This window comes from Crassostrea angulata, chromosome 7, assembly GCF_025612915.1.
Source record: "Crassostrea angulata isolate pt1a10 chromosome 7, ASM2561291v2, whole genome shotgun sequence".
In the NCBI taxonomy this organism is placed as follows: Eukaryota; Metazoa; Mollusca; class Bivalvia; order Ostreida; family Ostreidae; genus Magallana; species Magallana angulata.
This window is the reverse complement of record NC_069117.1, coordinates 18,574,205-18,646,293: the sequence shown is the minus strand read 5'-3', so window position 1 is coordinate 18,646,293 and position 72,089 is coordinate 18,574,205. Positions and strand designations below refer to the sequence as shown.

Here is a 72,089-nt window from a genome sequence, read left to right as displayed (position 1 = left end):
GTTTCTATGCGAAATACTTGTTATGCCCACGGACTTTAAAAATATATGAAAATTAATCTCCAAAAACTACAAATTTGTCAATAAAAATCTAAAAAAGAAAGTACATGTACTTAAATATAATAGTGATTTTAATTGTGGTTATTTTACCAAAAAAAAAATGGGGCAAAATTATATCCCTGCCAAAAAAAACCCCAGCTATATGGTACGTATAACCTATTTCAACATGTCTCTTAAGTGTGCTTTTGAGGACATTCTAGGAGGTAGTTATTTGTTCACAGTGGGAGGATGTCTGACAGGTACATGACGTAATTGTTCGAACACTTTACATTAATTTTACATAACCTTATTTCAGTTCTGACCTGCGATGAACCCAGTTTAATTCTAGAGATTATAAAATTGCCTGCAGTTCGATGTTCGACCTTAACTTAAAGAACAAATGATATTTATTAATACGTGTGTATTTTTAATTTAGTCGTATTTCTGTTGGGAAAAACATATGTCTGATTTCGGATTTCTTGTTAAAAATAAGAAAGGTTATTAAAAAACAACAGTTTGTTGTTCGACAGAAAAAAACAAAGTCTCTGTTGAATATCGACTGAAAGTCGTTTTGTTACATTTAAGATAGAGCTTGCAAACAGATCTAATAGTGAAAAGTAAATTTAACACAAAGCAATCCACATCTTCCCAAGTCAAGAGTTTCTGATCCGCTCCGGACTTGGGAAGATGAGAGATCCACTATCGTTTATTTGTTACATTAAAGTTATTTATGATTCAACGTACTCTACTGACTATAGCCAAGGGTTTCAGAACGCATATATGTTTTGAAATACCGTACTTTACAAACATGATGAAATTGTGAAGTTGACACAATAAAGAAAGACTTTAGTAATCCGGTGGGAAAAAATGTGAAGTTTGCACAACGAAGAAAGTCTTTAGTAGTTAAGATATACAATGTATTCTTTTCTTTTCAAAATCTGTTCATGGCTTAGTTTGATAATTTTAGCCGAAATACTATCAATACCAGTAGCTTCTTTCATGCCCAATTTGTTGATACATTTGCTTACAAAATTGTTGTCTAAAGGATGGAAAGAAAACAATTCCACATGACTCTTGTCTTTGTTGTTCTCACAGAGTTTAACAAAACAAGGATGTTTAGTTTTTACATCAACACAATCTGTTCCAATTTTTTTTTTACATCATTGACAAACCAGTTGTTGAAGGTATTACATACTTGAGTTTGATCAGAATCAAGACACCCGGCCCGTTTTCACACAGTATAATATTTTTTCCTGACATTTGTACCTTTGTTTATTAAAAATGGTTTTATATTCGACCAAAAATCTCTACTCTTTGGTCCACCTGCACACCGTTCAATGAAATATTGATTGACAGATTGACGCCTAATATTCACGGCATAGTTTCTTTGTTTCCTGAAAATTTCCCAATTTTTCTGCGATTTGTTGGAAATATATGAATTGTATAGTTGTCTTTTCTTAAAGATTGCCCATTTTAATTTGTTCATAATGATATTGTGCATTATTTTATTTAGTTTGTGTACTTCATTTCCATGGTTTTAATGAAATAAATGGAACTGGACAAAAAGGTTGTTTACAATACTTTTTTACAATACTTTGTCTGTTGATTCAATTGTCAAATTACCAAAGGTAAAAAAAACTTATTGATATTTATTATTTCACATTAAAGGACTGTTTTCTTTAAAATATTTCGTATGCTGATAATTAGAATTCCTGTTTATTTTTTTCTGTTGTACCAGACATAGAGATCGGGTAATAATTCGTTACAATAACAAAAAGAAGGGCTTTAAAAGTTTGCATCTGATACTGCTCTCACAAAGGATTATCTTTCCTCCCTGGAGAGTGAAGTAAACAGACACTTCCCTATCGCAGATTATTTAATGAAAATCTTTAAAGATGTGGGATGTACTGCAAACTATCCAGCAGAATAATGTCTTTTTTATCATACCGGGGGTATGTTGAGCAGCAACTCTCCTTCCAAACACAGCCATAGACTCCAACCTCCCTAAGAATTTGCAGAAAGATGCTAGGCTCTTTCATACAGACTTTTTTGTTACTGGTTTTTTGGAGTTGATTTTAACAAACTCTTCTGTGCAGTTATACTCTGACAAACCGGACGTGTCAAGGTATCCTTAAAAAATAATGCTTCTGAATACATTACATCGAATTTTTATTCGCGACGACTTTATTTCGCGATGTATTTCCTAAAAACTGGTTTGCGACAACTAATGTTCGCGACCAAGCCTTCTCCAAATCCGTCTTGTTATAACAACCTTGTGACATGGACTGGTTTGCGGCGAGAAATATTCGCGACGATACTATCGCGAAGCTCGCGAAAATTTCTCGCACGCGAAAAAAAGTTGGTTTACAGTATTTTCAAGTACTAAGTCTTGTCAGCGGTGATGATTTATGATTGGGTCCAAACACTGTTTCACTTCCGTTTTGCCAAAGACACTGCATAGGAGAGTTGATTGAAATTAACTCCCCAAAATGGTAACAATTAATACTGAAGTTTTCATTTTAAAAATGTTAAAAGTTTGACAAAAATATGTATGTCAGGTTTAATTTGATGTGCACATACATGTATTTCAACTGGGGGAGTGTCACTGTCCATATAGTCACTTTCAACCAGATCCAACATCCTAAAGGCTTTATAAAAACTCATGGATATTAAATTAAAAGACAGGATATTATAATTATTAACATCTTTCGTTTACCGGTGTTGTATAGCAGTTTTTCCCCCATAGTAGCTTTTCCCCCCGGAAAACCTACTATATAGTAGCCTTTCCCCCCGGGGGGAAAAGCTACTATGTAGTAGCTTTTCCCCCATAGTAGGGTTTCTCCCTCACGTTTTGGTTCAAATTTTATAAAAAATATTTATGGAAATCCAGTAAGGATCAAAATCAATGTTTCTACACTCCTAGGTTGCATACATGTATATCTGCATTCATCTGTACAGGTTAAGTTTCGTTTTGCCGATTTATTATTTTTATAGATAATGCTGAAAGTTGAACTTGTGTGTAATGGAATTACACATAGAACTTAATTTAGGTAATTTATTGAAAAAAAGTTTTACAAGTTTTACACTTATATGCATAATTCTGTGTTCTGAAATTGTATTCAGCTAGAATGTTTTAAGAATTTTTTGATAAATCTATCAGACTGTTTGTCTGTTTGTGAAAATTTCATCCAGGCTAAACCTCTCTTTAGAGAAATTTTGTTTCCGATGTTTCAGAGCCCGATTTTTAAAATCATATTATAATAATTATAGTGCATATTCTTTAGGGTCCAATGTCTCATAAACTAGAGATGACCATATCACCATATTTTTATAGTGGCAGTGGTTTACCACTTGAAGATGACTCTGAAAATTTCAGCCCTCAGGGTAGGGGCCCTTGATGTCCCAGGGCCCGATGTTTAAAACCCCATTATAATGATTGAATAGTGTTCTATAAGTGGGGACCCGAATCTCAAATTCTAGAGATGACCAATTAACCATATTTTCACAGTGATAGTGATATACCACTAGTAGATGACACCGAAAATTTAAGCATCCATGCAGGGTAGGAGCCTTTGTTGTTTTCGAGCCCGATGTTTGAAATCCAATTATAAAGTATATGTATTTTTAGGTCCCCATATCTCAAAAACTATAGATGACCATATGAACATATTTTTACGGTCATTTAAAAGTAAAAACATCATTTAAAAATACACAATCACTCATATATTTCTTTATCAAACTGATTGAAAATTACGTTTAATTCTGCTGCTTTTTTTTAATTTTCGAACAAATTTTTTTAAAAAGGTAGGCGGGTATAATTCATTATTCTTCAAAACATTTAATCAATTCATAAGATGACTAATGATATAATAAATAATTAGATAAATGAATCAATGAACTTTTATTCATAAAAGGAGAAACCGAAAATCAAAAATAAATAACCAACCTAAGCGCATATACGACTTTTTTACTTGTTAGTTGATTAGAAGAACAAGCTTATATTTTAAAAAAAAAGTCAGCTCATCACAATATATGTGTTGGTTGTTTGTTTTGTTTTTTTTGTTTTTTGTTTGTTTGTTTTTTAATTACCCTTGTTTAATTGTTCGAAGAAATGATATGGTACACAAGTAAATCTTTATTGCAAAAATATGGAACAAATAGTATAAATTTTTTAGGTAATTGAATCGTATATCTTGATTTATATGACATCGTTTTCAGAATTGTATATTTATAAATCACGTTGCAAACTTAAAAGTGGAAAAATTAGCAAATAGTGAGTGACAATATGAACATAAAGTTAGTCCATTTCACATTTTCCAAAGTAACATGCAAATATACCGACATTGTTCTGGTTGTGAAGACATTTCATTGTTTTTTAAAATGTTTACATCATAATATCTCGCGTTTCGTAGAAATGTGCTTAAAAATATGAATATGCGTAACTTAAAAACGAAATGGTAAACACTAACTTTACAAATGCTTTTAATACATAATTAAAATACCCCTTACCTATGATATAGAACCCCATCAATCAAAGTAAAACTTAAACATTTCAGTTTTTCATCATATTATTGCATCCTGTCTCCCGTTTGATATTAAGAAGAAATATATAATTGTTTTTAAGATCGTCAATTCTAACGGTATTAATTTAAAATTGATAGCCTTTGGACGAAGGGAGTAATACATTTCTACTTTTTATTCCCTTCCTCTTCAAAATTAAGTCAAGATTGGTCAGTTAGTTCCTTGGGAGAAGCTTATACATTGATGGTAATACATTGGAAAATTAAACTTCCAAACTGGCGTATTTTCACTAAAAAGTGTTCTCACGTGTTCATAACGTCGAAGTGAAAACTGTAGATAAGCATCGATTAGATGAAAAAGATTCGAGGTATTCCGAAATCCGTGTAAAAGGTGCTTCGCGTCGGTTGACAATGGTTTTCTCGGGGTGTCAATTTCAACTGTTACCCACCCAAACAGGCACTATTTTTATAATGACACATGAATGTTATGAAGGCGCATGCCTTAGTTCATATTTGGGGTTGAAAACCATGTATTTTATTCTATGTATTGATAAATGCGATAATTATCCATTTTTGTTAGAAATTAATATCATATCAGTTATTGCAAATTATTGTCACGAATTGTCCGCAATAAACATGGCCGGAACGTAAAAATGGGGGGAAATCCACTATATAGTAGGATTTCCGTGGGGGTAATCTAGCTATAAAAAGGGGGAAAGCCCACTATATAGTCAGCTTTCCGTGGGGGAAAACCGCTATATAGCCATTTTTCCGGGGGGAAGAACTGCTATATAGCCATTTTTCCGGGGGGAAAGATGGCTAGGGGGAAGAGGCACTATATAACACCGGCTCTCATTATATCAGACTGAATAATCTAATTGAAGGAAATGGGATTCAATTAGCAACAGCCCTGCTTTGGATGACACACCAGCGTGTTTCATTTATTTGACATTGATAGCACAATTGTAGTCGGGTAGCTATACATGTATGTTGCTGTTGAGAATATATGAACGTAAGTGTTTGAAAAAATAGGCATATTGTCAAACATTCATGAGATAGATATCCGTATGGAATATGACTTATTACGATACTGTTTATTCGATTCGAATACATTAAAAGATACTGAAAAAATGAAAGGTGTTACAAATGTAATTCACTGTGCTTTATTATTCACATGCATGAGATTTAACTTTTTTGTTTTTGGAAGCCTGCAATATTATGAAATTATTAACAATGTACATTCATTAGTGGCTTTATCTTGCCCAAAATAATGGGAGTGGAATAGGAAGAAAAAAAGGTGACAAGTAAGAATAAATTTGTTAAAAAAGGGAATTCGTAGAACTTGTTCAGGTTAACATTTCAAACTGTTCTGATAATTTACATTTTGCATTTTATTTCAGAAAAAATATCCCTTCTTGACATATTTCATAATATTTAATGTAAACATGAAAACCTTGATATCCATTAGATGTGGGTATAGAAGACCAAGAGACTACCATGCAAAAGCTAAATGTGCAATCTTTATAAAACATAAAACATTTAAATATAACTCTTACTATTGGTAAAAAAAAATTCTAACATTTGTAGTTATGTCTTCATTATAGATACACTATGTTTGAGATCTCTGATTGCCTTATTTCCTCACTTTATTTTATCTTTAGCTTAGTTTCAAAGCTACAATAACTGTTTCAGAAGTTTTCTTCAACCTTCAAAGTATACTTTAGAGTATTTAGCCTCTATGTTTTATTGGATTTGATCACCTCGACCGTATTTGATAACTTCATTACACTCAAAGAAGGATCAACAAATACAATAAAAAACTTTTTAATGAAATGCATATATAATTCACTGTTTCCACGAGTTGTATTTCATATAAAATTATATTTGTATAAGTAAAGCCTGAATCTAATAAAGAGTAAATATTTTTCTTGTGAGTTTTTTTTATTTCACTTGAGATCCAAGCATAAAATTCGGATCTTTTCATCCTTACCGTCGCTTAGCAGTTATTTTATGAAAACAACCGAGAGTAGTCCGAATGCAGTAACAAGTTGTGTAAGCTGGTAATCGCCGTAGAACGTGGTGAAAATGACTTTTCTTTCAATAATTGCGATACTGACGTAAAAAACATGCGTTCTTGTGAAACTGTTCGGGTGTTGATTGGCTTGATGATTATTTACACTTGCTGTTCATGACATCACCAAGTGCACCCCTCCCTTTGTATCGGTTTTCTCTCTACATTTTTCTCTCTCCTTTTTAAAGTTATTTTCTTGGGGTAGTTATATCACCGAAGCCATTTAGCCGTATGTCCAAGAATTATGGTTTATTACCTGTTTTGATTAAAATCAATCAACTGTCACAGTTTCTTCCCAAATGTATAATGCATGAGGATTTACATGCAAAATTTTTAATTTCGATTTTATTTGACAAAGTATATAATTTTTTTTTTGCAAATATTGTGCATCTTCCAATCAGCTGGATATTTATCAGCTTGATATTTAATAATATTCCAAGATATCTGTTAGTCAATGCTCACTAGTGATACCCTCACTCTGATATTATTTAACAGGAATTCGAAGTTGACGTCTGATTGGTACAAAAATTAATTTATATTTACACTATATGACATATCTAAACAAAAATTGTTGAATTTTCAAGCATCTGCGATGAATAGTTGCTGAGAAAGCTTTGACGAAAATATCTAAACAAAAATTGTTGAATTTTCAAGCATCTGCGATGAATAGTTGCCGAGAGAGCTTTGACGAAAATTTGTTATGGACAGACAAACACACAGACCCCCCTCCGAAGCCATATATTTGGGGTTAAAATTGGCGCATATTTTGAAGACAATTTTTCTCTCACGGGACATTTAGCAGAGAAACCAAGCAAATGGTTATGACGAGCAGGGATGCCTATGACATAAGTGTGAAATTCATTACCCCTGAATCAGAGGTTCATGTCCTAGGGCGGGCCCAATATTGCCATATAGACAAATGTATAACATATAAATATTATCTTTTGTACTTTCATATGCATAAATACCTTTGCGCTCAAACTACGTCAAACCACTATATAAATAATATGAAAATGTCCAGATTATCTGTTTTGAAACGCCCCCTCTACTGCTTCAGGCTCCAATACACTTCCCAAAATAGAAAGTCTACGGTGATTTTTTATTGTATCAGCCATGAAATAGCCCGGATAATAAGGTTGAAAAATTGTGCGAGGTATTCCAAGTGAGTTCCGAGTGATGAAAAGATATAAACATTTCTATTATAAATCTCTGTTATGAGTGAAAAATGATAATGTGTTTTGGATATTTTCCCTTTTATCGATTTCAAGAGTTCAATCATATATTCCTTTCACATGTACATGTAGCTTTCATCAAAAAGTGATGGAAGCAATGACTTGGCACAGACGATAAGCATTTCTTGTAATTAAATATCCACGTTGAAGCTATGAACCGTTTAGTTGTTGTTGATAAACAATATACTTAAGTCTGTCCCAAGTTATTGCTTCCATCACTTTTTGATGATTTTTATATAAAAATACACAAAAACACATACCTGTGAAAAAACACAGTTGAAATCGACAAAAGGGAATATATCCAAGATATCTTCATTGAACAATTATCATTTTCATTCATATAAGTTCACAGGAGCGAAAACAAATTTCTTACGGAGATTTATAATGGGGAAATGTTTACATCTTTTCTCCATTCGGAAGTACTCGGGATCATACCTCGCGCAATTTTTCAACGTTATCATCCGGGCTTATCAATGGCTGATGCAATGCAAAATCCCCGTAGACTTTCTATTTTGGGATGTGTATTGAAACCTGGAGCGGTAGAGGGTGCGTTTCAAAACAGGTAATCTGGACATTTTTCATATTAATGGATGAACGTAGTTTGAGCACAAAGGTATTTATGATCATTATAGAAATATCAAGCAAAAAGTGGTGGAAGCAAAAACTCGGGACAGAGTATAGTAATACATTTTTAAAATTCTATTACACAATCTAACATCAATTTCTTAATTTGTTTTTTTTTTAATTTTCTCATTTTTTAAAAATATTACTAGATTGAATAATTATGTTTTTTTTGCGAGACATTGCGACTGTTTCGAATAGAAGTGCTGTTAATTGAAACATCCTTACATAGGGTTTGTTTTGGAATTTCCTGTAAAAGGTAACTTAAAAACATCCTTTTAATAACAAATATAAAGAATTTTAAAAGACCAGCGACGTTAATGATTCATCTATTTGGTGGTATATAATGATATGTTTTGGTATGAGGGGGCTAGGGTTATAATGAATGAACCTAGTAAGCTAACCCATTTTGTCTTAAAGCATTTTACATTTTTATTTTATGCTGGATGGTAAAAACACATATTTTCCACAAGTGTTTCATTATATAAATAGTGCCTGTTTGGGAGGATAACAGTTGAAATTGACACCCCAAGGAAACCATTGTCAACCGACGCGAAGCGGAGGTTGACAATGGTTTTCGAGGGGTGTCAATTTCAACTGTTATCCTTCCAAACAGGCACTATTTATTTTATTATACTGAATGTCTTAATTTTAGAGAATTTTTTACTGCTTTTATATAGAAATGACGTGAATTCTACGGTGAAACGTACGCGCATAATTTACGCGCATGTAACAATTTGTTGTGTTACCCGTTGCTAGGTGTGTTGCTAACGATGAGGGTAATTGAACGGATTATCAACTGGTTCGACGTGCAGTATAATCTAGGACCGACAACTCTTCGCGTAATGTTCAAATTCTTGATATCATTATTACCAAAATGGGAGAAAGTACATTAATTAAAGAATTGGATACTTTCTTTGATGACTTAGACAAAGGTGCCAATCATTGTAGGTATGTAAACATAATCGTCATAGGTGCATGAGTCACAAAAGAAATTTTATATAATTGTCTATCATCTCTCTCCTTAATGTCCTTATAAAGCAAACAAAAGTACACAAATTATCATTTTTTGTCGACCAAAACGTTGCATGGGAGATTCTTCCATATATGGATCAACTACGAGTATTAAGTCAGTCTTTTCTCTAATGTAGGTAAAATCGACGTTTTGTCTACCATGGAATGATAATAAAAAGCAAATTAATCCTCTAGAATATAAAATTAGTAAAAATCGTACGTCAAGTAACTATTCAAAAATACATCATGATAACTGAACTAAAAACCGCTAAATAATGCCTTTAATTTCAATGAATGTGTATATATATCATAAGCGGTAAGATTGATTAAAACGGGGAAGATTTTGTTTGTATTTGAACAATTATATTTACACCTTATAAGTATTTTCTGTCTTTAGAATTTCTAGAGAAATAACGTTTATTAAAATTCATATGTTAAAGAGAAAGTTAACATTCTTACTAAATACTTTTGATATTTACTAGACATTGATTACATGAGTATTTCATGATCGATCAATAATTTAGCAACAAATATCAGACTAAAATTTTACCTTCCTTTTCTTCGGAAAAGAGCTGTTCATTCATCGCCAACAAAATCAGATGAGGTACGAGTCGACAGATATATTCATATATGAAAGAATTGGCTGTTCCTTTTATGCAATGCTTCGACAGGAACGATAACGTGATGAAATACGTACTTTGGTTTAACTCATATAAAGTAAGGTACAATCAGACCAGGAGATGTAGATATGATATACGAGTATCTTTATTCATATTATTTGTAAAAACGGGGTTGTTAAGATTGCAACCATTGCAGAAAATACAACTTTTCAAAACCCGCTAAAAACTCTGCATAGTAGCGAACACTGATGATTTTCTGCAATGCAAGCTACCTTTATAGCCTTATGAACCACCAAAGAGAGCGTTTTAATGGTAATATGAACACTATCGGAGTTCTTAAGAAAAGGAAAGTTGATCTTTTCAGCGCAAATTCTCTTTATACCTTTGCAGTTTTAAAATTTCAAGATTTGTTTATTCCATATATGTTTGACTATTATTGAAAGAGTAAGGCCCTAGAAGTTTTTATTGAAAAAAAAACACGAAGTTTGTTCAAAATTGATCAGTGTTTAAAATATATGGAGGTTCTTATACAAATAAACTTATTTTCTCTACCAGAAGTACAAGAGACGGTGAAGTCTAAAAAAGAGGCGTTTGAACGTCTTAATTCAGTGCATTTGAAGGGGATATAATTAACTATTGGCCATCTTTTAAATGATTGTGTTGGGCATTGTATTACCATATATACATGTAGTGAGAATACCCTTTTAGAAAAAACACCTTTGTTCTTAATTGATACGTAAATTCAGTAATTTCAAATAATGAAGAAGAAGAAATATCCAGCTTATTATCTTCTTTCTGATATAAAACGCCCTGAAGTTACAGGCTTTTATTTGAAGGTTTATTTAAATATTAAGTATTTTTGCTTCAATGCAGCGAATGAATTGTTCTTTGTGTCTGAAGGTCATGAGGTAAAAGTAGTAATATCTAACGTTTCCTAATTGCTTTAAAAAATCATTTATATTTCTCACCTCATAAACACTTTAATACAACCCACTCAAAAAGGTTGACGTTAAGAGGCACCTGCACACACCCGCACACACACACTTACCCCGCGGCGGTGTGAAGGATATCGTCGTACGTACATGTACAGTGTGACGCCGTATGCCCTTCGAGGATAACAGGATAATGCAATTTACACCTCTTTTCTGCAGACCGATTCCATAAAAAGACCCTCATTTCTTCACGGAAACGAATTATCCATACACTTGTGCTACAGATAACTTGTTGATATACGATCATTCATAAAAACCTTCCTTGCATGTAATAGTATATATTAATAGAATAGGATAATTTATATTGATATCAATACATGTAGAGACATTTCTCCCGAAAATGATACGTCGTTATTAGGTACAATAATGTCACCAAAATATCATTAACGTAGAAAACATGCAGAATTAACTTCTTAATAGTCAACATGATCTGCAGTTTGAATATCTACATTGTGATGTAGCTACAAATAAAACAGGCGAAGAACTAGTCTTTATCATTAGATTATCCAAGACATTGTCAGAATGCGCAGCATGGATTGAACAACCATATGAATACGGCTGGTCTTTGTAAGAAAAATGTGAACATTTTCAATTCAGTTGAAAACCGCTCTTTTGGAACTCTGATATAGGGATGATGTACACACCTGACGCTTTACTTCGCTATACATATCTGTTATTTCTATACAAAAATAACAAGACTAAGTGCATGTATATACGATATGAAGGCTTTCTTCCCAAGACTTCCAAGTTTGTTTTCATTGCATAGTCTTAAATAAAAACATTTCAAGAGAACCACAAATCTTAGCTATATATTCGATTTCGCTTCATTGGTACTAACTAAGTGTTACAATATTTTTTATAAAACAATCTAATTTAAGTAATATGCACGAACAATTTTACATAGGTCTGACTGTTTTGCAAATGCCCCTGTTTTTAATTTATGACAAAGATTATCTACAGGCATGCAGTTATCTCGGACATACTCATATATCACACTTGAGTTTTACTGTAAATTTGTATAAAATGAATTAAGATTTCTGACGCAGTTTAAATTAACAGTTTGTAATCTGTGAATCATCATTGTGTCACTGTAAACAAACATCCAGAAAATAAGCGTCGTAGGCTATTTTTGTGCGCCGTAAATATCAAGTTCCATTTCAGAAATGATAAACACCACTAATGGTCTGCATGATAATTCGTTTTTATTTTTAAAGGGGGCGTGGTCACGATTTTGGTCAAAAATTATTTTTCCGATTTTAATATTAACAATGCTTTAGAAAGGCATTTTTAATAGGCAACCGAAATTTGAGTGTCATTTGTTGAGTTATAAGCGAGTTACAGGGCTTGAAATTATTCGCTATGATAACAAAGCTTTTGTTTACATTTTGAACGTTGATGTTAAACGTTAGTAACTGTTTATCCATGCTTAAAATAAATAAAAAGATAGACAAATAAGCTGGAACAAGATTTTTTACTGGTACATTGAACCTATGTAAACAAAAACAGGGCACGAGCCTTGTTTACATGACAAAGAACTGTGAGCCCTGTATCTTGCTTATATTTGATTATTAGAAATGCATTTCCAAAGCACTGTAAATGATAAAAACATAAAATTAGAATTTGACCAAAATCGTGATCATGCCCCTGTAATAGTGATTCGGGAAATACTAGTACTTCCTAATCACCTTATGATGGATACTTTCTGACTACTGTACTATAACCAAATTTGGTCGAATGTTTCCTCAAATGATTCCAAAAGGGACGTTTGCCAATTTTCCAGACTATTATGGGACCAATTTCTCAACTGACATAAACCAAAGCCAGCGCAACTTGGTCAGAAGCATAAGGTTTTTAAATTTACTCTCCTCAAACAGCAACAAGATATCAGTACTGATTGGATGGAGTCTCAAGTCCACGCAGAAAATATATAAGGGGGGTAAATCCGGATTCGACAGAGAAAATTCAGCTTGCGCATGAGCTAGCCTGGTTCCTGTGCGGGATTACTGGTTGGCCAGGAAAACAAGCTAGTACAAGTTAATCTTAATCCGAATCGGGGTTCCATACCGTGACCATATGTTATAATTCAAAGGCGCTAAGATTATAAAGATTTTGGTAAACAGTACAGAAACATGGTGCTAGTATTCCTCTCGAGGAAGTGATAAACATGCGATATCAACTGTCAGTATCAAGGATTATTGATAAGTGTATGTTATGTCGAAAATACAACATACCTCAAATGGCATAAATCGCGATGTTTTGTTCTTTTCCGAAATAGCTTAACCTTACTTCAAGTCGGGGCTAATGTACTTCGATTTGAACATATTTTATTGTGTAAGTAACACAAAAGGATCGGAAACAAGTTCTTACAACTTACAAGTTCCTCTCCTAATGATAATACATACAATATATACAATTGTCATAGTACATGTAATATTACATGTTACTTATAGTTATTGACTTTATAATAATTAAATTCATGGACATACATTTACAAAGTAATTGCAAATATATAGTAGATAACGTTAATGTACAGTATAGAAAGCAAAAGCAAAAAGGAATTTAATTATTAAATCTTCCTTCTTATTAATGTACTTCCGAATAAATATTTTACGCATCTACGGCAAAATATGATTTAATGTCATTAAACGAATGAAGAATTATGTGACTGTATAAAAGTTCAAATCTAAGACAAAAATTGTATCAATATATGAAATTAAAAATTTACACTAAGCTCTTAATGTATAGTCAACACAATAGTGCGAGGCGTAATGTGTGAGCAAAAAGTAAAATTTCTAATGCTACGCATGTAATATTCACTTATTTAATTCATTATTATGTTAGAAGTATGAACCCTTTAAATTCTAAGATATAAGGGTCAGAGCTGTACGATACAATGATCACATTTTAAGGTTAAGGCAATATCCAGGTTAGCTTCTATTCTTCATTATAACACTTTTGCAATAAGAGTGCACATGTCATAATATAAACCGGGGGGGGGGGGGGGGTAAGAACCAGTGAAATCTCTGATAACCTCGAATAACCGTTAGACTTTCACATTTCGCACATGGTCCACGTATTGCTGTCCTTCTTCAAAGGACGGCGAATTGTTTTTGTACAGATAGACCCATTCCACAATTTTTAACTACAAAATTACATTCTCATTAGACATTCTGTATAAATAACAAAGAAACGTTTAAAAACTAATTCCAGGCTGCCATTGCATTTTCAGAATTGTTTGAAACGTAGCGTTTGTAAAATTTTACGCTTGCCCTAAGCGTACAAAATAATGTTACAAACATAGTATCATTTCCAACATTTGATGCCCCTAAATGTCGCTGTGCAATTTTTCTTAATTTTTTTTCAAACCAGCTACAAGTAATAATTTTTGAATTCAATATCCATGTAAATTTTCTCTTTCAATATCAAGGTTAGGGAGGCCGACTTCAGTTTTCATTGCGCATGTTTTTGCGCATTGTATTAAAATACAGTGTATTTACGTAGTATACCTTTTATTAAACTGTTCTGATACCATTTATTAAATTGAACACAACATACAACTTAAATATAAAAACATTAAAAATTTTAAAGGGAATTTTATTATTCAAACGATTTTTCCGTTTTGCGATGGGTGAGCGTTGCCATTGTGCTTTTACGATGTTTTGATAAAATGAAGCTTTATGGGAGTACTTTATTATATAAAAAAAACATAATAGAAAATTAAAAAGTGTACGCCTTTGAAATCTTACACACAGAATAATGCTTTTCTCTGAGTTATTTTTCTTTATTTTTGAACGAAACCACTGTACCAATCCTCATCTGTAATACTCCAAAAATTTAACAAAATTTGGTGCATTTTGATATTTAGAGATGACCCCCACTAAACACCAGACGAACTGGAGGTAAATTGTATTGTAGATTTTTTAAAATCTGCCGCGAAGTGCTTATATTTTCCTATAGGAATTGTACTAACCATGGTTACTGTAAAAAAAAAAATTAAAAATTAGTTTAACCAACGATTTGACAATAATATATAGTAAACATTAAAAACATTTTAAGTGATAATTAATTACTCATACTTTTTATTTATATTAAATAACAAAATATGACTAATGTTTGAGCTATTTAAAGCAAGGATGACAAGTTGCTTTCAGCTTCGTAATGATATAACCAATGTAGAGGAATTCCTTTAGAATCGCTGGATGACTGTACACCAACTACGCAAACAAAACATCTAATGAAAAAAAATATTATCATATTATCTCAAGTCTCTTGGTCTCAATTTAGAAAAAACAAAACAAAAGAAAACTAGAGGTACTGTGAGCAAACTCAAACACAAATGATGCACCCGCTAAGAAAATATCAAAACTGAAGTACTAGTAATTCTCTGTTCGAAAATAAGAGATGCTTTTTTTTTCTTACGGCGACACTGAATGAGCACAAATGACCAAAGCCCAAGTCAGGACATGTTTACAGGTCACAAGCAATCTTTTTGTCAAATTTTAGCTTCTAATCATTTTTTATCACAAGACAGGGCCCAGACAGGAATTAGGCATTTTTTTTAAAGAATGACCTTGAACATGCACAACTGACCCTGAGTGAAGATCTTGGTATATAAGGTCATAAGTAAAGTTTGTGTGAAGTAAGAACTTCCAATGTTCCTTCATAAAAAAAAAAAAATAGGGACCGAACACGAATTTTGCACTAAACCCGCCAGTGACAATTACCTAGCCAAAATGACCCTCCAATATTTCTTTATAAAAAAGATATTGACCCGACACTTTTGCACAGACATACTAAAGGAGGGGCAAGATAATTCCTATATACCCCCCCCCCCCGAAAAAAAAAGTTGCGGGGGTATAATAATGAAATATATAACCAGATCCAAGAGAGGACTGACCTTTAATTAATAGATTTACGAATTTTTTACACTGGGTTTTTAATAAATTCAGACCATTATGATAAACGAAATATCTTTTAAACTGACAACATCCTTTTCAGAAAATAAAAATTCAATAAATCAATAATTTTGAACACTAGTTTTTTGTTGTTTTTTTTTCACTTATATCACTTCCGTAGTTCTCCGGCGACAAATACACAGAGTTAATGTCTAGATGACAAGACAACGCCACAAAAAACACACACATACATTTACACAGACCCCAATGATGAATTCTCACAGGCCCCCATGGCCAGAGGCCAGGTCTGGTCCTCATTAATCGTTCACCCATGTATTGTATACTACATCAAACCATAGGGTAATATAGGGTAATGCTGTTATCACAGAGACATAATACTAGTCGTTTCTTAACATACAATACAAATGAAGCTTTAAGTATATAAAAACAGAATTTTCCATATGAAGAGCTATTTATTGTTAAACAAAACAGCATCAGAAACTGCAAAACAAACTATAAAGACACAAAGCACAAAAAAGGAAGAACAATTCAGACACGCGTCCGCTCTGCTGGACAGCAGGGACTGAAGAGCAGAATTCATAGGGCTGGATGGTAGTGGCCATTATTAGACTGTTTCTTTCTCCTATAGAAGGAGAGCTCTATTCAAAGATATAGGAAAGTACTCAAATTTAAAAACTTGTTTGGGTTTTTGACTAGATAATAGCTTATAGATTAATAAATCATCTCTAAAAGTTTATAGTTATATCTCCTCCTTAAAAATAGAAAAGCACATGTCACTCAGCAGGTAAAAAAACCTGGGACGAGTTCAGCGGAGCGGATGCTCGCTAACGCTTACTAAATTTCATGTTGCAGATATAGAGAACTGTGGCAAGCGCTCGCGAGCACACGATCTGATGAACACGCCTCTTGTTATAGGAGAAAAGGCAAAAGTGGAGAGAAAAAATAAACAACACAAACAAGTGTGTTACAGAGACCCAACGTTAAGTAAATGCTATCTTACAAAAAGGCTTGATTGTTATATGTTATAGAACAATGCTCGAACTACGTGCTCCTTTAACAACTAAGTTCAGTCTCCAGAAGAGCCCAAGTGGGCTATTTGGGTTATACTTGAATCCTGTCAGTCCCCATCTGCTTATCGGAGCCTTTTCTTTGATGCTTTTGTTTTATTTTAATTCAAAGATATAACCTTCTTACAAACTTACTAGATACACTTTTAACTGTTTGACTGTTTGCATTAAAGGGACATTTAGTAAACACAGATATGCTTGAAAATACAATGTATGTACGTACACTGGGTCCAATTCCACATCTTTTATTGTTTTCTGAAATACAGGCATAAATAGAGGAAAAATGGTTAAACTTTTTACATTTTAAATGTAACCTGCACCAGCAACAACTAAAAAGTTTTAATTTGATGTTTAACCTACTTACACCCTTGTAATTAAGTTTCCTTGGGATTTTTTTTTATTTAACAGTTAATTCAGATATTGTTCAAAATAAATGAAATTAAATGCGCCGCATGTATGTCGTATTGCAGATATAAGGAATGGTTATAAATACATATCAATGGGATCTATGATCAGATTCAATGTCATTTTGTGAATTAAATGGAAATAAGTGATCAGAACTGATGTCAAGGTCTTTTAAGGGTCCTCCACACACCTGGGAAAAGTTCTGCATACAATCTCATTCTTTTAAATTGCTTCAGATATGGAATTTTAGCATGTGTTAGACTGAAAATGAACCCCAAAAATCACTTTTTACCGCTGTTCATGAAAACAGAAATTCCTGTAGTATTTTAACTCTGGACCTGCAGGTTGGTAGACTGAAGCAACACCCACTGCGCCACAGATAGACAACAACTTTCTGTGGTATAAACTGTTTCAAAATGCGCTAAAATCACCATGTTGTTACGAACGGTCATAAGACGTGGGAGTCGCGGGGTGTCGAGGATCCTTAATCATCAAAGGGGAAAAGAGCGACTCAAATTATGAGTGTATCAGTCGCTTAGCGAAATTCTAGGGGGTTTGAAACCATAGCAACATAGTCTATCTCCTTCATTGCTTAATTGCATATTAATTTTATACAATCAAACAATAAAATGTTTTCTTTGGTGATTCATGCGGGTATAAAGGTAGCGAGATTACAGAAAAATGCAAATTCGCATCAAAGAAAGCATTGAATTGTTTATTTTTATATCCTTCTTTTAACAAATTCAAGAGTAAGGAGAGGTTACTAAATTAGTGGTAATGTACACCAGTACATTAGTTAAAGAAAATAGACAAGCTGTGAGTATGACATCATCATAATTATTTCATGCAGTTCGTGATTCGTCTTAGGCTGCTGAGGGTATCAAGCGATGGATAAACTAGTAAGAACTGGATCGTTTAGATTTCAGAAAGTACTCGCTAGATGTAAATTTGAAGTAATTCAGTTTAAAAACAAGTGAAAAGCTGTCAATGTGACAGCAAACCGGGTTTTCTTTTATGTGAACTGTATCCATAATCCATGTCGACCCTGAATTGATAAACACTACCAACCGTATCCAGTGAAATGGAGTACCCTATGTGCAATATTTTGCCAAAAAATGACTAAGTTCAAAAGCTGGCTTTTTTTCCAGAAATTATCAGAAATCAAAATCCTAGCAATATACACACCTCTAATATATTTACAATTGATCTGCAAATGAGCAACTTCCTATCTTGAAAACTGTAGGAAGGGTTATCCGTACAATGAGGGTACCCTATATGCAATATTTTGTCAAAAAATTACTAAGTTCAAAAGCTGTATTTTTTTCATAAATAATCAGAAATCAAAATCCTAGCAATATGCACGCCTCTGATATATGTACAGTTGATCTGCAAATGAACAACTTCCTATCTTGCAAACTGCAGGAGGAGTTATCCGTACAATGAGTGTACTCTTTTGGCAGCCGCCCACCCACCCGCCATTTTCACCATTTTAATAACCGTTTTTTTTTCGTTCCAACACCCCGTTAAAAAACCCCAATATTAAATCCTGATACTGATAAGGCATCATCAAAGAATTCTTAGTTTTGTTTTATTAAATTACACCTGTAAAATTTATCTTATATTGGTGCATGTTCAACTTTGAAAATGCATTAAAGCATACCGAATGATCATATTTAAAACCTATAAATCATTTTAGTGCTTTGATTTTAATATTCCCATAATAATACAAAACAACACTGGTGTTATTGATTTTAGTGTATTTTATTACAGTAAAATCTGTAGTAAAAACCATTTTCATAATATGGGAAGTGGAAAAAAACCTGGATTTCAAAGGTTGGAACAAGATTGTAAACAGCCGGATGTCACGTGATTGTTATGAAGGATTGGATAATTAACAATAATAAGAGATGGATAAAGATGAAGAAATCTCTGTAGCAAAGACATGATATAATCAAAATATTAACATTTCCCATAAATGGAAATGTTTACGATCTGTACACAAACCTTAGTAACAGTAAGTTGATAAGAATTAAATTGACCAATATTATTCAGTGGTAAAGAATACAAACATCTCAAAAACAATGAAGTGATGACCAAATGCAAAGTGGTCGCTTGTACATCATAGCAACCCAATATCACACGACAGATTCAAAACAAATTCTAAGTTCAATAACTGTAAACAACAACGCGGCTGTTGAGGACAAGAGAACCAAACAGAAAATACATCCTTTCTTTGCTCAAAAGGGCAAAGTTGATTGTTGCTTTCTTGAACAAATCTTCTTTTCCTTTACTCTGCTAATTGTCTTGTCATGTACTGCAGATAATCTGTGTGACTTAGGGAGGAATCCAGACTATATAATAATGACTGACACTTTGCCTGGGCTGGTTACCCAGGAAGCTCATTCAACTGTCATCCCAAAAACTGCCCACTCTACTGTGCCAGAAACTTACAGACCATACAAAGGACTTGACTCTACTCTTGATTAATTCATAACAGGATGGAATTGATTAACAATATGTTCGATAGAATATAGGACACCTGCTGTCTTATACAATTTATAAAAAGTTAATCAATGTGAGATTGTCAGGCTTTTCTTAAAAAAGGGATAAGTATCAATTTATATATTTCTACAGCTCCAATCAAATTGGGGAAAAAAATCATCTATATGAGGTACCTCTCCTTGTTTGGATAGATTGTGTTGGGAGGGAGGGTGCAGGGCTATACAGACACATTTCATTGTTTTGTAAGAAAAAAAATGTTCTAATTAGAACATTTTTTAAAAACGTTTGATATTGTATATCTTTATACTGTTATCTTGTACGGACATATTCAAATTAACTCTGTTACCTTATTTAGTCCTATTTATTGATCCTGTGGTTTCTTAAGAGTTATATTTTTGTGTTCCTGTAGTATTTTTAATTCTTTGATACATACTACAAAACCACAAAAAATGGATTTTGTGGAAATAATTGTAATACAATAACTTCATCAAGAGGGAGTATTTTCATTGATGAAAAGAAATTTCTGTATTGTCTTTTTAAGAAATAAATTGTTGATTTTGGCTGAAGATATTATAATTCACTGACACTTTTAGATGAAAAATATCCATTGTAATTTTAGAAATCCAATACATGTAAATGTATGTACAAAAGAACACGTAATAAGAATTTTTCCAAATCTTCTTTTTTAGATTTGGAAATGATGTAATTCATCAAGAAACAATAAAATGCAATATAACAATGAACTTTAAAAATAAAAAACAACAGTATTCCATTTTTTCATTAAAAAATAGAACAGTCATGAGCGAACATACAAAATACAGAGATAATTATGAAAAAAAAGGTTTGTCTATTTACATGCCTGAAAGCCAACTTGAGTCTGAGATCACAATCTGTATTTACAACAAAGCAACAGTTGATTCCTTTTCTATCCATCATATTTATCCTCATTAGGCTTTAGAACTTGATGGCGTATTGTTCAGTAACTGAAGGTAAAGGTCTGATTCAAGGAATCGGGGGTAAGAGTCTTTTTCCATTAAAGCTTGAATTTTTTTCTGTGCATCTTCAAATGCGTGTCTTGTAGGGTGCTCCAAGTTAGTCACAGTTATCATTCGTGTTTTAGAATCCAAATTGATCTGCAAGTAACAGAATAGAGGTAAGTATATTGTCAAGCAATATATTAAGGCAACTCAATACAAGTGAAACTCTGTATTTATTGGATAAAGTGTCTATATATGCTCAGGAAATAAATTCTTTTACTTCGTCATATTTAAAATTTTGTTCTTATATAAAACTAAAGTATGATTTCATTTTAATATTGTAGAATTACTAAACTCCTGCATACCTCTTTCGGAGCTTGCACAGCTACAAAGTCGCCGTATATCTTTTGGCTTTGTGAGGGAAGCATTTGAGAGTCCTCACACTGTTTGTATTCCTGACACGCAATCCAGAACTCTAGATTCTCCTCGCTGAACTCTGATCGTAAAAATCCCCTGAATAACTCTATACCACCTGAAAAAAAATCCAAAGAATAAATCTTAATAATGTTTTCAGCACAATTAAATATTTGTTAAAAAAATGACTTTTTTTCACTTTTTTCAAAGTGCCCATCAAGTTGGTATTCTGGTATAGATCTATATGGACACATACCTTTATCATTAAGGAGACTGTCGAAAGACCTGCTCCATTTCTGGACTTGATCTGGTGTGGGTCGCCTGAACACCGAAGAACTGTGACACTCGCCTCCGATCGCAGTATCTGTGTTTCTTCGTCGAAGAAACTGGAATTTCTTTTTCATATTCTTTGCTCTAAAAAGACAAAAAAAAAAGATAAGAAACTAATTTAAAATCAAAAGCTGATTTTCCTATTTTTTTAAATTGCTTAACCATATCTATTCCCAAAGATTTTCCAATTTACCTCTTGTGTAGACACTTTTTTATGAATGACATTGTTCCATGCATATTTCAAAGTAAATCAATGAGAAATGACAAATGCATTCATGGACCCCACTATATATATGTTTGTATTGTGATAATATGACAAGCCAACTGAGGACCCGACCAATAGAAACACTTTCTCTTCATCCAGCAACCAGCTAATCATTTACAAGGGGAGTGTTAGCCATGTTTTCACAATGTTATTTTGTAGTCATTATCACTCCGTATCCTTAAAAACTAACATCCCTAGCACATCATCTGTAACTGACTTGTACCGTTATGAAATGACTTTTTCTCTACATAACAAACCAAAGAAATTGTAAACAAATTGACAGCACTGTCACTCACCAAGATTATTTTCACATGTAATTTGGAGACATCAACATTGTCATCATAATTTTGTTAATAAGACTGCACTGCTTGTTGCATACATTATTGATTTGATCTGAACATTTTTTATCTTAATATAAATATTCCCTTACAATGAGATTGGACATAAGTTATAAGGACTAGCTTACATGCACATAGACCCTGTCCTGTATATTTTATTTTATACTTAATATTTTTTCTCCATGTATCAAAACATTCATAGGACTGCTCATTATTATCGCAATTAACACAACAAACAAAGAAATGACAGGTATGAAGCAAATTGTATCAAAAAAATTAATTGACAGCATGTAGATGTTCCATAATTTAGCCATAATACGAAACTATAAATTTTAGCTGCAGTTCTTTCAAATTTGCATCTATCCAAATCATGAATTGCACTCAAACCACTACGACAAAGTAAAAGATTGTACATACACGTACCATAAATATTCTACATCCGCAAACGTCATCTTTATTACAATTTGACATTTTAATGATTTGAATGCATTTACTTGCAAGGGTTTTTCTTAGTCTTTTGATCAAATGTGAAAGCCATTTTTTCCTTTGATGTTATCTATATTTTGCGTCATGCTTTTACTCCGTTAGTCAATTCAAACTTCAATTACCATACCTAAGTCACTATACCACTTCAGTTCATAATGAAAGCATTTCTTTAAGTTATAGACTGAAAAGGATTAACCAAATTTCGTGACAGCATTGCACATTTTTCATATAGCTGTCAAATGGTGTGAGGACAAACGTAATTTTCTTTTTAAAATGGTTAAACAAGTTGTACTAGCCTATATTTAACAAGTGCTTGTATTTGGCTTGACAAATTATTGGGTTCTGTACAGAATACCCTATATTAAGTAAGCTTTTTCAAAATGAGCACAACTGGCCACAAGAAGTGCAGCTAGCAAAGATGCAAGGTTGAAACGCACAGCTGTGATCGATGTACAAAGAGGCTGTTTTGTAACCCGCCGGTAAATCATGTCAACTGCAGAGGCACCACTGACCTAGTGGTACAGTTCATATTTTCCTAGGCCTGACACAGGTAGGCTTTAAGTCCAAAAAAAATGTAGCCGCAAAGTGATTCTGCGTTTAATTAACCTTCATAGCAGGCTACATACTGTACTTCAACCATGAGAACTCTTTCTTTTACAGACTGCTTTAGATAAGCCATTAAAAACTTTCTTTTACAGACTGCTTTAAATAAGCCATTAAAAACCCTCCTTACTTAAACCAGTAAAGAACTATGGAAGAGGACATATAACAGTTTTTCTCAAATCTGAATGCCTTATGACTACAAGTAAAAAAGAAATGTTGATATTTTCAAAAACAATTCAAACCAAAGAGAATAAAAATGCTACAGTTGACTTACAAATTACTGGGCTTTTTAAGCCGAGACTGTGGATTATTCTCGTCAGTTCCCATCAGCGTGGCGTCTGCTGAGCAGGTCTTATAGACAGGCTTCCTGGCTGAGCTGTCCTCGCAGTCTCCATTGTGTCCTATCAGACGTTGGCTAAAGACCGCAAGTTCTGAGGCTCGGCTCTCCAACTGTAGTAAAAAACTTCAATTCTATAGCTATTTCATATTTATCATTTTGCTATATACATGTTTTATTTATCACTTTTGAACAATAACTTGACTTACCTGGGTAAACTAAGTTTGTTCGAAATTATTAACAAAAAAGTTACTTAACAGCTAGTGAATATTTTGAATTGGTTTTCCTATATCGTAGTAATTTGAATTATTATATTGCTATCAGGTTAATTGAGGCACAGTTTTCCAGATCAAAAATACCTTTCTAATCTGTCAATAAAAATTTGAGTTTACCATATTGTGAGATGAATTATCTTATTTATTTGAATTTTAAAATATTAAATACGATTTGAGGCAAGTATCATACAATACTGCATGTTGTTGGCCATAAGATATAAATAAACAAAAATTACGATCAGTGAACACCATTCATAAAAAAAATCTCTTGCTCAAATAAAGGGCTGCAATGGAAAATTCTTGTTTTGTACTCATTGCAGATATTTTCACTTGAAAAAGGCCAACATGACAATTCCACACAAAGCAAACATCAGTGTGTTTGGGGGCTGCATAAAAAAAAATATATACATATTCGTCATTCTGCGTCGTAGGTTCATTCATGGACTGGCAATACCTATACCTTCACAATTCCCGATACCTGACCGTGTGAAATAAACAACTTGTTTGTATGTTCCAAGCTTGTTTGTGATGCAAAACCTGGCTGATCAACAAGATGAGGCTGACCTAAGCCAAGTCTCATTTCACGAAACACCACTGATCTATAATGGGCTGTAAATCTATCTCACTTTGAACAAAGCCAGGCCGCAAATAGATCAGTAATGCTTGCACTGAACTGACAGGTCCAGAACAATATTTTGCTATCTCTCTTAGTATAAGGCCTATATATAAAATGAGGAAGGATTTCCCTAGTACCGTAGTTGATTGAATAGGAGTAACTGATTCAGTTTCAAGAGCATTTTCTTTTCTTTTCAAGAATAATTTTTTCTTAATTTTTTTGTTTGCTTGCTGTTATTAAATTTGATATCATTATTGAATTCTAAATAACTTATTTTCAATTATAAAATACATCAAAGCAACTAGGAACATAGGTTCAAGCCAGAAATCTATTTTTGCCTCTCATTAATTAATGTTTTAGTTGTATAATACTTAATTTTTAATTATGAATACATCAAAGTAACCTGGACCATAGACTCAAGTCAAAAATCTATTTTTGTCTCTCATTAATTAATTAATTAATTAATTAATTAATTAATTAATTAATTAATTAATTAATTAATTAATTAATTAATTAATTAATTAATTAATATTGTTACCTATCAAGTCTATTTTTCAATTAATCACTTTTTTCCAAAATCTAAAGAATTTGACTGATGAGACTAGAGTATGTTAATATACACTGTTAGTAATGCCCAAAAGCATAACAGAATAACAATGTTTTTGAAAATATTTCACTCCTAAATCAAACATACCTAATCTAACATATCTAAAAATTACATCGAAAAAAAGGGGGTCTACCTTTATCCCTCTGAGTTATGACACATTTAATTTGGTCTTTTTGCACTTAATTATCATTCTTACAGTATTTGTTGCTAAAAAAAGTCAAAACACATTTTTACTATTGACTGCAATGCAATGATGAAATAAAAATATGTGCTGATTAAATGAATATATACAATTTACTTATAATACATATTATGATCATGTCAGCTTTGAAATTTTTAAAACATGATGATAAGTGAGATATATTATTAATTTTGCCAGATTTTTCAATTCAAAAAGGCATATTTTAAAATCTAAAAAAAAATAAACTTGATGATTTTAATCTGATTGAAGCAAATAAAGTCATTTTCTCTTGTACTCAATGATCAATTGAAATTTTGAACCTCATGACAGCTAGTCTGATTAAAAGTAACCCGGCCCTTCTATAAAAGGGAGGGGGGATCTAATCAGACAGCATCCGACTTAGCATAAAAAATAGAGATTCAAACTGTTAATACTGTAAGTGATTTAGTTAATTTTCAAATGATATTTGAATACTTTAGGTTTTATACTGAGCATTTTCTGTCGTTGATGATGCCAGTGAAAATCACAGTGAAAGGGGAGCAACTCGTACTCACTACTAAACAACTTCTGTGATCAATGGTTTAATACTTGAATACAGTTACTTCTCTTCATTTCATGATTTAATTTAACCCTCCCCCTTTCTCTCTCTCTCTCTCTCTCTCTCTCTCTCTCTCTCTCTCTACTATTTCATTTTGATACAATCTGAGTATGGGTGTTAAGAATATGACGATTACTTTCGTAATTATTGAGTTGTAATTTACATGACTTATCAGCATATTTGAGAGGGGCAGGGTTGATATGTCTATCAAAATAAATTAAATAACTTGGGAGGAAGGATTCATATGATGCCTGACATTTTGCATCCAAATTCTAAATCAGTTTCATGTTAAAAATTCCCTTAAAATCCTACTTTCATCCCCCCTCCCCTTCCCCTAAAAAAAAGACTTCAAATTTTAAAAACTTGATGCTAGTATAACTATGTTATCAATTAAAATCTTTAAAAATAAGAGTTCAAAAACCAACTAATCAAATTGAACAATTTTTTTAAGGGACTTATTTTAACAGTGAAATTAAAACCTGTTCGTAGTGTTAATTAGACAGAGACTTAATCTCAAATGTCACAACTGGACCAATGATGACAATAAGCTTTCATCTGTACGGACATATTTTTATACATTCTTTATTAAAGCCCACCACTAATTGGTCATTAGGAGCTTTTAGTGAATGTACATGTAGATCTACAGCACGAACAATTAGCAAGTACTATCTATCACACATTGTTATAAATAAGTCAAAACCTCCTCTTGTTAATGTGACCCAAATGAGGCAACATTAAGTCAAAAAATAGAAGTGTGCATTGAAAAGCCTCATTGTGCTCCTAAACAAAAACTCTTTTGAATTTACTTACAGTATCTTCATCATCAGTGCTTTTTTCCATGAAGTGTGTTGGAATGTCTTTTTCCCAGCCTGCACTCTGACTGCGCCTTAAAGGCCGAGTGATCATGCGACGGAATCGCCTCTTCTTGGAATCTTTTTCTTTCTTTGTGGCCTTTTGCTCACTGTGAGTTGAGGCCGGTGTTGCATGTAATTCGGACTCCGAGGCCTCTGTCGACGAGTCACACTGAAATGACAGCTTGTTTCCTGAGGAAGAGGAGACACTGTCGAAGGATTTCTCACAGTCCGTGGACCCGAAGGAGTCCATTGGACTGGTACAGTCTTGAGCCTTTGTACGATTAATCCTGCGCTCCATCATTCGCTGTCTCCAGTTCTGTTTCACGTCCCTTACATCCTGCTTTTCACTGATTGCACATTTTTCTTTCAATTGACTCGATAAGTCAGCCGACTTAAGTCTCATTTTGTTCCCAGGATTTGCGAGTTTTTCGGCAAAGTCCTCAGTGTGCTCACTCAAATCCTGCTTGGGATTTGTTAAGTTTCGAACAAAGTCACTCAAATCAGTGCTGATTTGTTTTGAAATGGGGGAGGTCGATTCTTCTAAGTGGACTCCCTGCAAGAAGGAAAACAATCTCTTAACTATTTGCAGTGAAAAAAGAGAAGGCCTCTTTCAACAGCTTCCTTGATCAAAGCTCATGCCTCATCTTAACTCTAAAATCTTATCCATGGCAAGGTCTAGATATTCCAAACATGCTGGAATTTCACCCATTATCACTTTGACATGGATATTTATGAACTCCGTTACATCTTAAATTCATATTACATGCTTACAACCCCACAGTTCTTTGACAACTTGATGATTTTCTAATCAAATATATAAAAAAAATCCTCTTATAATCACCTACGTATTTTTTGAAAAGTTACAAATTACCTGGTAGGTTCATGTATCATATACACCAGTACACTCTACCATGCTCAGCCTAATTATTTGATAGTAAATGCTAGCTAATATCAAATCATTACCTCATAAACTTTGACAACTTCCTATTGTCAGAAGAAACACTTGTAATTCCATTAGGCAACACCCCACCAGATATTGTTTGAAACAATGTGTGCCATTTACACTAACATTAGGAGAAACGGAAATGGCCAGGAATGTAAGAAGCAATTAAGAGCCCAAGGCCTGACTACTGACTACTATAAAACTCCTGAAAACCTGGGCTACTTACTGACAGCTATAGACGTACATGTACTGGACAACTTCTAATGATGACCCACCGGTCTTACAACACAGGTAAAGCCCCACAAGCCGTTTGACACTGCCTGTAACACACTGCACAGATTTATGAATGGATCAGAAAAAAGGTGCATTAGGGCTCTCGTTTCGAAATCGATGATTATAACCACAGGAACAAACAGGTATAATGACACGATTTTGCCATCCCATCTACGATCAAAACACATGAAATTCACTCCCTCTACATGAAAAATACAGGATGTTATTATTTACCAATTTACTTGAAGTCACCTTTTTTCTTTGTCAAGCTGTTGTAGCACAAACACCATACCTTTAAAAAGGTTCACAGAAATTTGTCATGATTTACCTCATATTATGGTAGAGTCATTCATGTATCATATTTGTCATTTTTCTCCCACGTATAACCATGTCTTTTTAAATTGAATTGCTTCTTTTAGATAATGAGCAGTCATGCATGAAAACAAACCCAAACCTGCGTATGTACCTACCGGTACATAAAGATTGGGGAAAGAATTATTTGGGATGAGAAAAATTTTCTTAAATTTCAAATAAAACACCCAAAATATTCATTACCTGTATCAATACATGTGTACTTGTATATTCCATTAAATATCTTAAATATCTATTGATATTACAACTATTGTTATATTACCCAGTACATTAACATTAATTGGAGAAAACTTTTGTCTGTATAATCAACACTTATAAAAATCATACAATTTAAGACCTGAAAATTTACCTTTTTTAACTTCTGCAAAATCTTCCAAAACCACATTATTATAAAACTGAAATTCCAAGTGTATAATCCTAAGTCCAATGGAACATTCAAATTGAAATGTGCGTTTAGATATACATTATTTATAGCTTGACGCAATGATTTCTTTAAGTGCATCATACATCAGCGTTTGATAGGTTTTGGGGTGGGGTCAACTGATTTTCTGGTTCCTGCACTTAGCCATCTGTTAACTCTCTCCCTACCAATATCTCGCATCAGGGGGGACATTTCGCTATAACTGAAAGACAGGATTGTCCGCGAGTGATGTACGCTACGTGATTTTTCTCACTAAAATGATGATCGTGCCTACTCAATGTAAGAAACATTTTGTACTGATTCAGATTTCTAATATAAAACTCTAAACGAGAGATGGATACGTAAACCTTCAAAGGCAACAAATTTTAAAAAGTTGCAAAAGTTTTATGGCTCCGAATATCTATGACAAGCAACAAACGTTTACTATTGCACATATTGTGAAATAAAAAAAAATATCAAGAAGTCTATGTAGTTTCTAAACTTTAATGAGATCAGCACTGTCATGATTTTTTTTTTTTTGGCTGAAAAGTTCAGATATTTTAAAATTGAAAGGAAATCTAAAGAAAGTTAACATTTTTTAGTTTTTAATTAACATAGCCTCTGGTATTTCTTAAATTTGTTCCAGTTTCAAATTGATCCATTACAACTGGTAAAATTCTAGCAAATTTTTTACTTATATTCTGAGGAATTCACTTTGTTGTTTTTTTTTCAATAAATTTGTATTCAGTATAAATATCCTGTAAAAGATATGGGAAAACTTTCTGATGAATATCTTTTTTATCTATAAAATTAGCTTTATATATAAACTTTACTAATGTTTATCTAATTTATCCTAATGCTGTCAATTCTAGATAACTCTGAAGGTTTTAATTACTGATACTTATTATAATACATATATTTTAACAGACAGATCAATTAACATACAGGTCATTTCAGAGCAATATAAGTTTATGCCTTGAATTTCTTCCTTCCATTAGAAAATTTCTTTCATCGACCAGTCAGAGAGCAGTGCACCCCCCACCCCCTATATTACAATATGCAACTATTTCCGCCGGTGAGGTTCCGTGGTCAGCTGTGGGCAACAACGGAAATAGAATGACCTACTGACTGATTGGTTTCTTCTGCAGGGGGGAAAACTTCCAAGTGTCTACGTGACAGGGATCAGCTATATCCCCACGGAATATCCTAGCTGGTGGCAGAAGAAGACCAATCCAGACACTAATCATATTGTTCTGTAGTTACTGATCGCTGTTCACAATTATAAAAGGCCTACACACTCAATAATTCACCAACATATAACGCCATTTGATAAATGTAGCTTTGGATGAAAGTGTGAACATTAATTTTAGCTCATGTGGAAAAAAGAAACACAGATTTTTCCAATAATTTTATATACTAGCTGCCATCAATGATAAAAAGTTGACTCATATAAATTAAAGAAAACGTTGAACATGGTAGCATGTAATCATAGATAAAATATATTTTCTTAATACATTATCAAGAAGTTAACTATAAATTACCATTCAGAAAAAAAAATTAAAAGACTTTTTTTTAGAATAAAAAATGAAATAAAGAAAAGAATTAAAACTCTCTTACTTATCGAGTCCCAGCTATTATTGTGACTGTGTGCATTGTACCAAGAAATACCCTTTAAATAAGCTGATCCTTTGCGTAAATATAATAATTTATTAACTGAAAAATAAACCAATAGTGCAATAATCCACTGACATTTTACAATAATATGAAACAATATCTGGGAGGACCCAGTACTTTATTGAGCCATACACAATTTCTTCAGGAAAAGTTTTATGATTTACTCTGAATAATTGATAAACCAAATGACGTATATACTCTTGGCCGCATTATCACATTGGACCACAGATGGCAGACTGAGTTTGGGGACCGCTGAGAACAGAAATATTGGGCCAGATCTGGGATAGTGCCTGATGCATTCATAACTCCATCAAACTATTCATATGATGTCATCATTGGCAGGGATGATTCAATAACATGTTTCAAAGTATTGACAAAAGACAAATGAAATAGAACAGAATCCAAACACATTAGTACAAAGTTTCCAATTTTCCTACAACTAATAGTAAAAAAAATTCCATCTGACAAATGTGTATAATTGAAAAAAACCATGCATATTTATGAAAATGAATGAAGTTACATGACAACTGCCTATATTCTAGCCCTCATAAATTTTACTTTTGAGCATCAATTCCCAATTTTTTTTTTTTTTACAAATCTTCATTTAATTCATTCAAGAGAGATCATGCCTTTAAAAAGAATTAAATTCAAAATATTAAATACTGTTCATTCAGTTTATGCATAAATATAAATATGATATTATTTAGAAAATGAAACAATTTAAAAAAAACATGTATTCTGCTTTAATAATTCTCTTTGAGGTATGCTTATCATATATCCATAATTTTATCAAATTTAATATGATGGAACAATAAATCATAAATATTGGAGAAAATAACCATTTAATTCTATTAAAATGAAACAATAAATCATATATGTCAGAGAAAAAAAAAAACATTTTAATTTCATCATTTGGCATAATTTTTTTCAATTAATTAGACTGATGTAATATCTAATTAAAACAAATTTCATATAAACACAGAAACCACCAAAAGTACACGATCAGTGCCTATTGACAACATCTGAATGGCCATTCATTGATTATCAAGAGCTCTTCTTATTAACTTTAATAATTTGAACCATATGTCCAAATCTGTTTAAGCCAATTAAGAGTTTTAAACTCACTGACTCTAATTCTGATATTGACCCGGGGTCTGAAATAGAAACACAGCTACATAAACATCACAAAACAGCACTATTTTTAAGAGCAAGATCATCTCATTTTACTTTTTTATTCATGCCCGTATAAATTCCATCCCTTTTCCCCACCTTATGAAAACAAACAAGGCCAAACCTCCAACATCTAATCATTATTCTTGGAACTACTGATTTCTGAATTCAATATTTATACCACACACTGTAAACAATACAGAGGCAGTTTTAAACTACACTCTAAGAGCGGAAAGCCCAACAATTGGCTCCATTAAAATAAAACCTGATGTATGCCAATGCTTCCTGTTATAAGAATGGCTGTCTTAATTTGACCATGTAACCATAAGTGGCCCCACTGCTACGGGCTATTCTGTCAAGCACTCTGACAAAGTCAACAAAAAGCCATAGAAAAAGACCACTTTAAATTGCTAAAGACACATTCAGTTCAACTGATCGAAATACAATAGTTCAGCTTCCCCATTAGGGTCTTCCTATTGATCGATGCATAATAGCTTTAGGCTAATTAATAACGATAATAATTAAAATGCTGAATTACTGATATCAAATGAACAATCAACTTTATATCTACCGGTACTTGATATACATTTTTATCAAACAGTTAAAGTGTAATAAATTTTTTGGTTACAAACATGTGCATTGCATAATAATTTCAATAATTTTTGTTTAACACACGTACATTTTGATAAGTTTGAAGAATTTTTTGACTGTATACATCAAATTTATACTCATATAAAATGGATTTAATAGTTAATAAGTTTATCAATAAGTGTTTTGTCTAGAATGCTTTACACTTTATAAAGTATATAGTGTCTCCACTCTAATGCTTATAATTCTATTAATTTGATAACTATTTAAGTCATTCGTAAATCAGCTGTGGAAACCATGGAAATGCAATTTTGTTGTATGTATTATGAAGTCAGATATTTGTTTTTGCTTAAGACAAGCAACTTAAAAGTAGTAATAAGCAAAGGTAGAGGTTATTGTGTTTTCTATATAAATCTGAAATAAAAAATGCCAAGTTTGATTGAAATTTGCTAAATTTACTTGCAGTTGCTGAGAAATAGATGAAAAGTTGTAATATATTTAAGCCTTTAGATGATGAAATGGACACACACTAGTCAGAAAAGTCCAAATGAGTGTTCTGCTGAAATGATCAAACTTTAAAAAAAAAAAATCAATGATTTGTCTATTTTTTAATAGTTTCCTCTCTTTCTTTTTTTCTGATGTGGATGAAAAGCATATAATGCCCAATTTTCAAGTTTAATCCATTATTCCAAGAGACAAACATCTCATAGGCTTTACAAATTACATATGGTCAATGCATGTACATGTTCACTTTTATACATGTATATGTCAATGCATTCGATATCGCAATTATATATATATATATATATATATATATATATATATATATATATATATATATATATATATAATAATAATATGTTATTTGTTTTATTTAATCAAATAAAAATTGTGGCTGTTAATTGCATAAGAACTTTTCATTTATGAAATTGGGCTTTGTAAGAAAAGAAAAGTTTTAATATTTAAAGCCCAAGGCTATTGAATTTCAAACAAAAATAATGTTCTGTCTATTTGCATTAACGAACTGAAATGGCCAGGCGAATAATGAATGTTTAGATAACAACAATCCTTACAATTATATGACCTAACGACTACTGCTTAACGGCTTACCCCTGAAGAAGAACCAAGAAATTCGATTCGGAAATATTTGCACCACTTCTTCCCCATTGTCTGCGAGACAGTAATTGAAATCAATAAATAAAAAAGAACCCCTAAAGACCAAATATATATTGGAAACTTCCTTCCTCTCGGAACAAGCTTGCTCATTTCTCATATCAGAGTACATTTTTTGCTGCAACATATCCAATCAAATTCCCCTTAATAGTTGGCACGGAGTACTTAAAAACAAAAGAAGTTTACTTCCTTTCCCAATTTCCAATCATTAGCATTTTCTCTGGAATTGACACACTTAATTCAATTTAAGTGCTTGTTTTGTTCTTTCTTTGATCTGAGTCATTTGATTAACAGTTCATATTTTCAAAAACTTGAGCCATATTTTCCCAAAGTCCTAACAACAGGAACATGCTTGACTCAAAGAGTGCAGGCACACAAAAGTGCTGGCAATTTACAGGTTAACACGTTTTGCCATGCAAATATCATAAAATGTGTTTTGTGGTAAATTTAATTGCCACACAACATTTTTATTTCCTTTTAACATAACCAAGAATAGATGCTAGAAAATACACACTCAGCAGCAACATGCAGGCTTAATTTTGTTCTGTTATTGCTTGATGAAGAGTTTTTTCTTCTTTTTTTTTTGGGGGGGGGGGGGGGGGGGGGGTAGGAGACAAAACAAATAAAAACACTACAAACACATATCTCGCAATTTAAGCATATAGTTTTCCATCTTGTCTTGAGTATATGTTGTTTGTTGAAGACTACACAATTCCTCTACAAATTGCTAAGTAATTAGTACTGGAAGAAACTAGATCCATCTAGAAATGTACTTACTTTGACTATAGCAATTACATTTGACAGCCCTAACCAACAAATCCCTATAGTTGTTTCTTCCTTCATATTAGATATACATATATGCTCCCATCACAATGAAACTGATTCAGAAGATGGATTAATTATTGATCCGAGAAGTTCATAAAGTTGTAGGCGGCTTGCTGATGGTCTCAAATATCTTCAACAGCTGTACCTAATTACAAGGAGTACATACTGACTTAAAACACAGGTCAAGCACTGGGCTTTTCTCTTCTTGACCCAAGCAAATGTTTTGATGCTTCTTGCTTGTCTGACCATGCACTAACTAACCATGGGCAAGAGCTAGGTGAAGTGTTTTGTTTCTGCATTCTACTGATAAAAACTTTTAACCCCAGATATTCCAAAGCTGGACAGTACATTAGCTAGTGTCAATGAACTTCGTGGATTTCTCATATTCATATATTCAATTCATATATCCCCCCACTCACCCACTCTCTCTTTCTCTCTCTCTCTCTCTCTCTCTCTCTCTCTCTCTCTCTCAGTACATTATCCTTGTATTGAAGTCTGAACATACCTGCATACATGAAGACAAACATAACAATATCAGTCACTCTATAATAAACATCCATGAAACCACAAACACAGAGAGAACCATAAACCACTGCAGATTATACAGATCACTGAGCCTACCTCATCCTCCCGCAGACAAGCTACCACCAGCAAGGAGCTTCAGAGGAGAATTAGCCACCTCTCTGCACAATGTTCTGTCACATGCCACAATAAATAGCTCACAACAACTTCTGTACCCTGCCAAATCCTTAGTGGCTAGGTAACATACTTTTCCTCATTTCTCAGGCTCCTGTCCAAAATCCCCTCTCTTCACTGTGAGGATACCCCCCAGTATAAACGTCTTCTTACTGACTCATCAGCTCTATCTATCCATGGAGACAAAGGTGTTTTTGGATGTCTTACAATGCCTGGATTACGATATTGTACAACAGAACTTGCATTGTTAATACTTCCCTTTCCCTAATCAAACTCCATGTACACCATGGCATAAAAACAGGTTTCTTACATGTAGCTGCAGATGATAACTTAATTGCTTTGTGCTGCAAGTTATTTTTGCAATGCAATCAGAACAGGGGTTAATGGCATGATGCTTAGATTATATAGGTTGCATTACATTTATTATTTCAAGTTTACAAAAATTTATAGAGATGTGAGTATTCAAAAGGCATCTCACCTCTATTAATGAAATAGAGTGCCTTGAACAAAATATAACTTATGTTAAATTAGATCAATAGGTTTGGCAAAATAGTATTGAAATTTTTTTTTAATAAAATTGTCACTAGTTCATTTGACCAATTCATCTATGTTAATTTCCTGCAATCACTAGTTTTCTGTCAAATTTAGCCACTTGTACTATACTAGATCTTGACTGGGAACCTCTTACCTTCATTAAATTCCTGCAAACTGATCACTATATGACTTTCTCCATATTTTCTGTCCTTTTTAAAAGTATATGTACATTTAATTAGGAAACTCAGTATTAGCTTTATTGAATTTTTCATTGGTAAGTAAAGTTCACCGTAAATCAATATGCATCATGATATGAATATAAAAGATACTTTGAATTATTAAATAATTACAATGCTCATGTTTGTTGACTTAATATTAAATGTGAACAAGATCTATAGCGTTTTTAAACAGCATGCACTTTTATCATCCTTTCTTCCCAAAAATTCAATACAAAAACAGAATAATACATCAGACATTTTTTCCTCCCTCATTCATGTTTGAACATTGAAATTTGTGTACATGATCAATTTGCTGTGAATTCACATCTCATCCTCTTAATAACTTTCTTCTCTCCTTCAATGCATCAAAATAGCAAGCAATGAATGGGCAACTGTTAGTAACAGGAAGAGCAGCCAGATAAAAGCTTTTAAACAATTGTTTTTCATGATCGGCTTGTTACTATCATTACTATAGAGAAAAAGCGGGAAGGAAGCGGCAAAAGTGGATCGAGATTCATTCATCATAATCAGGACTGCTAAAACAATCCTAGATCTCAGAGCACTCCAGGGAATAAGTGCTAATTAGCTGTTTAAATATATCCATCAATATTGCCCAAATTAGAGCTGTGTATATGGTACCTCTGAACAAGAAGCTGTTGTATTGGAGATATGATACTCTATTGACAATCTCTTTTCCCCTCATTCACACAATAATTGATGGTGAGAAATCAATATATTGGGCTCTATTGGATACTTCATGGAAATATGTACGCGAGATAATGTTACCGCAACTGATGAGAGCTCGGTTGAAAACTGTCATTAATTTTCCATTTCATATGTGTGTATTATGTATACATTGGACAACAATGACCCAGCAAAGCACTTACTAAAAATATTCATTCTAACCATACTGACTACACAATGCTGAGAAAGTTTACAACCCCCTTTTTCCCTATAATCAATTCATTTTGAGTTTTCGAAAAATGAGTATACCTTATATATCATACAAATCAGAGGTAAATCTACTCTTTTGTTTTGTAAAACAGCTATTATAGCTGTTAATAAAGATGTTGGGTTAACAGACTCATTCATTCTCACAGAATCCTGGAAAGATAACAAGCTTTTCTAAACTCCTCCTTTGAAGTAACAATCCTTTGATGTTGACAATTCATAAACGTTCCTAGAACTTTCAGTTCATGATTAAAAAGTCATTTTTTATAATCAAAGCTACAGTCTCTATTAGGTAGAAATAAATCAAGAAAAACGCTATAAGGAAGCATGGAGAATCAAGGCGGATTGAGAAGATGTAAAGTAATGAAAGGTCATATGTATAAAATCTCCGACGAAGCTCTTTAATACCTGGTGATATTTTCTCAGTGCCCCATTTTAATGAACTGCTACCAATCTCTAATGATGACGTATCATTGAGATGCCATATAAGAGTTCTTTATATTCTGCAGAATCAGCATCTTCTCTTGAAAACTTCAAGGATGCAACTAATTCTTAAATTATAGGACACATTATGGTGACTAAGCCCTTGAGAGCATTAAACATTTCATGATTATGGGTTACATGCAACTTCCTGTTACTATTTAGTTTGCAAAGACTAAATGACGTAACATTTTTTTCCCTCTGACATTGGATATTACATCAATTGCATGAACTAATAATTTTATTTGATAATCAAACTTTACATTAAAGAAATATGTTACTGAATTTAATCTATTTATAATTCAATTCAGCCTTTCAAGAGAAAAATACACTTTTGTGAACCATACACATCAAAATTTAGAGCTTTTCAAATTACACAAATTTTGTTGCATCACTTTTTATGGACTTCTAAATAATTCATAGCAGAGCAAAATTACTGTATTGGATAAGTAATAAACCATCAGCAGTAGAACTCTTGCAGTATACAGATAAAGTCATTTAATCCAATCTGTCTCCAAAAGCTTTTGTGATGTGTCTCTGTATATATATACAGATAAACAACAAAGCGTGATGTAGAGGGGAGAGCTGTCAAATCTTCCTCCATTTGTCTCTATCTGCCATCAGCCTCCATCAAAAGCCTCTCATATAAAACCAAATATTGTCTGCTCCGGCCCTCGGGGACCCGCAAACTTCATTCGGCCCCTAGCAGTGAACTCCACTCGGGGGAGGCCGGCATTGTCATTCAGAACTATCTGGTCTATTCCATTAATATCAAGAACTCAATAACTTTATTACCAGCTCCCAATCAGAGCAAGGGAATTGATAAGCAATTGGTTCTGCTCAAATTATGCTGCCTAACCAAATCATTGTTTTCAAAGACTGCATATTATCTGTAAAAATGTGTGTATTTTTTTCATACAGTTGATACGGTTGATAGATGCAATTTTCATTCATTTCAGTTCTCTATATATAAAAGCAAAATTTTTAAAAAGTCCTGTTTTATAAATTTTCAATAAATAGAATAGAGTTAATTCAAAAAGTTTCCTGAAATACAGATCGACACTATAGATAATGAAATACTTAGGAGAAATCACAACGAAGGCAAGATCGATAGGGATAAAAGGAGAAAGATAGATATACAATTTCATTCACAGAAATATGATAATCCTAATATAACCATTCATTATTTTTAGGAAAAAAAAATAAATCATGCTCTGATGATATTCAACTATGTAAAAATAGAACAAGAGAGAGAGAGAGCTTTGTGCAAGATATATATATACTGCTGTGTTATAGTACAAGAGTACGTACCATCATAGCTAGTGCTGCAGTTCGAGAAAACAAGGTATATTTAATGCAATAAATTCATCAAAGGATAAAATCAGAGCATTTTTAAAATCATCAATATACCTCAAACTGAGATTGAATGTTTCTCAATATCTGGTCATTAACAGACAAAACTACTAAATGGATTTGAAATCTAAGAAAGTGAATGCTTAAAAACTTTAACTGCTAATATATCTGCAAAACTGACAAATCTCTGACTTAAATTAAAAGAGGAAAGAAAAATTATTTAAAAATCAAAAAACCTGGATGATTTCAACATCTCAATTCTTACCCTCATGTTTTGAATTCAAATTGGATTCCAGATAACAAAGCCTCCGAATAAATCTCCTGTTTATCTTGCGGCTCTCAACTGTCCCTCATTCACAAAAATTCCTGGTCCTGGTGCCTAGTTCATTCAAATAAAACCTAATGATCCACCAGCTGATTGGTTGACATAGCAAGGGTTAACCCTTCGATTGATTAGACCACTTCCAATACTTGCTTAATTATAAGCATGTAAAAGTAACCCCCTGTGGTAGCTCCAAGCACATGACAGAATATTGATGGAGCTCGCCTCTCCTAGTATCTACTGTTCTATAGCCACTGTCCACAGTCTCCTGACTTTATAGTATATCTAGTACATTCCCTGTAGACTCAGGTTTCATCAGCCTGTTACAGCTTGGGTACTAGATGACTTGTAAGATATAAGTACTGTGCCAACATCTCATCACAGTACCAGATTACTCACACTAGGAGTAAGTCCTCACTAACCACTCTCCTATTTCATACAGTCACCTGATATCTTTAAAAGTTGAAATTTGATGCTGCGCAGCATACTTTAGACCCTTATAGCAGTTCAGTGTTTGCCTCAATAGTGGAGTGTAACTTACATATGATAAAAAGAATTCAAGATCTTTTACATGCTTATATGCATCTCTAAATACTAACACTTTAGTCACTGAAATTAAGACGTGAATATATGTTTAATGCTTCAAACAGTATCATGTTGAAAATATCATGATGGAAATAATGAGAAATTTACATCAGTGACCTTGAAAAAGCTGCCTTTGAATAGTAAAAAAAAAGGTCTGCAAATTAAATTCAAATAAAATTTGTGTGTAAAAAATGTGATAAACTAAAGAATGGTGAAAAAATTCAATTCTACAATAAAGACTTTGATGAAAATTCTATGCGAGTAGGAAAAGATTGCTTTGATTCAAATCAAAATGATATTAATGGAACAAATCATATTATATTTTTGTTTTTGCTATTTTAAATATTAATGATTCTTTTACAGGCCTAATATCACCTGACGGTGATCAGTTTGCAACTTGATCAGATAGCCTGTTCCTCTGGCACTTGTAAATGCCATTTGGGTCATTTTACAAAGGTTTTTTTTCCCCAGATTTGTATATTACTTGATTTTCAAATTCCAAGCAATGGCCATTTTGCATAAAATTAGAAATAGATTTTAAAACAGCTAAGTTGCTCATTGTCATTTTTAGACGGTGGCTATTTATAGCCACTGTCTATTGCTACGGTCCTGACCGGAAGGGTATTTCTCACGGGGACCCTAGCGGATAACGAACGATAACTCTGTTAGGTACATGTATGCAGTGTTTTATCTACGTGTCGATTTCAGTATGAGAACTCATTTTAATCTTATCAGATATTTTAAGCATTATAGCTGCTAATTATTTTGTACATACATTTAAATAATGTATGAAATTGGGTTTTATTTTAAATGAGCCGTTACCCTATCTGCTTACGCGGTATTAATAATATTAATTAAGGCTCAAACTGCCAGTTTTGACGTTTAACTCTGTATCAGGACTGCATATAAACTATATCACTGCGATAATTGTTCAAGAGATCTCACAATAATTGCTTCTTGTTTTTTATGATATAAATAATTGTCAGAAACACACTATTTAAACTGGTTTGCCATTTCATATTTCAGCAATTATGCTTCATCGATAAATTCAGCCATTTTCAACGCATTAGTTTTAGTTGAGCAGTATATTTTTTGTTGTTGAAGCTTATTCCAAAGAATTCACAACAGATACTGACAATGAATATTACATAAATTACATTTTATTGAACTTCAACCGATCAATGGCACAGTTTCTTCTACAAGTGTGCATGTGTTTTCAAACACACAAAAACTTTAAATTTACGATACAAATGTGTTAAATTTTCGACTGACCTGTGATTTACAATGTACCTTATTTCGTACCTCACTCAGTCTGTAGAAACATAAATTTTATTACAGGCACCTCAATATTCATCAGACAATATTTACTGCAGATGTTGACGCTTTACTTGCTGCTGACTTTCTCTCAAACACGCTAATCGACGTCGGATTGTAAAATTCACGTGCAAATCGAGTCCCCATTTTAAATGTTTATAAACTACATTTTACGATGTTTCAAAGATTTTTAGTTCAGATTTTTTTTTACATATGCTGTAAAACGTCTTGTGGATTTCACGGCGTGTCAGCTCGTGTATCTCTAATTTGCAGCAAGTGCTAGCTTTTTTGTGAGAAAAAACATGCGATATTCTATATACATTTATGGTACATAATGAACGGTAATGTAAGAGAGCATCTTTTCTTTGGTTTGGGGGCATTTTTTCACTAACAGATAACATTATTTACATATGTACGTAAACATCGCCCCGTTTGTTCTCAAATGATTCTTAATTCGCGAGTACAACTCTATTATGAACTTTCTTCGACATTTGTTTCCAAGTGTTAGCATCATTTTGTCAACATGCATTTACAAATAGGCGGGCCTATATAAATGCGCCAGTTTGTTGCGACTCGCAATTGAAATACACACCAGTTAGAAAGTGTCATCACTTAACACAATGCTACTTCGGCCGTAGCGTATACATTCATGGTATATTTGCGATTAATAATGAAACATGAAGGCAAAAAAATGTGCTTCATAGATGACTGTAGAATTCTGCTGAGCTACAGAAATATAGCTTTCCGAAAATATTGCTGGGATTTGCGAACCCTAGATCTATTGTTTAGTACATGCAAAGAATAAAATCAAAGAAGATAGGCGAATAAGGCGTGTAAAGTGCCCATATGAGGAATGATTAGATACGGCAAAATTAAAATATCATTAAATCTGATACTTTTTTAAAAAATAATTAAAAACAATGTATATTTAACGTAACATCGGATTGTAATCTTTAAATATTTTAAATATACTTGCAATATATTGATTTAAATTGGCGTATGCGTGTCAAAACCTCCTAATCGTGTAATTTTTATAACTTCAATTCATTTTCTTTCATAGAGTGGGTCTGAGCTCAATATTTTTTTTTTTACAGTCTAAATGTGGTTTAATGGAATTTAATAAACCGATTGGACTCAACTAAAATGTGGAGAGATGACCCACTACAGTTCAAAAATGTCATTTTGTAGCTCAACAATTGAAAGTTTTAGAAATATAATACAAGTCCGAAAATTCGTGGTCATAGTCTCATATAGCATTTAAACAACGCACTTTGTTGTGAATGAAATGGCTCACCATGGTTAGAGCACCAGCCATTAGGAAACTTTATAGAACTTGGGTTCGATACCACCAAAACTTAAAAATTTATTATTTTTTTCTTATCTTTTTGAAATATTTCAAACTGAATATAGTTAGAAATTACCATTTTGTAAACTTGCATAATAACATATCAAATATATTTAATTGAAAAAATGCTAAATTTGAAATTGTATTTTACAACTAAACCAAAAGGGCAGTTGCGCCATCTTATCCCCCCATCTTCTTTATATACACGGCTGTACGGTCAGAAAAACGTGCGTTCAGCTTGAATTTTGTTTGTTTGGTGTTTTTAAAAACTTATTTTGTATAATTAATCAATATTTGTTGTAAGTTTACTAGAAAAGTTTAATGTAGCAAGTAATTTATGCGTGTTAAAGTGTACTGAGAAGCGATAAAATATACATGTGACTTTCCCGAATTCATTCAAATGGTTTGAATAAATCTATATAGCTAAATACAATAGAACAAATGTTTAAAACGTTGATTAATGAAACTGCCGCGAATGTTGTATGATATTTTTTAAAATTCTCATTCACTTTCGTTGTGAGCAAATGAAAATAATCCCCTAAAGTCGAAGATAAAATATTGATTTACTCTTCTGTTTCATGATGACGTGCATTCCAAAAGCAATACCAGTTTTATCAAACAGGTTCTTGTAAACCCATTCTGTTTTCTTTACACCTTAATGTATTAACTGACTATGAGGGGAAAAAAAGCAAATGTGATAATCCACAAGACTGCAACTTTTTCCCCGTGAAGAAAATGAGGGAAAATGCTGTCGAGAGGGACAATTAATATACTATATGTATGCCCAAATAGTTAGTAAAAATATGTATTTTATCATACCAAAGCTTTATTTGTTCTCGTTACTTTGAGAAATCTACAATATATTTAAAGCACAATAGTCCAATCCACACTTTTCAAAAGTTGTTCCCATTTGCGGGGCCAACCCAAAGGTCAAAAAGGAATAAACCAAAATTCCCCTTCTTCAAACAATCAAATATTTGGGCGTACTGTGATGAAATCGCTTTGGATTTGATTTATTCATTCAATATGTGGTGGCAACCATTCAAACGGGGTTTTAATGTCAACTGATATAGATACAAACATATTGATACAAAATATAGATACAAACTTCTATACGACAAAGAGTACTGTGATAAATCTTTGGGTCTTTCCCAAAAGATGACGACCAAGAGACACAGCATTTGTAAAGTGAAGAGTGAGATCACAGCTACGATTTCCACAGAATTATCCATGTAGGAAACTCACGACTAGTTGTGCGAGTAAGCGTTAAGTATTAGTACATGAAATCGATACTGGCCGCGGTTTTCGACAAAAATAATTATCATACATCACTCATTGTTACATGTAATATGCCACTTTCAAACGACGCCACCGTCTAACAGTACTTTCAGTACTTTGATTTTTTAAATAACGGAGCATGTCAAAATGAATATTTTATTATTTACATAATTTGAAACTGAAAAATTTATTTTGATCATAAACTGTTGCTGAAATAATTGCTCACGATAAAATATCTGTGCAAAATTTGCACAATCTAAAGCGACCATTGTGCGATGCAAACACATTAAATCAACTGATATTTCTTGGGTGTATATTGAACTGTTGTACAATGAAAGTGAGTTTTGTAAGATAATGCAATAGGATCACAGGTGATTGGACGATTAAATGTGCGCAAATACAATTGGACGTGCGGCGCTCGTGCGATTATGTTTTCCATGGAATGTCAGAGAGGATATATATACTGCCCTTTTTTAACGCTCTTTAGTAGACATAGTTAAATGCAAGAGAAGATGCCGCACAAGAAGATAACCAAAGCAACAGCCAAAGCCGGTTCATCTTATACCCTTTAAAATTTGTACATCACTGTTGTGAGGACACAAAACATTGTAAGACGTTTGTATTAATGTCAGTGCATTGCATTGCAATAAATTGGATCACATTCAGTCACGTCTACATCATTGCATGTCCACTTTTTTTAGGAGACTTAATTTGATACAACCATTAACACCCCTGCGAATGTTATTGTCATTTAAATTTTAGACCACATGGTTTTATTTGACCCTTTCAGTTTCACAGTAAAAATTGTGCCTCGTGTTTATAGTCTAGTTCATAGAATCTATAGGTACTATAATAGTCAAATATTAAATCTATAGGTTTATTGATTTTAAACTTTATCTTCATTAATTGGTGAATAAAATGTGTTCTAGAAATAATGTGACAATACAAAAAATAGTTTTTGTCAGCTGTTGCAACAATTAACATGCTAAGTAGAGATCCCCCCTGAGGATTTATTTTCGATCCGTGCCTGACCTAGTAATAGCATCAATAGTGACAGACAATACAATTTTCTGCAGAATGTTCCTTGAAAGTGACTCGATATACTAAGTTTTTATGCAAAACAGACATCCATTATATTTTTTAAAACATGGTATTGCACACCACAGGCATCAAACATGGATATGATTTTATTAAGCCACGCAATGTTTATATTTCCAACCACTCAACACGTGGTTGAACACGAACGATAACCCTGTTCTGAATATTATCATATAATATAAAAAACCACTAAATGGTGAAATAAGACGAACTTATTAAAAGAATTTCACGTTTTAACATAAAACAAAGTAGGATACGATATGAAAAACGACCAGTACTTACGTATTTTGAGAATATTATCCGAACACTTATACCTCTGCTCGATTTCACAGAACTGAACAAATCTCTGAGAAGTCTCGTGAACTTTTATTCGAGCACCTCTGGATTTATTACATACTTAGCAACGATAAAGAAAACATTCCGAACACATTCGCAGGGGTGACTTAAACATATTCAATGAATGCGAAAACATTCGGATTGCAAAATTTTTTTTGAATTCCATGTGCTCATGACCAATTGTGAAAGGGCCTTTAGAGTTATCGAACATGGCTGAGGATCGTTATAAAACCTATGAATTAATTGTATAATTTCCTTATAAACTTCTGATTTTCGGCTATTTAGCAAGTAAATAAAGGTTACGCAATTAAAAAATATCATAACCTCTTTTGACGGTCATGAGCGTGTTGAATTTAATCATTTGGTCTCTTTATAACTTCCTAACAGGAAATATATACAAGTATACCAGAAAGCTTCGAAGCTTTGCAAAAATGACCAACAAATTTAAAATTCATTTAATTTCTCTAAAATGTAATTAATTCAATAAATCTTAATGATTTTAAATGATGTTTTTAGAATTCATTAATTTTGTTAGGTACATGAACAGGTATTAAAAAAAATCTATATTTCTGGAACGGTTGAGATCCCCACCCCTTAACCATATATATTGGTTTTAGTGCATAAGTATTTTTTTCAGGAAAGTGACAAATTAAATGGCAAACAATAGGAACTTAAACTGACCTTGTGTCTGTTTTGATTAAATTCTCTTGCGTATGATATTAAGATAATAAAATTTGATCTTGCCTCCTTATAAACAAAATCCCTTGGTGTCAAGTCTGTCTGTCAAAGTGTTGGTATCAATTGATATCCGGATATTTCTTCACTTCCATCACCAGAAGTTCTCTTGCACTAAATAATTGAAGATGCACTAATAAATTGAGGATGTTCGATGTATGATCACTATTTCAACATCTTAATTACTGTGAAAATTCAGAAAAGTTATATAATTTATTTTGCAGTTGTATTCCATTTATCTCATCTTATAATTATAATCAACATCATTGCAAATGATGCAAAAATTGAATCCTAGCTTTTAGAAATTTCTGCTTACCGATACACACTTAATCAATTATCAACAGTTTACCGAGTTTTAAATGAAATATCCATCTTTGCTAGTCCACCATTTTAGGTCCACCCTGATTTCCATTGACTCCGGGAAGCAGAGTGGACCAAAAACCCTTTGCTAGCAGAGGTATGACAGCTGTTAGTCACTGAAAAAATTTGGCATTTTAAAATGTGTGCAAAATATCATTTTGAAATTAATTGAAACCTATTTGAGGGAAAATTGAAGGAAAATCATAAATGCTATATCAATTACATACCATGAAACTCTGAGAAATATAGTTTTTATTTTCATTTGGTTAAATCACAGACAGAGTGCATGGAATGTAAATGCTACAATATTGGAGTGCATGTCTTGAATTCCAACAACCTGGAGACAGTGTACAACTTGTACCAAAATTCCCTTCCAGCTTCAAATCACCTCTGGTAATCGGCCCCCCCAGGTGGTAAAAAATCTCCACCGATAATCTCCTCCAGCAATGGGTTGTTTGATTTGCTCCCCATATAAAACAAACACCACCACCAGATAAAAGATTTGCAAATCTTCAGCATGTGTGAGGCTGGAATTAAAGTTTCTCCTGCCGAGGTCCCTTGTTTATGTATATTTAAACAATAAAATGCTTCTTTTGGTGTTTCACATGGGATATGAAGGTTAAGTAACATTGCAGAAAAATACATAACCCATAAGGGATATATTGTGCAAACTGCATTATGCAATACATGTATTTATAAATATCATTGACACAGAGAGTCTATCATTATGCAAGATGTGAAACCTTCAACAATCAGTTCTAACAAAATCTCTTGAAATGATTACAAAGATCATTCCAAAATCATTAAACTTAATTCATATCAGTAATATATATGCTATTGAATTAAACAATTACCCTGATAAATTAAAATGTAACAACATTCATTAAAAAGACACCAAAGGGCCTTTGTGGTAACCTGGGCGTAACACTACCTTGTAAATAAGAAGTTCCACAAAAAGCATAATAAACTATTGTTGCTCAAAACAACATTGATAGGGTGATGAAGGATCAACATCCCTAATGGGTGTAGTGTATTCTGATGATTTTTTTTTTCATTCCTTTTCTTGTGAAAGGCATAAATACATACAGCCGGTATGCACCATCAGTAAGAACAGCATACCGGTAAATATCTTGCCATCATGCAGGTTAAAGTTATTGAATTTAGTTTGGTGAGACAAATAATGGGCAACATTCTAGAAATATGTTCAATGCATGTAATAGCAATAGAGGACAAGAGGCCTAGGGGCCACATCGCTCACCCATGCAACAATAGCCTTACCTCTTATCATGCAAATATCAAAATCAAAATATCCTGACAACTATGTGCGGTGGATCTTGCACAAAATGGTTAAAAAATCTGCCGATTTTTATCCACATTTTTTTTTATGGTAAATACCAAGCCAATTTTGTTGTTATAGAAATAGTGAGAAGATTTTCTCTCTTCCTAATTATCATCTCCCTCCCCCTTTGTGGTCCCACTTTTCTCCAGAGAATTATGGTTTTATCAAACTGTATAATCTGCACAACCTGTGCTTTCACACAAATTTCAGCTTTTAAGGCTGAATGCTTTCCAGAAGATTTTTATATATGTATCTTTCTGTGTAAAAATTTGACCCCCCCCCCCCCATTGTGGCCCCACCCTACCCCTTGGGACAAAGATTTGAACAAACTTGAATTTACACTTCCAGAGAATGCTTCCACAGTTCAAGCTTTTCTGGCCTGATACTTATTATGAAGAAGATTTTTGAATTTCTCTCTATATATATGGGGGACCATGATTTTCATACCATTAAATCTACACTACCTGAGGATGCATGCTTTCACTTAAGTTTCAGCTTTCCTGGCCAAATGATCCTTGAGAAAAAAATTTTTGAAAATTTCTCAAATTTTAAAAATAATTTCTCATTATTTCCCCTTGAAAAAGAGTGTGGTCCTTAATTTTCATCACTTTGAATCCCCTTTACCTAAGGGTGCTTTGTGCCAAGTTTGTTGAAAATGGCATATTGGTTCTGGAGAAGATGTTGAAAATGTGAAAGGTTTACAGACATTTCTGATTTTCCATAGTTTCTTAAACACATGAATAAATGGTCTGTTTTCTTCATTTTGGGCCATCTGAAGTATGCAATGAAGGCTGCTCAAGAACAATTTCAAATGTTTCTGTTTTTTCCAGTACACTTGCATAACGGTAAAGAATCCTGCCTTAGCAAGCATGCACTCTATAGTGTCATTACTTATATTTTCTGAATTAATTCTTCATAAAAATTCAAGAATGTTCATTACTTTAGTATTTCATTACCAGGTATTCCCTGTATTCATATATTTTCATTAATTATTCATGAATTACATTTTAAAAATATATCCATGAATAAATTTCATGAACCAGCTTTATGAACCAGACATGAGCCAGTCATGAATTTGACAACATATCTACATAATGCAATCATGAGGATTAATTTTTTAAAAATAATTTTTTATTCTCTACATGGTTTTACCTATCTAAATCTTATTTTCAGATTTCTCTTTATGGCTTTAGATTGAGGAGTAGAAAAATACTGCGTATAGTCCTTCGGTATGTATACATGCATCCCTTAATTAGCCTGCTAGATACCTGGTACCAAGTATGAGGACTTTTAAGTAAACTCACAATACACTGAATCAGACCAAATTTACAGCCCCATCTACCCCAAAAACAAGGATCCTGATACAGTGTCACAAATTTCAAAATTTTGGTATAAGCCTTGATCTACATACATGTACTTAATTTACCTTCAAGGTGTCCAGTAGTCGAGAAGATGACTTTCACAGAATTGTGCATGTTTACGATAAGACCCACAGGCAACTGAAGTTCAGTTTATTTCTTATGGTTACAAGATTATCCCCTGTACTATTATAACTATTATATTACAGGGGATAATCTTATTACTAATATAAAAGACAAAAATTTAACATCGGGCACCGGTGATATGACCAGTCAGGCCCTCATGGAGTGGTACATCAGTGACCTGAAAAAAAACCCAAGAAAAATCAATGAAAGTTTTGTGTAACATAATTAATGGTATTAATAATATCTTTGGATATATGTGTCAATAACCAGAAGGTAAATATGACAGTTATGAAATTTCACTTTATTTTATATAACTTGGTTTAACAATTTTTTTTAATATATGACATTATAAACATGGTGGCACCACTGTTCATTACTCACACCTTTGACATTGGCAGAGAGAAGGGAGGCCAAAAATTATGAAGCAGTAGATTGTGTACTCTTTTGTTTAAGAGGGCATGCTTTCAATGAAAGCAAGCTGACAAACAATATCAAAACACAATTATTAACACCCAATGTATTGTAGGTTGTAAATTGTGTACAATATTTATATCAAAGTCCCTGCACTCTTAAGATCTGATAACCTTTAAATGCCGTAATTTCCTTCGATTGACCACAGGCCACAGAGCTAACCTGAGTGGGTTTCACTACAGATGTTATATACTGGGTTAAGCTATTGGCATGCTTTGATTTAAGAACAAGTAGATTTGATTTTAAATGGAAAACAACCTCACATAAAGAACAAATATTCATTTACTAAGGAGAGCAATTAGATAAAAACCAGAAAACGCTAATAAAGCAAATGGCATTCAATCTCTTTTTTTTATGTACATCATTCCATCATTCTGGAATACAGTTGGACAATATGAGGTTATTGACACAGTCAGATCTTCCTGTGTTTTTATATATTTGTCTGATAAAGTGGCAATACAAGGTTGTATCAACAATAGGTACTTATTTCTCTGAACAAAAGAATTCTTCTCCCACATCTTAATCAAACAGTCGAGAAAGTATTCTGGCAGCAACAAATATGAATGCCCACTCAGTGAAGCACGTTGCCTTCTATACTGTGCTTGCTGTTTCACCCGCAACGGTACTTAATGTCAAAGAAGTAAAAAGGACATAAAAACCTGACAGAAATTAAGAACACAACACCCTAACACCTTACATTTAGAAGGACCCAACCTAAAGGAATTCCAACCAAACCATGGCTGAAATGAAATATTTATCAAGAGGCCCATGGGCTACTTCACTCACCTTAATAACATACAGTTATCATGTAAATTTTTGTATCCCTTATTACACTTTCATTTATGAAACTTAGAGATCCTATCAATTTTAAGCCAAAGACTAATAAGATAACAATTTTCTTGCATTTCTGTTGGGGAAATGTCACAATTAACCAACATAAATGTCCACAACATTGAGATACTGGCAAAATAATACTTTAGTCATTTAAGCTTGTATTGATCAAAAAATGGTAAAAAAAATTTTAGGCAGATAATTGACCTTATGAAATTTACTTTTTTAAAACTTTATTACATAGAATTACATATATTTGATTTTAAGAGGCATCTCCTCTACAGTTGCAGAATTGTATTTCTCAGTCAAAATACAGGTAATTGGTATGAAGAACTGTAGCTCAGAAGAAAAATTTTGGTAGACTGACCAAAGTTACAATTCCATACTTTTGATAAAATAATTGCAGTTTTATTATGCAATTATATATATATAATTATGCATTTATTTCCCCAAGTTCCTGAATTTGATCTCTTATTTTGACTTAAAAGTTCTTTAAAACACTCTCATCACATCCATTATTAAGGCAGAATTGTTTTATGCATGGGTTTAAATAGCAACTGTCAGTTGCAAAAATTGCAAAACTAAGGAATACTAAACAATGTCAAGATTAAAGAGAAGGCCAAGGTCAGAAATATTATACGACAGTATAATTGTTATCACCAATGTGTTATATCTTGCTATAATGTTTGATAAAACAATATCTTAAAAATTGTTTTTCTGATCCCTAGCTTGATGCGAAATAAAGGATAATGAGGTTAAGGTCACAGGAAAGACCAAAGTCACAAAATTATGACACATTTTAATTGATCTTATCCATAAATTGTGTATGAAATTGGTTAAAAATATCTCAGAACTGTTTTCGAGAGCTTAATAAAAAAAACCATGGAATATTGAAGTCAAGGTCACAGTAAAGGTCACAGTAAAACCCAAGATACAAAAAGGTTTCTAAGGACAAATATGAAATTGCTATCATCAATATCATCTTTGTTGGGGGTTTAATAAAATTATCTAAAATGGTTAATATTATTTATTATATATGTCTAGAGTCATAGAGGGAAATTATAATGAAAATGATAAAGAAATCTCAATGTTAAGAGGTTCTTTTTGGCTAATTATATGACAAAGTTAGCCCTTCACTGTGAGCATCTGGGAGTGAAAGAATCTGGGTGGAAAATAAATCAGCAAACCATCAGAATATTAGATCTGAATGGGTGCTTGTTCAGAGTTTCAAATCACTATTAACTTGATATCCTGCTTTCAAATCTCAGTGAAACATTTCACAATAGTTATTCATTTCTTATTCATGACATTTTAGAGAGATTGTTTAATCTAATAAAACTGCACTGTTTGTTCAAATTGCACATTTAAGTACATCTCTAATTGCTATTAGTCAACATGTAGTGGCTGCAGCTGTCTTTCAAAATTCTCTGTCTGTCTGTCTGTCTCTCTCTCTCTCAAAATTTATTTGTTGAGTGGTTAGGGTAGGGTTTGGATCTAACACCCCCAACAACCTATCCCACTAGCCAGTCCAAAGCTAGATGCTTCCACTACACTGGCAATGTAGGAACATTATGTGCTGTCACTAATATTTGTGTTGAAATGTGCTCTGTACACCATCCGGAACAGGACATTACTTGACAAAACATTCAACCCTTACAGCTGGCATCTATTCTCAAGATGCTTGCATTTTGTATGTTACTAGCTGAGTTTTATTAAACTGTCACTCCCAGAACACCCTCGTGTCCTGTGCCACGCCCTTAGGCGTAAACATTCTTCTCCGTGACATCAGAGTGTTGGACTACACGTTCTATAACAGTTTACAGTGTGCATGTACCGATGATACTGTTGCTTGTTTTTTGTTGTTAGTTTTTTTTTTAACATGTACATATGTTCCTACCCCTGCTTCCAGTTTGGGCATTGGAGATTTACCATGATTCTAATGCTATTTACGATTACCATGTGTGTCTATATAATAAATCATGGTTATTTGAAGGGGCCACAATACATAGCCCAGTAAGGAGATGAGGAGTCACAATTAATAAATATTAAACAAAGTTTACTCAAACCAAACATTCACCAGTGACCTGATTTTAGATATAAAAAAATATGAAAAACCCAATTCAGGTGAAAATAAGAAGTAATATAATAATTATCTGATGTCTATCTGTCATCTCTAATGAAGTACAGGTGCAGACATTCTACACCTGGCAAAACTGGTTCAAGTACAGTTGCAGACTAATGCATCACAGGGCAAAACAGATATATATGTTTCATACATGGTAATAATAATATTACACATACACCTAGGCAGCCTTAAAATTTCTATGAACCCAATTAAGAGTAGACAGACAATTCAAACACATGTGAATTTTGTTAAAGTATAGCATTGGTTTTTTGAAATGTTAGATCATAATAAGTGCCTTTATAACACATGGCAGTGATTTAGAGATCCAGCCATTTGTGTGATAACTGGGCATCTAAGACGGAGGCAATTAATTGCAGTTGCACCAATTTCCTTTCATCTAGCCACTGCAAAAATGCATATGCAATTTCATGGTATATAACAGATTTGCATTACATTTGAAGTCTACGATACAAAATAAATGTTTGAATGTTTCAAAAAAACTGAAACTGCTGTGATTTCTACAAAGAAGGTTTATGATCTAAAATCTATGCATGTTTTTGAAAGAAGCTTATGCTAAAACCTTGCGTATTGGTAGCCTGTGTTACCCATACCTGAGAACAACTAAAAAGTTGCCTAATGTAAGCCTCAGCTCCAGGCAGCCATTTGTACAAACTGATAACAATATATCTGTGTTGTTTTTCAATACAGTCCTTTGATGGGTCTGAGATTAATTTCAATACTGTAAAATGATATAAAAAAAATACAGTTAGATTAAGTTACTAATCTGTCACGCATCCCTATTGATCAAAGAATCTAGGAATTCCATTAAATAACCAAGAATACCAAATACTAAATACCAAAGAATACCGTATATCCGGTAAATTTCGTGATAATCTAATTTTCCCTTTTTTGACAACCTCTTTCAAATCCCAAAAAATTGAACATGCAGAAATTATCATGTATCATTTTCTATATGACACTTTTAAAATCGCAAAAAATGACAGAATTTAAAAATGCTACATATTTTCCCCATTTTCGCAAATTTTGTGACATGCAAAAAAAACTCCGGACATACGGTAATTACCAATTTCTTTTACAGTATCATAAATACAATACAGATGAAAATGTTCCGTACGACATGCCTATTTTTTTGAGAATGCCTTCCCTTACATACCCAAATTTAGTGAAAGAATAGTTTCCATCCTTGTGTTAAGGCATCCTCATGGCAAAGATGTGAATCAGGAAAATTGCAAATAAGTATGGAACATGAAACTCACAAAGGCAAATCCACCTCCAACAAATAATAATTTCAGTGAATTTTTTTTTTTAAAGGAATTGGACAATTACTTCATATTATCATAGAAGATGCAAATATATGTAAATTTCTTGCAAAACAATTAAATTTTGGAGCATACAAGTTAGACAAGTCTGAAAATTTGTTGTTTACTTAATACAGTGGGGCTTCACTCTGTTATTCAGACACCTAAGTTGTCTGGACAGTGACAATTTTATATGGGAACAGAATTTGTCTCTTTTGTCAAGAAATCTCATTCCATGTCTGAACATTTCATTTTTACAACATTAAAAGACTGTACATATAATGTCTCATTCATTTCGATGGTAAACTTTAAAGTTTCCTTATCTCAACATAAGTGATACTTGTTGCAAAAACACTGCACATCATTCATGATTGGCATGGAGCATGAGTCTCTCGTTTTCATGTCACATCCTCTGGTAATTTTTTTCAGACATTGTATTCTTGTGCAATTTTTTACATACATAATATATTGTGTAGTTTGTTTAAGATATAGTACTATTATTTAAATATTGGTTGAATATTACAGAAGCCTGTAATTGTCTATAGTCTTGCATACACTTCTGACCATGGGCCAACTCACTTATTAGGGTCTTCCGTTTCCAACAGAAGACCCTCTTGTTTTTCTTCGGTTTCTTTTTATTATTTTTTTATTTTTTATTTTTTTTCTGACTCTTTCTCGGCTTTATATCTCAAAAAGTTTTCATATGATTTCAATGAAATTTTCAGAGCTTTTGTAAAGTTACCATGCCTCAAAGATGTTAAAGTTTCAGCATTTATGTCACTTCCGTTCAAATTTGGCGGCCATTTTTAAATTTAAAAAAAATTGATTTTGTGCGGAAGAAATCTCCGTTTACTTTAAAGATATCGCTTTGAAAATTTTACTGACGATAGATGTATCAATTCTATTATGTACTGGGGGGTTTACAATTTTGTTCATCAATTTTGCTCAAAACTGGAAGCAGTTCCAATTTTGGGAAATTTTCATTTTTTTGAACAAAATAAGACAATACTACAGTCTTATAGAACTTGCCATGGTAAATTCAAATCTGAAATCCGTTTGAAAATCAAACAATGCATTACAGAGATATCGGGGTTTAAAAATTGATTTTTCCGGAAATTTTGATTCAGCGTCCTTGGTTTAAAAAATAGCGTAATGTTCAAAGTAAGATTAATTCGTACCAAAAATTATTGTTAAGTCGTGCTTGAACTTATTCGGATTTTTTTTGTCAAGACGTTCTTGAAATCAGAATGGTTTTTGTTAATTCGTACTTAAAATCATTCGGATTTTGTTAAGTCGTACCAGGAATAATTCGATTTTTTCATCTTTTTATTTAAGTTACTCTTGTTGTTGGTTTAAGAGCTCTGATTCTTACAGGAACTTCCAGCTTTACTTCCGACATTAACGGAAGACCCACTCGTTGCTTTGCAACGAGCTTTGCTCTAGTTATTTTTTTTTTTTTCTAAAAAATAATTCATCTTCTTCTTGGATAAAATGGGTCATTCACATTTTCATGTTGAAAACGGAATCTCATTAATCCTATCCATGCTTGTGCATGCATCTATTACCAACATAATATTTAAAACATGATTGCTGCTTTCACACCTCCAAGAAATACAGTTTCAATTTGTCATTGTTAAATTGAAAATAATATTTATTAAAATGACAAAAGCTCCATAATATGGTCCATGCTTAGTTAGTGTGTGAGACAGTGGGTTTCCAAAATGACCATGATGCATGCATGTATAGTCCAACCATCCCCGGATACCAACGATTTTGTTTCGTTGTGCTTTTTTTTTTTTTATGATCACGAAAAATATATGATTGTAAATGTCTTTCACAAGGATACAGGGGTTTACATTGAAGAATAAAGTTACAAAGCCTCTGATAGTGACAATCGTTTTCCTTGTTGATCTCACTCACCCCTCGGTCGGATGACTGACTGATTTGTTTACTTCCGTATCTTGCCTGTATCTGTTCAGCCATGATATAACTGTCACCTTCTGCCATCTTTGTTTGGCAGATGCTGGCAGCCTTCACAAATGCTGCACCATAAAACAGCGTCAGGTGCCTGCCTTTGTTTGCTGACATATTATTCCTCATATACTGATTAATGCATGTAACATTAATCATACTTCTGACCTCTATTTTTGAGATTGTTTTTGTACATTTGGTTCAATTGCAATGTAATACAGTTGCTCAAACATCAAAATACCAAACTGAATAAAATAAAATAGCCCACGCATTAATGTCCATTTCTACAAGTCGCTTACGAGCTGCAAAATTCACCTGACTTAAGTTACTGGTAAGTTAACTTTCTATCCCTTTCTGTTTATTATAATTCTATCATTTATAAAACTATATGAGTTTTAAAATCATTCCTAAACACTAGCTTCAGATCATTTTTTGATATGTATTTATGACATATTTTAAATAAGGTGCTTCTTCACATAATGATTCATATGAGAAATTTTCTTTAACCAATAAGTAGAGAACATTTCTTTTGAGTCAGAAGGCTCCATAATTGGCCCTTTTGAAAAAAAACTTGACTATTCACATGGCATTAGAGGATATATCAGTAATATCACAATGGTAGTGACGTGGTTCATAAGGAAAGAGATTACTTAAGAGATGTATAAATATTTCAATGTGAAGTACTCGCTAACTCAGCACCTCTGCTATGGCCCCTCAATGATTGCTGCTTATGGTCTGGATTTTAAGTAGGCTGGATGGTCAACAAATTAACCATCAGATCTACCTAACATTTCAAGATATGAACTGTTTTGCTATGAACTAATATTTAGTAGAGAAAAGGTTATTATATTTGACCTTTTTTTCTTATTCTTTATATATGGGAAATAATCTAGTCTACAATTGATTACAAAGAGATTGCTATGACCTTCACATTGACTTGGTTCAAGGTCACTACACGCCCTTTACTCAAAAAGCTCAATTTAAGTGAAGTATTAGCCATATAGGGCTAAGTGGAGAGTATAATTATATATGTCCTAAAAATGAGATTTTTGCATGATCTCATATGACCTTAAAACTTGACTTATAAACATCATTCAAGGTCACTGCAAATCCTTTTATTGAGGGCAACATGTGAGTGTAGTATGAACAAGACTGGAGCAAGCAGAGAAAAGATATGCTACAGACAGGGATTTTCAAATTATTCTGCTAAGACCTTCATATCTGACTTAGAAAATTGTTTCAAGGTCTTTACACACCCTTAACTCAAAAGGTCTCTTTATTTGAAGTTCAAGCCAAATAGGGCTAAATGGAAAGTATATATTAAGCTCTGAAAAAAAGAATATTTGCATTTTCAGATATGACCTTGACCCCTGTCCTACAAACTTCATTCAAGGCCACTGTACACCCTTTGACCATAGAAACTATGTGAATGAAGTATGAGCCAGATTGGAGCAAGGGGATTTTATATAATTCTGCTATGACCTTAACATTAGACCTAGAAACATAGGTCACTGCATACCTATTACCCACAAGCACTCTGTCAGTGAAGTTGGCCCAGATTGGGCCAAGGAGAGAGAGGATATGCTCTGGACAAGTGATCTCAGATGAACATTGGATGGACAGATGGATGGATGGATGGATAAACAGATGGAGACTGATAACTATAGGAATATAGAAGATTGGGTTTATATACTAATCTCCAGTTAAAATTAAGTTCAGTAGATCTTGCACAGATGGAATATAGAAGATTGGGTTTATATACTAATCTCCAGTTAAAATTAAGTTCAGTAGATCTTGCACAAAATTTTAAAAACCTGCCAATTTTTATCCACATACTATAGTATTTAAATGCCACTTTTGCTTTAGTATTTGTGAGAAGGTTTTCTCTACTCCTATCCCCCCCCCCCACTTTCTCAAGGTAATCATGGTTTGATCAAACTTTAATCTTCACAACCTGTGCTTTTACACAATTTTCAGCTTTTTTTGGCTAAAAGCTTTTCCAAACGCTTTTTAAAGAGTTTTCTCTATATCTTTCTATGTCAAAATTTGACCCCCCCCCCCCAACCATACCAAGGAGATAATGATTTGAACAAATTCAAATCTACACTTCCTGAGGATGCTTCCACACAAGTTTAAGCTTTTCTGACCATATGGCTTTTGAGAAGAAGATTTTAAAGATTTCCTCTACGTATAAATTTGACCCCCAATTGTGGCCCCACCCTAACCCCTGGGACCATGATTTGAACTAACTTGAATCAACACTATATGGGGATCCCTCTACACAAGTTCCAGATTTTCTGACCAATTGTTTTAAGAAAAAGATTAATAAAGAGTTTCTTTATAATATTCTTTTGTAAAACTTGATCCTCCAGAGAAAGGAGGAAGATTTTTGTAAAATACAAACAAATTTTAAATAATTCTAAATTATCTCCCCTTTAAATAGGGCATTGCCCTTCATTTGTTCAAACTTAAACTACCTTCACCAAATGATTGGATGGTGCTGCCGACGACAGACAACGGACAAATCTTGATCAGAAAAGCTCACATGGGCCTTCGGCTCATCTAAACTAAAAAGACATCCACCCCATATAATTGAGTCTTTAAACATGTCTTCCCCACCACCTTACATTAGTGTGCGGCCCTTAATTTCATGTGCAGCTGAAATTGGCCCTGTGGTTATGAAGAAAAAAAAATAAAATAAAAAATTTAATACAACAATAAAACTGAACATATTTTGATTTGAGCTTTGCTGTTGGTAATTTATAACTTAAAAGCCAAAGCATTTAAGGCCCTGGTTAAGTCAATAGTTACATACTGAGATGCTAGTATTCCATTATGAATGAAAGTGATTAATAACTTCTACAACTCAGCTTGAAAAATTGGCACTATTGTAGACATGGATAATCTAATCTAATTATAGGCAGCACAAAGTGCATATTAAATGCTAGTTCACCTAAATCAACCTTGTTTAGAAGACACTTCTCCTCAAAAAGGAAGGGGTGTGTGATTTACTTTCCATCACAATTATTTGAACCAGTAATAGTAGAAATGATAACACAGTGATGTACATTACTAGAACAATACAAAAATATTGATAAGCCTCAAATCATTTGTTCAATAATTACAATATTGTTAGAGAGAGAGAGAGAGCGAGAGCAAGAGAGAGAGCGAGAGCAAGAGAGAGAGTGAGAGCAAGAAAGAGAGAGAGAGAGAGAGAGAGAGAGAGAGAGTATTGAAGTAGTTATCAATCACTAAATAAGTTTTTATTTTTTTCTATATTTGCAATGATCAGTGCTTTCAAACTGTAAAATCTGTGCACATACATCACATTTACACCAATGAAAACCAAGAACGAAGGGCTTTTCCTTGAATCCAGCACCAAAACCCATTTGGAGACTCCAATTAACTGAGAACTGTAAATTAAATTAATCATCTAATGAAGACATATTTCGGTGAAACTGTTAAAGGTCAGCCATAGATCTTCCTCCTTCTGAGTCAAGAATTAAGACATATGTATTGGAGTTTCCTAAAGAGGTCCTATAAACTCTTGTACACTCAATAAATAACAGTTTGTCCTTCATTAATCAGCTGACTAATCAATATATACATCCACTGAAGAAATACAACTGTATTCATTCTATTCTTTCAGATAAGATTTAAACATAAAAACACCTCACTAATGCAATAAGAGGAAGTTATCATTTTAAGGTAATTCCTTTTTTAAACATAAGAGTAATGCTCAATCAAATCTAATTAGGAAACATGAACCCACGCAATCTAAAATTTATATTTCAGCATCAGCATTTTAAGTTTTAATAGCTAGATTAGCTACTACCTACAAAGCAACAATTTTTTTTTTTATCAAATTTCATTAAAAAACAATGTGTGTCAAATACAAAGTTTTAATTAATGATGTTTTATCTGGTGCAAATTTGTAATAAAGGAATGGTAACACAGATGCATGTGTACAGGTGTGTGTTTGTGTGTGTGTATATATACAGGTAACTCTCGATAGCTCGAAATCCATGGGACCGAGGAAAAAGTTCGAGGTTTCAAGAGTTCGAGTTTTCAAGAGGTCGGAATTTTCCGGGTTGACCGATGGGTTTTAAAATTAGTCTTACCGGATGTTATAATTAAGCCATTTATTTAGTGCTAACCTTACGCAACGTTTTCTTTTCAGTTGAACATACAGACCTGCATATTTTAAAAATTAAATAAAAACAAATATTGAATTAATTCACGGTACACTGCAATTGTTTGTTTTATGCATCATATTCTGATAAGATTGCTCAATACTACTCTACTGCGAGACGACATGTTATAAGTTAAATAAATGAATATCACCATGATCACAAATTGTTCCCATTGTACGAGTCCTTCATCAGTTGTACGAACTTGTTCAGCAATAATCATTATAACGCCAATGATGCTGATAAGCATAATTTCTACAGTTTTATAATTCTTAAAGTTTCACCATGGCTCAAAATTATCTTTTCGTCTCCAATAATTTCTCATTTCCACTGCGTCTCCAGATTATCGCATAACGGTTCGTGTAAATTATAGATTAGGTATCGATATGGCCAATCATAAAACAATTATCACCTTGCAGGACAAGTGTCCCCTGAATAAACAACCCGAAACACGGGTCACCCGTCTAACGCCTGGAGCCATTTAAATGACCAAGTAGGTGTTAATTAGGTAACGCTTGGATATACACAGCCACTTCGAGGTATCGAGAGTAAAAAACTATAAATTATGAATAACGGGACTGCAGTTTGACTTCGAGGGATCAAGGGTTTCGAGAGATCAAGAGTTCGAGATTTCAAGAGTAAATTTGCTTAGTCATATAGGGAAAAAAATCGGGACCCTAGACTCACTTCGAGTGATCAAGAACTTCGAGCGATCGAAGTTCGAGCCATCGAGAGTTACCTGTATATATAGAGAGAGAGAGAGAGAGAGAGAGAGAGAGAGAGAGAGAGAGAGAGAGAGAGAGAGAGAGAGTAAAGCTTTTATGTGCATTGTACATATTAAATGTACAGGTATTAGGGTCAGGTATTTTTTTTCACAGCCAAGAAAATAAAATTGATAGATTATAATATCAATTTTAATGCATAACTATAATATTACTGCGATCATAATATTAAAGAAAAGAAAAGTTTAATTTTCAATTTTTTTTCCATTTTTTGAGCTTTCATATTGATTTGCAAAAATTCATATATAAAGCAAAAAAGTAAATCTGTAGCATTTAGGCCTACCTCTATATTTCCAAGTCTACATAATAATTTTCGAAGGCTTTGATGTGAAACATGATCCTGACTAAATTGACAAAAAATAAATGTCATAGTTTTTGTTTCAGGTAGCATGCATTAAATCTTTGATTTGATGTACCCTCCTAGACAAATAGCATACCTTTCATATCAGCCAGAAAATTATCAAATTGAAGATATTTACCCGTCTCCAAGCTTGATTAAAAACAAAGTATTTGAAACATGCAATGAACACATGGATATTAAAAAAAAAAATAAGACACAAATTAATAGAGAACAATACATGCCTGTTTCCATATTAGAACCTGTATCATCCCTAGACATCAACATCAACCAGAGGGCCTAAGGCTGAAATTGGACAAAGCCTGATACAGGGTGCGACAAGGAAAATGGTATGTATTATTATTTGAATTACATATTTATAGTAATAAATATCTAAGACATTTTTATGCCTTAAAATTCAATAAAGAGGCAATAATGCATAAAATATGTCAGATGTTTTGTGACGAATGAATCAGTTGTAAAATTGCCTTAAACTTCTACCTAATTCTGAAGTGGAAAAATAAGAGTTCCGAAAGGGGTGCGAATACCAGTAAATACAAATCAGTGATCAGCCCTGCAGAATCCGTATCAGCCCTGGAAACTGATACAGGTTTTTTAAGTAAGCTGTATCACATATATGCAAACCCTGTATTTACATACTAAATATGTAATAAATTTATACATTGGAAATGTCATTGCAAGTGAAGTGCTATAAAAATAATGTGACTGCCGCGACATCTATCATATCATATCAAAATCATATCTTGTAAATAAATAATCCTGCATGGAACTAACATAGGACTATATAAAGAGTACAATAAGGATTGCCTTTAATTGTGTATATGTCTAACTGCTGAGATGAGTTTTCAAAAATTCATCAGAAGGACACTGTGCAAAGGCCGAGATTTAAGCCAGGGTTTGACACTAAGGCACGTCCGACCGACTTTGTCTAGTAAATGATAGGTCCGGTCGGGGTAAAATGTCTGTGTACTAGCCCGACTGGTCGTGTGAAAAAAAAATGTGCACATAACTTTAAAAGTACCTTTTCCTATAAAAGGCATAAATTCTACAAACTACCGTAATTTAAATACAACCCAATGACTTACCTAGGAGATGATGATGGCGAAATACTCGCTTTTTGCTCAGTTACTTCGCCGGAATTTCCTCCGAAAGAAAAGTTCAAGTCACCCTGTACACTGAGTTCACAATCGTTTATGTTAACCCAGATGCAATAAATTAATGATTATCTTATTCTAAAGACATCTTCTCAGACTAATTTAACACCTGTTGTGATTAATAAGTCGAGACGGGTGATGAAACCATATGCTGTGCAAAACAATGTTGATTACTTTTAGGCTAGATTTCAGTTGGTTGGTAAGTTGTAATTAGTTAATAACTCTGCCAAATTAATTCTAAATAATCATAAAGTTTGATTACAGTTATCTTTAAAAAAAAAGATCCTCAACATACGAGTTGATTAAATTGAATATTAAATCCGGTTTGAATGATTCATTATTGGTAAAGATAAACCAATACAATTAAACAGAAAAAAGCCTTTAATATTTGGTGTTTGTTGTTACTTTTAGTCTATTTTTGTCAAAATTGGTCAGGGCTAGTGGTAAAAGAGTCAGGGCTGGTGAAACATTAATTGCTAAGGTTGCCTGACTGGTCTAGTAATTCAAAAACTTAATGTCAAACCCTGTAGGCAGTAATCAATGCAGAGATATTTAGCTCCTTCCCCTTAAGCATGAGGATGTCTGATTCTGCTGACACTATCGCTGTTTTATGTATCAACAAAACAGTGAAAATCTAAAACAATGAAAAGTAAGAAGTTGGCACTGCCAACATGTTAGTCAGACATCATCGTTGTTAAGTATATGTTTTAGTACAATTGCATCATGTTATTTGAGGAATAATCTTGCTAAATTATTGCAAATTGACCTTCATAACAAGTTTTTCACTGCTTAATTTATATGTATGTTATATTCTATATGACAGTAACACATCCATGTAGATATTTCAGATTTGTTAACACACAAAGTGACAACTGCATTTACATATTTACATTGAGGAACAATGCAATGGAAGCATGAAACAGCGAGATGTACCAAGATATACTCTATATAACTTGGATGTTTATTTGCATGGATAAATAAGTCACTGTGTGTTTTGTAAATTATCACACTGCTCTGAATTGGCTAAAACAAACAGTTCATCAGAAGCCAACTCAATATATCAAAGCAGCAATGCATTAACTTGGTGAACCCGCTGACCTAAAGCTTAGAAAAGTACTACTCAGAGAACCCCCTAATCACTTGTTTGTTTGTCTTGGGGAGATGAAGCACATTGGCAGACCTTAGAAAATGATCACATGCAGGTTAACCGCATGCATCATTACAGATTGTAAACAAACAGTTAGCTGTCTGGTCAGAGGGCATATCATTTATATGCATGGAAGACTAATGATATCCCTAACAAACAAACCAAATGGATGAGAAAGGCTTCATCTTTGGTCAGTGAAACATTCAACTCTTCAATAAAATGAGGGGTTTAAATTTTCTTGTCAGGCATTTCTTGTTTATCATATTTATAAAAAAAAATAAAATAAAAATACTCCATTGTTGTTATCATATGTAACAATCAAATTGTCACTGTCCCCATATTGTGCTATTCACAAGAGAAATCATTTTTTAATGCTTGAAGCTTTAACATGAAACAATGATCATAATTGCAACAAAAACCCCCCACAAATATGACATGAACACAAGATATCTGTGAGCCAATGCTCACTAGTAATACCCGTTCTGATGTGAATATACAAAATAAGCAAAGTCTTATGTCATTTAACAGGAAGTTGACCTCCAATTGGTACACAAATAGCATGCCTAAAAAGAAAGACTGTGTAAAATTTAAAACATCTTTGGCTAATAGTTGATGAGAAATCTTTGACAAAAATTTGTTTGAGAAATATAGGCTAAAAGTAAACTAAGTCATCATATCACAGAAAGTTGAAGCTTCATTGGTACAAAAATAGATCCCACAATATGGCATGCCTAAACAAAGAGTGTGTTAACATTTCAAGCTCCTGTGATAAATAAATTGCTGAGAAATCTTTGACAAAAATTGAAATGAAAAATTTTAAGCGAACTATAAATAAAGTCATTATTTAACAGGAAGTTGACATCTAATTGGTACAAAAATGGATTCCACCATATGGAATGCCTAAACAAAGAGTGTGTTAAAATTTCAAGCTCCTGCAATATATACCGGTAGTTGTCGAGAAATCTTTGATGAAAATTTGATAGAAAATTTTTTAAGCTGAAAATAAATAAGGTCATAATTTTACAGGAAGTTGACGTCCAATTGGTACAAAAATGAAACCCACCATATGGCATGCCAAAACAAAGAGTGTGTTAAAATTTCAAGCACCTGAAATGAATAGTTGCTGAGAAAAATGGGACTGAAATTTTTGTTACAGCAAGACAGACAGAAGGACTGAGAAAAATGTGACACATTTTTGTAATGGTAAAACAGTATACCCCCTTCTCCTTCGAAGCTGGGGTATAAATATATGATCTGCAATGCACACTACTGACATATCGAAATGAACCACCAAAGAAAGTTGAGATAAAAAAAAAGGTTGTAGTGGTGCATTGGTGGCTCGAACCCATATACATATACCTATATGTAGTAGATCTCCATGGATCCACTAGGCCAAGCATTTTGTTGAATAACTGATCAGAATACTAACACTAGATGACAAATTCAAATTAGTTATGGTACGAATTAAATTTTTTTTTTTAAATTTCATAATTATCAGACATGGCTGAGGATAAGAGATCATCAATTGCTGTTTGACTTCTTCCACCCACTTTCAAATAAAAGCAGTGATTTCTGTGTTTATGGAACTTAATTTTAGTATTGTTATGATGAACATCAATCCAAAATTAATGTCAAAGATATATTGTTATAGTAAATAAACAATGTTTTTTTAGGGGCCATTTTAGGCCCTTATCATATACAGTTCTTTAATATTTGAACTAGTTAGAATAATAGTTGTGCAAATTTTCTGGCTATGGTCAAAGCACAAAAACCCAGCTACATTAGTTTGTTTAAAAAATCACGCTTCACAAATCATGGGAGATCTTTACCATATTAAATCTGGTATTTACAAGTACCTATTCATCTTTGCAATTTATCTTCTTTTTTTCCCATATGATAGCTAGTTTCCTTTTTTCAAACAACTAATATCATTCTTGCTTGCTTTTTTTAACTTAATTAGAACATTGCCTCTGAGATCTTAAATGACCCTTGTTTTATCCATAAAACAACAAATACAAGAAACCTTTTTTAAATACATGTATTAGCCTACAAAGTTAAAACAATAACAATGCTCTGTGGTACCTTAAAGCAGTTTATATTTTCGAAAGATATATTAAACCCTTTTTTCAATCGTGAACAAAGTGATCATTGTAAGAGAATAAATTCACTTAGACCTAGCTACCATAAAAACAGCAATTAATCTTTCTGTTTGAACTTGAAAATACTGGAATAACAAAATAAGAAAGGTGTAGGTATTCATCGATCATCTTTTTTTTGGAGGGGGGAGGGGGGAGTTGGCCTGGGTTTCCCATTTTTTTTTTTTTACAGTAGTTTGTCTTTATTCCCAATATGCAGTCAACAACTTACTACAACACTGGACTCAGATTTCTTTTTTATATCACAATTTAAACACAATTAACCTTCTTAAAGCCTAGGAATACATTCAAACTTAATGCAAATCTATAACAAAGTTTCTAGGAAATTTAAAAACTTACTCAATAAACTTTAAATCATTTTTTTTTCAATCAAATAATTTTTTACCCGAATGGCATTTGGAAATGATTACTTCTATATATAGAGCTGCAGGATATTTCTCTTTAGGGAGAGAGCATGCTCCTACTAAACCAATAAATCTTACTTCAACAAATTAGTTTATTCTGCAATATAAAGGGCTGAGCACACAGTAAAATAGCTACGAGAATTTGGTTACAATTAAGGGTTTCAGAAAATGGCTCCATCAGTATCCTCACAAACCTTAACACATTTTGGGGGGGGGGGGGGGGGGGGGAGAATCCCTCTGGTGGTATTGAAGACCTTGGGATAAAAATAAGGATGAAAGTACTACATCATATTTAAAAAAAATAACCATACAGATTCTAAATTTGCAATTTGAAAAAGATTAACCTTAAAATACATGTACATTTTATCTTTATTCTTTTACAAATAAAAATTATAAAAACCCCAGCAGGTTCTGAACTTTTGACTTGCAGTCAGCTAGATGTTTTTTCCTATTGCACTATACACTATAAGACATGAGCATTGTAAAAAAAAGTTAACTTGCTGAACTACAGAGCCTAGATTTGCATTTTTGTTGTTTTTTATTTGGATATTTATTTCATGTAAAAATTTATCAAGTGTTCTTGATAATTCTGGTCTTATGTATTGAAAGCGCTAACGGTACGCCAGTTAAAATTCTTTATATTATGCGACGCCATCATTTTTTAATGAATTCCATTCAATATTAACAGCAAATCACAAAGTAAGCAATGCTAATCATTGTATATGTGGACAAATTTGCCAAAATGAAATCAGGTTTAAAATTAGGCATACATTATTATTCTTCACAGACATCTACAGGTTTGAAACACAATTTCTTACAAATTTCAAAAGTTGCATCACAGGTAGCATTCATTAAGTTGATAGTAATTTTATGTAGTCTTATTTTCTGATTCAAAAAATCGATTTTCTGATATCAGAAAATACAAATAATTTTTTGATATCAAAAAATGATTTTCTGATATTAAGAGTTCAATTATTTGATATCAAAAAATGATTTTCCGATATCAAGAATTCAATTTTTTGATATTAGAAAAAAATGAAGTTTAATTCTTGATATCCAAATATCTATTTTGTGATATCAGAATCATTTTTGATATCAAGAATTCAAACTTGTGACATCAAAAAATGATTTTCTGATATCACAAAATAGATTTTTTGATATCAAGAATTATTTTTTGATATCAAGAATTATTTGCTGATATCAATAATTTGAATTATTTATATCAAATATTCATTTATTGATATCAGAAAATACCATAAAAAATTAAGATGTTGCATCATAGATTTCAAGAATTTGATTTTTTTATATCAAAAATTCAACTTTAACTCTTGATATCAAACAATTTATTATGTGATTTCAGAAAATCATTTTTGGTATCAAGAATTTGAAGTTGTGATATCAAAATGATTTTCTGATATCAAAATTAATTTTTTGATATCAAGTATGTTTTTGATATCAAAAATTATTTTCTTATTTCAATAATTCGAACTATTGATATCAAATATTTATTTTGGGATATCAAGAACTCATAATTGGGCTATATTTTATCATACATCAATCAAAATGGAGGTGTGAAATATTGATCAAGTAACTATCAATGTGCAGTAACACTAAAAATATTGCATATAATTTTGATTCACCATGTCATTTGAATTTAGGTGTTTTCATATATATATTGAAGATCATAAATTTTTTGGTTACCGCAATAACTGTGGAATAATTAAAATTTTCATGGATTGCTGAAATTTTATTTTTGTGTATTCTCTTTTACAAACAAAAGGAAAAATTGCTTTATTATCCTAGTTAATCAACTCATGGATGATGTTAATTCATGGATAAGAGATACCCATGATTCCAGGAAAGTTGAGCCACCACAAAATCTAACGATGCCACCACAAAATCTAACGACTCCACAGTAAATCGAAAAAGATTTACAGACAACAACATAACTCTATTAAATACCAATTACATATAAAGTAAACTAATTAAAACTAATTAACACTCTGTTGTTTATGAAGATAAAAACCAACTGAAGATGAAGTAACCTCAGTCTGTAATTAGAAAATCTAATCTGAGGATACAGCCAGACAAGCAATGACGATCATGATTACAAAAACCATCAGCAGCAGGTGTTTATCATGTTTATCAGGGGCAAATGTACTGTCTGCTCTAATGATATATAAATCAATTATATAATACAATATCATAGCATACAATATCGCATCATATGGTACAATATTATATATCACAAACAACATTTAAATTTGTCAGTAGTAGTGAGGTCTCAATATGAAATACATTCATGTCATGACACTGAGAATTAAAGATACAATATTAATTAATCCTTTTCAAATTTTATGTCTTGAACAAACAAAGCTGCTGGGGGGAAATGATGATGCAAATGATGTGTTTTTAAAATAATCTGTACTAGTAATTGTACATGTATACGTTTTCTTCTAAATATTCCCATATTCTTTATGATCGACCTCCTCTGGAGTAATGACGCAGGTTGACTGTATTTCTTCCAGTTATATTTAAGAATCTAAATAATATTAATGGTATCATACATGTATCGGAATGTATGTGTCTCCACGTAGCAACTAAATTGAGAAGATTAATCTAAATACTGTATACCAACTATTATTTGCGTCAACTTTATTTTCCTATTTACCTGAGAAGAACTGGTTTTTCGGAGAGTAATTTTTGCGACCAAGCGTTACCCACACCAGTGTTTTTTATTACAACTAAATTTATTACAAATACTGGTCCTGGGTGAGAAATATTCGTGACAATGAGGCTCTCACAAACTTTGCAATAATTTCTTGCATGCGAATAAAAGTTGATTTACAGTAAGTAATACAGGCAATTTTCAAGTTATTGTTGTTACACAATTACTTGCAATCAAAATTAATACACTGCTTTAAAATTGATAATAAAAAAACATTTATATATAACACTTTACAGATGTTTTTGTATTTGAAAAAATTTGTGTTTAATTCTAAACTTGTTGTTATTTTGAAATATCAAAATCAAATAAAGATTAGAAGAAACTAAACTCTGACAGTAGAAATGAGAGGAATGTTAAAAAGTACTTGAGAATTGCTCACTAAAATTAATCAGAGGCAACATTACTAGAAGCTTCAGGTTGCAACTGCAATGTGTGCAGTAAGTGCGAATAACAGTCAGGGTCATGTGTTGGATAATTTTCTTTGATGTTGATTGACAGGAAATAAACAGAGAAGGATCATCAAAATACCCTCATATGATTGTAACAAACATTGCGATAATCGGTCAGAAAATGACATTTGCAACGTGGATCAATACCAGTAAACTGAAGCTAGTGTTTGACAACACACAGTGGTCAGAACTGTACGATGTTCATATGGGGACAATGCAAAAGCCCAACAGTACCTTCAAAAAAGCTTAAGTTCTGTCACACATCTCCCCATCGAGTTAAAGTAACTTCGTTCAACACCCCACTGCATTCACAATTTTGATGTGTTGGTATGATGACATTTGCCTTGCAGGCTTACCATCAAATTTTCAAATTAATGTATACAGAACTTGTACATGTATACTTGAGATAGATAGATAGATAGATAAACCCATACAAAAGCCTGATTTGATTTGCTGGGAATACTGCAGTGCCATGATGTCTCCTATTAGCAAGTGGGGAGACAGTACTCTCCCAAATAGCAATATCAAGATAATTAACTGTTAATACTCTGTATGTATATCCTAACATGGGCTTGAATAATATATGAAGAAATAATTTACTCAAGTAGGAATTGCACAGCCAAGTTATTTCAATCCTACTTTTCGTATAATGTCAGGCAATACAGTTGCCAGCTTTAATGTGTGATCTACAATATATGGGTGAAGATTTGTCGAAGACAATATAAATAATTAAGCAGGAAATCGCATCTCATGTAGCTCTTGGCAATCCTATCTTGATTCCATTACAATAATTTCATCCTTTTTTTTGAAATCTTTATTTAATTTTCAAAATCGTACATTGATTTATTGAAGGTCTAGTATAGGTGGAGGTCTGTAGCTCCTGGTCTGAAAAAATTTGGATGGAGTCGTAAGACCTTGAAGTCCATCCAAATTTTTTCAGACCAGGAGCTACAGACCTGCAGCTAAAGCCCCTTTCACAATTTGTGCACGAACAGAAGCGACAAAATATTTGTGCGACTGAAAAAATAGATATGGTTCGTAAACTGTTGCCAAAATACTCGCATATAAAAAATTACTTGTACAAAACTCTCACGAATCAGAGCGACCGTTGTGCGATGTAAACACATTTAATCTTGCGATTTATCTTGCGCCTGCTGTACAATGAAAGTGTTGTAAGATTATGTGATAGGATTGCACGAATGACTAGATGGGTCCACCATAAAGCCCACACATACAGAGGGTTCCACTTAATCTGATAGTCAATTTGTCAAAAAAAATTAGCAGATTGACCGATTATTAGATTAACTGATTTAGCGTTTTTTTTGTGGTCTTTGATTTGGTATAGAATAAAATATACCTTGTTTCAAGACATAAATTATCAAGTAACTTAACCAATGCAAGCACTTTGGTGCCAATGTTGACAAGAAGCCAAATAGTCAGTACAACATTAAATCATGTCACTAACGATTTAAGACTTTTACCAATAAATGCTCCATGATGGTAAAATCTTATATACCTTAACCAATGAAAGTGTACAGAAATAGAAAAATCTTTACAATTGTAGATACAGTCTGCCTTAAGTAAATTTGGAGACCTTGACACCAATAGCAAAATACTGCATTTGTGAAGACATATGTTCTCTTGATCTCCATAAACTTACAATGACCACAGAATTGCACTTCTAAATTGTCTAGACCTTTACTAGATCATTCTTAGAGTTTAAGTCTTATAATCTTCAAAAAAGGCCTCTGTTAAAACATTGCTTTTTACTTTAAACTTTTGCCATCTCTTAAATTGTCAAATTACATATTTAGACCTTTGGTAAACCTTAATCACCAATGAAGTTGAACTCTATGAAAGAATGTGTTGGCATAGAAAAGATACCCATAGCAAGGATCAATCTCTAAACAATGCAAGCAATGGAATCTTGTCCTGAGAAAAAACAGTTGAAAGGGGGCAGAATGGTTAGATTCACAAAATTTAAAATTTCTTCATTGAAATCATCAAAATCATATTAAATCTTCAAATATTTCATGAAACTTTCATAACTGTGCACCAGGTAATAGATGTTGGAAAATCAAGTCTCAATCGAGATCGAGCCCAGAACCTCTGGCATACTCTAAGCCCTCTCACCACTGGGCTATTGTTTGCTATTGAAACATATTAAGCAGATGTTGTTTCTAAGCCCCCCCCCCCCCCCCCCCCCCCCCCCCCGTAGCATCCAATTTAAGAAAATGCTGTATTTTAAGGTTACTTGGGAATTTAGATAGTGGGTTATATAAATTGTATCCAGAGCACAGAAAGTAACGTGGTGAAAATATAAAGTCTTGACAGTGGTGACTCTGCACTTTAAATTAACACAAAGCTACTAAAACCTGATACCTGGACTAATGATCCCACACCTATAAAATCAGTGAAATTTGTTAACACTGCAACATTTCAAGAAATGTGACTAGAGATATTCATTAAATGCTATCCAACTTATACCCTGTATTAGAATAAATATGGTTTATCACTGTATCAAACTACTTTTTTTTATCTTTATTGAAAAGTGTTACCATATTTCATAGAGCAAATACATGTATTTTGTTCAAAATACAATGACATCCTGGTTGCTATTGTTCCTGACAGGGGTAAAGTCCCATTTAAGTATAGTTGACCTTTGGCCTCTTTAAATGACCTTGACCCTTTTCTGTCATGGGACAGACTACTTAATTATCATCTACATACCCTGAAGGAGGAAAGAGGCAATGGCACTGGTCAAAACTTAAAACAAAATTAACCTGTCAAAGTAATAAACATGCAGATGGGTAAGTGGGCTTAAAACAGTATGTTGTCTGTCCACAATCTATGGGATATAAAAAAAAACTGTACAGAAACTTGCTGTTAGTGTATTAGGGTTAATAGATGAGAGCATGAACATGATTGATAGCTAGCCTTATACATGAGCGTTGTCTGGAGAGCTCCTGTGGGCTTCAGGGATCAGAATATCTGTTTACCTAAAACCAGCTCTATCCAACCAGGAGTCACCTTCCATCACCTTCAGGGAAACATAGGTCTAAGTTTAGCCATCTTGGTAGCATTTACTGTCAGTAATAAAGACTGAGAGACAACACATGTTGTAAATCAACCCCCATCACAAAAACAAACAAATCTATGCATGGTGAGTATAGGTACTCATGGGGCAAAGGTAAATTACAGGGAAACAAGCAACTGCTCACTGGCTGAAATTTTGACAACTGCAGGAATTCTGTAGCAACCATGTGTTTAACTGTGCTTTC

General features: G+C 32.8%; 1 protein-coding gene across 11 annotated transcripts; it reads right to left on the bottom strand.

Moving 5' to 3' along the window:
- Positions 1 to 19,236: 19,236 nt before the first annotated feature.
- Positions 19,237 to 52,889, bottom strand: LOC128192265 (uncharacterized). Of its 11 annotated transcripts, none has more exons than XM_052864829.1 (7): positions 52,762 to 52,889; positions 48,666 to 48,901; positions 26,834 to 27,430; positions 23,684 to 23,859; positions 21,644 to 21,801; positions 21,339 to 21,505; positions 19,237 to 21,129 (listed from the first exon to the last, which is right to left on the bottom strand). In XM_052864829.1, the coding sequence occupies exons 3-7, from the start codon at positions 27,278 to 27,280 to the stop codon at positions 20,944 to 20,946; spliced, it is 1,134 nt and encodes a 377-aa protein (XP_052720789.1). In that variant the 5' UTR covers positions 27,281 to 27,430; positions 48,666 to 48,901; positions 52,762 to 52,889; the 3' UTR covers positions 19,237 to 20,943. The 11 variants fall into 11 exon arrangements, with proteins under 11 accessions (XP_052720789.1, XP_052720785.1, XP_052720786.1 ...); XM_052864825.1 differs by lacking the exons at positions 48,666 to 48,901; positions 52,762 to 52,889 and adding exons at positions 38,486 to 38,499; positions 38,793 to 39,257; XM_052864826.1 differs by lacking the exons at positions 48,666 to 48,901; positions 52,762 to 52,889 and adding an exon at positions 38,793 to 39,262.
- Positions 52,890 to 72,089: the final 19,200 nt, after the last annotated feature.

Bases quoted from the DNA above. Each gene is read 5' to 3' on its own strand.
- LOC128192265 (XM_052864822.1), bottom strand. From the start codon at position 33,563: ATGAGCAAGCTTGTTCCGAGAGGAAGGAAGTTTCCAATATATATTTGG. The intron at 23,860-26,833 runs GTAAGTAAATTC...TTTTTACTACAG, and splicing joins GCACTGATGATGAAGATACT to TTGGAGAGCCGAGCCTCAGA. The intron at 21,802-23,683 runs GTAAGTCAACTG...TTGTCTTTTTAG, and splicing joins CTTAAAAAGCCCAGTAATTT to AGCAAAGAATATGAAAAAGA.